Source organism: Glycine max, chromosome 9 (genome assembly GCF_000004515.6).
Source record: "Glycine max cultivar Williams 82 chromosome 9, Glycine_max_v4.0, whole genome shotgun sequence".
NCBI classification, from domain to species: Eukaryota; Viridiplantae; Streptophyta; class Magnoliopsida; order Fabales; family Fabaceae; genus Glycine; species Glycine max.
In genome coordinates, this window is record NC_038245.2 from 9,038,105 (window position 1) to 9,105,894 (window position 67,790).

Here is a 67,790-nt window from a genome sequence, read left to right on the forward strand (position 1 = left end):
ACCATTTGGTCCCGCACTTTTAAACTTTCTTTTGCTATCTCTAAGACTCAAAGCATGATAGCATACAGAGACTAACGTCGTCTTCTACGCCTTTTGTCATCCAGAGGCGGCGGGCCCGATGACATGCGGGAACCATTTGGTCCTGCACTTTTAAACTTTCTTTTGTTATCTCTAAGACTCAAAGCATGATAGCACGTAGAGACTAGTGTCGTCTTTTGCGCCTTTTGTCATCTAGAGGCGGCGGGCCCGATGACATGCGGTCATCCACACGCTCGATGAGTGATAAATGCGCAGAGACAAATTCTACGCCCTTTGTCATTCAGGAGCAACGAGTCGAGTGATAAATGCGTAGAGACAAATTATGGTCATTCTGCTCCCTTTGTCATTTAGATTTCGCAAGTTGAGTGATAAACGCGCAAAGACAAATTTTGCGCCCTTTGTCATTCAGGAACAGCAAGTCGAGAGGTGGGCGGAGACAAATTATGGTCATTCTGCACACCTTTGTCAACCAAGAGGAATGAATTTGACAGTATCAGGATGATCTAGGTCGTCGGTACTGATCACTTTCAAAAATTTTGCATGTTCCGCTGGCAGGGAGTTTCACCAGCCGAATAGTGTTTCGCTCGAACGAAATTAGTGTCCTATCTTTACTTCCCTTTTATCTCCAATAAAAGACAAGTAAAGAGGGGCAACTGTCATACCCTAATTTCGTCTGGGGACCATCCGTTGTTGGGATGCGACCCTCGTTTGACTACTTCGAGGTACTTGACACCCATCGTTAGGCAATTCGTGAAGTTCCATGACATGCAGAAAGTCAGAAGAATGCATAGTTACACAACCCGTGAAGTTCTGTGACATGCCGAAAGTCAAAAGGAAGTGTTAGTGCGCAATCCATAAAGTTCTGTAACATCCTGGAAGACCAAAAAGGGGATGATTACGTGATTCGTAAGGTTTCGTAACATTACAGAAAGAAAACAAGTATCGTTACGAAATTCGTAAAGTTTCGTAATGTTACGAAAAAAGAATCAGCAAAAAAAGGCAAGGGCGGTGAATTTAGTAAACAGGGGGTGCAAATAGCAACCAGGCCCACTTGGGCCTTCTGGGATGTTCTCCAGAAGGCTGGGCTAGCTGAGCTCACCTGGGAGAGCTGGGTGGCAAGCTCCTCCCTTATTTTCCTATAAATATGGGGAGGACAGAAGAACAAAAATGTTCAACCCTCCTGGTATCTGAGATTCATTTAAAATTAGTGAGAAAAATTGTTTCCATGAAGAAAATCCAAGCCAAGGTGCTTTCGTAACACTTCCGTGGGTGATTTCGCGAAGATTTTCAACCGTTCTTCATCGTTCGTCATTCGTTCTTCATCGTTCTTCAGTCTTCAACCAGTAAGTTCCCGAAATCAAACTTTTTAATTCATTCTATGTACCCTTAGTGGTCCTCATTTGTTTTCGTGTGCTTTTATTTTCATTTCATTTACTTTCCGTACCCCCTTTTGACGTGCTTTAGTCATTTATTTAAGTCATTTTCTCGCCTAATCAAAAATAAAATTTCCACAGATTGTTCGTATTATAACATCCTTTAATTTCTATTAAAATGAATTCCGACCATTCGATCATGCCGTAACCACGTTTAAAACCAAAAAAGAGGCAAAATAATAATATAATAATCAAAAATATCTTTTAGTAAAATAAATAAAAAAATCAATCGGACGTTTTTCTTTGGGATTTCCCTTTCTTAGTCGAATCAACTAATAACCAAAGTGAAACTAAGGCTAAAATCAATTCATAAACCAAACTTTTAGTCATCGCCTAAAAAAGCCATTTTCAAAGGTCCAACGCCTCGAAATGGTCTTTTCTGCTTTTATTGGTTAAATGTAGATTTCTAAAGGCCTAAAATCAACATGTAAATTTATTACCTCTTTCAAAAATAAAGAGATCATTAATGGTCCAATGCCTTAATGTCTTCTCTCTTTTCAAAAGAATCGAAAGATTGTTTAATGGTCCAACACCTTAAATGACCTTTCATTCAATAAAAACATATTTTGCCAAAAGGATAAAAACAACTTAACCAAACACTTTGTTCTCAAAGAACTACGTAAGTCTGATTTCCTTATCACAATTGAGAAATACGTAGGAGCAAGGGAAACACCATCGTCGACCACAAAAAGATAAAAAGGCATAAAAAGAGATAAGAACGTAAAAAGGGAAAATAATATAAATTGAAGTCACATTTGCACATTGGATTAAAGGTTGTCGTCTCTTGTGACGGACGTGTGGGGTGCTAATACCTTCCCCATGCGTAAATACAACTCCCGAACCTTTCACTTAAAGTTCGTAGATCACGTCTTTTCCGGTTTTTTCGACGTTTTCCTCAAATAAACGTTGGTGGCGACTCCGCGTATATTCCTTTCTTGGAAGATGCACCCGTGAGTCATGTGTCACCCTCCCACCAAAGGGTAGGTTGCAACAATGTGTAATCGATTACACCTTTATGGTAATCGATTACCAGTGACTGATTTCAAAAAATTCATTTCCAAAAGTCACATTTCTTCTAGTGACTTGTTTCTGAAGATTCTTTCAAAAGTCATATCTTTTTAAAGTGATTAGTTTTAAAGGAATTGCCAAGAGTTACATGTTTTGACTTGAGTCATCAAGAAACTATAAATATGTGACATTGGCATGAAACATTAACAACAATCTCATTCATATCAATCATCTCTTTCAACATCTTCTTTCATTTCTTTCAGAACTTTCTTATTTCATCTTCTCTTCATCTTTCTAAAAGTTTTTGTTCAAAACTTTTTCTTCCAAGAAAAGTTCTTTGTTCAAAAACTTGTGATATTCATCTTTTTCATTCCCTTCTCCCTTTGCCAAAAAGAATTCGCCAAGGACTAACTGTCTGAATTCTTTTTGTGTCTCTCTTATCCCTTTTCCAAAAGAACGAAGAACTAACCGCCTGAATTCTTTTGTGTCTCCCTTCTCCCTTGTCAAAGAATTCAAAACGACACAGTCTGAGAATTCTTTTGATTCTTCCCTTTCCCTAAAACAAAAGATTTCAAAGGACTAACCACCTGAGAATTCTTTTGTTTCCCCCTTCACAAAGTTTCGAAGGAGTAACTGCCTGAGAACTTTGTCTTAACACATTGGAGGGTACATCCTTTGTGGTACAAGTAGAGGGTACATCTACTTAGGTTGTTGACTGAGAACAAAAGAGAGTACATCTCTTGTGGATCAGTTCTAATGGAGGGTACATCCACTAGGTTGTTCAAAGAGAACAAGGGAGGGTACATCCCTTGTGGATCTTTGCTTGTAAAAGGATTTTTACAAGGTTGAAAAGAAATCTCAAGGACCGCAGGTCGCTTGGGGATTGGATGTAGGCACGAGTTGTTGCCGAACTAGTATAAAACTCTTGTGTGTTTGTCTCCTTCTTCCCTACTCTTTTAATTTCTGCTGTGCACTTTAATTCCTGCTTTTACTTTTGGTTAAGTTTCTTTTCTATTCTTTGTTTTCTTAACAACATAATAAAACCCTAAGAAGAGTAATTTTTAATTAGTAAAGGTCTAGTAATGGTTAATTCAATCCCCCCTTCTTAATTATTTCGAGGCCACTTGATCCAACAAAAATATTTTGGAAGAGGAGTATCATTTAATAAGGTTCTAGCAATTTCTTCCAAAGACCTATTTTTCCTTTCAACAACTCCATTTTTTTGAGGGGTTCTAGGTTCAGAAAAGTTATGTTCAATGCCATGTTTTTTACAAAATAAATCAAATTCTTTATTTTCAAACTCACCCCCATGATCACTCTTAATAGATATAATTTTGAGATTTTTCTTATTTTGAATAACTTTTGCAAGTTTCTTAAATGCTTGAAATGCATCATCCTTATGAGTGATAAATAGTGTCCAAGTATATCTAGAATAATCATCAACAATGACAAGTGCATAATAGCTTCCACCAAAACTCATAATTCTAGAGGGACTAAACAAATCCATATGCAACAATTGTAATGGTTGAGTAATTGAAACAATGTTTTTGGATTTGAAAGAAACTCTAGTTTGTTTTCCCTTTTGACATGCATCACATAGTCTATCTTTTTCAAATTTCAATTTATGCAAACCAACAACTAAATCTTTTGAAATTAATTTATTTAAGTGTTCCATGTTTATGTGAGCAATACGTTTATGCCATAGCCATGGATCATCATCTTATTGGGGGATTGGGGAGCTTCAATTCCTTCTATATTTGATGGATCAACAAGAGTAAAGGAACAACCTCAAGGTGACTCTAAGGCTACATTGGCTCCAAAGGTATTGAGCCTTGAATATGTTACTAGGAAGCTGAAATAGAAAAATTTTCAATGGAAACAAATGAAATGGTAAATCTTATTTAAAGATATCAAATGGCTCCAAACAATATATAATAAAAATCTTAAGTTTTTAATTGTGATAAAATGCTTGTAAAAAGAACTCTTTTTTCTCTTATAAATATGATGAAATAAGTATTAATGTATTATAATAACATAGGAAGAAAAATCAGGTTTCTCAGAGTTTATGGATCACTTGATATATATGATGACATGTAGATATTTTTTGATATCTTGATAAAGGTTCTTACATAAACCTAACTTTTCTTCTTGCTTGGTCTAGGCAAGAGAGATGTGACTATTGAGTTTGTCAACTGCTAGAGAAGAAGGAAGACATTTTTCGCCAAAAAATGATGGGAAAGAGGGTTAATTTTGCATGACGCTCTGCCAAATCATCAAATCCTTATTTAGCAGTTAATGAAATTGGATTCCCTTTTATTTTGCTTTAAGATTATCATATCCTGAGGTAAGGATTGTAGTAAGGTGTCACTCATGTCCTTATTTGTTATTTTCTTTGTTTCTGTTATAAATTTCTGACATGTACTTAGTTAAGCAAAGTAATAACTGTTCATTTAATTGAAGAAGAACTCAAAACAAAGGTTTGTCAATTCTTGCCAATTGGCATTAAAATATTACATTTTTGGATTAGCTTTAAAAAATATTTCTACTACACCTTTGGCAAGCATGTGTTTAAAAAATATTTCTACTTTCTTGTATGTATATGCCAATTGGCATGTCTTTTTTGTAGTAGTGTGAGACCAAACAATGGCAGGCATGTGTTTAGGAGTTCTGATTCAATTCATTCATTCCTTTTTTTTTTCTAAGCATAAAATTAAAGCATTTTTTTAAGTATAACTCAAAACCATTAATGTTCTTGCTATTGGACTTTTGCATTACTTGAATTCAAGCATTCTGTTAACCCATGCTCCTTCATTGTGACCATAAATGTTTTCCAAGAAGTTTCCACCTTGTATTAGCTAATCAAGGAATAGATTGAAATAGAATGTTATGTAGATATATTTTCCAGTTTTTGTTATTAACTTATTATCTTATGGTGAGATATTACAGTGCAACAAGTGGAGGCTTGAATCAACAAAGAATTGGAGTAATTCTCTAGACTCTTGAGATTATTATAGTCAAACAAGGAATAGTTCATCTTGAGGTGTCTGTTCAAAACTAGAATAGTTCATTTTCAACTTACTTTCACGTACCAAATATTAAAGCACAAGCATCTCACTATAAGCTAATAGACATTTTGGGCAAATAGTTATTGACATTTGGGATAAATATTAAAGTGCATACATGCTCAATTTCTTTTCGGTGTCCAAGCCTAGTAATTTTTGGCTTATTCCTGCTGCCCCTACAAACAACTACTCTACCATAGACAGTCTTAAGCATATGTTCACTACTCTTTTCATTGCATCTAAATTTAAGTTTTGGATTTAACTTTAGATAGCTTTTCTACTTGAACCTCTCTCCGTACACTAACATATTCTAATCATTTTTTAATATTTAGTGCTTCAACTATATTGTAATTTCAATTTGATTTCATATGAAGGGAGGTAATAATCAAGAAACAACTCAAGTGAAACCACGTGGAATGCTCCATATGTGCCTAGTTCTAGGACAAACCATTTCACTAGGCGACTCCTTCAAGGTTTTTATTTTCCAAGCCTCTTATTTCTTTTAGATTTTTTAAATTCATTGAGTTTATTTGTGTTCTCATCCCACTATTTTGTTAAAAATCTTCTCCTTATCCTCTAAAAAAACACTCATCTTCTTTAAGTTCATTGGCTTTTTTAAAGTTCATTTGTTTTGGTAAAAAAAATGCATAGAACCAAATAGGATTCTAGAATATGAAAATCATATTTTAGAATAGCTATTTCGAAGTAGGGATGAGTAATTTTCACATTCCATAATAGTTATTCCATAATGCAAATTTCAAATTCCAAAATAGTTATTTTGGAAAGGAGGTGTCTGGTTAAAGGGGTATTTTTCTTCGTTGGTATCTTTTTGGAGGTGAGAAAGAAAAAAAAAGAGGTGCAAAAAGTTAAATCCATAATCTAATAACACATCTCATTTACATATTAGGTCAGTTCCAAAGTTTCAAACTGAAAATTGAGAAAAAAATCAGATCCAAAAATATCAGTTTTTTGGATTGGTTTTCATTTTTTTTATCAGTTCGATTCTAAACACGCCTAGTTACCCCGTTCCCTTGATCATTTGATTGAAAAGTAATTAAGTAATATTAATTATGTTATTTATGTAATAGAAGTAAATAATTAAAATAATAATAATAAATACTAACAATATATAATAAAATAATAATAAAGTATTTTTATCCATTATTAATTTTTCTTTTTTTCTTACTTACCAAACAACTTTAATTCAAATATTTATCCTCTATTTCACTTTAACCGAAAAATCTTAATTTTCACTTTGTTACACTTAACTCCCTCCATTTCTAAATATAAGACTCTAGCTTTTTTTAATTTTGTTTGTGCATTTTGTAATATTCTTTTCAAATTGTCATTTATATTAATTATTTTCTACCCAAATTAAATTTGAACATGTAACACTTTTACTAGATTAATTCTTAGAATGGATGCACATCAATCTTTTAATCTTACAATGTACATGCATGTTACTACAGAACAAACCTTCAACATCAGGTTTGAAGGACTTTTAACATTGGTTTAGAATCGATGTTGAATCAACTGTCATTGAAAGTAGACAACTTTCGACAACGGTTTAAAAATCGATATTAAAAGCTACTTCAAGGATATAATATAGTAATTATAACTAATAATTGAATATAGTCTTTTAAAGATATGATTGCCATTTTAAAGATAATTTAAAGTTAATAATAATTTTATTATTGGGATTTAATTTGTACAATGTGAAACTATTTTTTTTTTTTGCACCCAAAAAATCTAAAATTTTAGGTGAAGATAAATTGAAAAGTATTGTTTTAATCTTAATTATTTTTTAGATTTAATGAACTTATTGAATACTACATGGAACATTTTGCAACGACCAAAAGGAAATCTTAGAATTACTAAAAATGTATCTTAGGTCAACAATATTACAAGATAGATTAAATAAATTAGTAACTTATATATTAACTGTGAAATACTAGAATTAATTGATGAATTATTTTTCACTTCAATTTTTTGTTTTATTTTAGGTCTCATTCTTTAGACACGGCCATGGTAAAACCCATCATGTTCAAATGTAGCATGAAAAAATAAGTCATATTCTCACATCACAACTTGCTTAAGCTCTTAATTTTCAATTGGTATTTGAGACCATAAAATTAATGTTATATAATAAAATGTGGATTTGTATATAAAAAAAATATAGGGTTTTCAAGGAATCTAAAAGTTTTATATAATGATGGAAAACAACATCAACAATATTATACATATACAAAGATCAAATTTATTATGATTAACTGGTGCAACTCCATTCTTAGCACTAGCAACTTCTTTCTAAGGAACTATAATAAAGACTACCAGTTCATATGTTTAAAATTGAATTTGAACTACTTCATTGAAATTCAAACCTGTTCTGAACTGACTCCCTAAAATCCAAACTAATTCGATTATGAAAACTGCATCATATTATTTGTTTGATTTGTTTCAATTTTTTACAGGGAACCAAACCATGCTCACCCTTAATTTAAATAGTGGAAATGTTTCCAATTTTTTTATGATAAGATTTATGAATCTGGGGAGCAAAATAGCTCTTCATGTTTGTGTGTAACCAAAACCAAGGTGTGAATCACTAATTCCTAAAGGACCATAAGGGTGGCAAAATGTTTCAACTTTCAAAAACCAAACTAGTTAGCAATCAATAATTATCACCAAACAAGGATTCTTATTGAACCAACTAGTTCCAAGAAAAAGCATTTTTTAGTGTGTATCCGACTACAAAAAACTATTTCAATTTAATGGTTACACTAAATGGTGTAATCCATGCATTTTACACTAATTTAATGACTAAAGTAAGACTTGAGGGGAAATTAAAATTGTTAACTTACTTGTACCATAAGATATTTTCTATCTTGAGGATTCTAAAACATACCATAGCTAGTCCTGACATCACTCTTGATTCCATGTACAAGATAGAAATGCCACGTTTCATGAAAAAACTTAAATACATAACACTAATCTAAACTATAAAGAGAAATATCACATTTCTCTTGAGGATTGTTCTATTTCATTTCATATCAATATTTTATTCCAACCTTTCATTTCACCCACCTTCAATTATTCAAACATAGCCTAAGAATCCTTGAGCCTTACAATTATGAAACTTAAATACATAACACTGATTTGAACTATAATGATACCTATAAATAGAAGCCACAAAAATTGATTGACAATCCCAATTTTAATCATCTTTTCTACTGCTTTTGCATCAATGTCTTTCTAGTACTTTTGCAAGAGTTGTTAATTATGGGTAAGTTTACGATTCAAAAAGTAGAAATGTGAGAGAGAGAGAGAGAGAGAGAGAGAGAGAGAGAGAGAGAGTTGAAAGCATAAACGCTTGGCCTTAGGAGTAGCGGAGTCCAAGATTTCCATATCTCACCTTATGGTCCAGATCATGCTTTGTGGAGACTGATAATTGTCAAATATGAGCTAATTTGATAGTCAATTTTGACTAGTAAATGGGTGTAATTTCTTTACTTTATTATTGTTTTTAAGGAAATAATTAAGAAATAACATCTTGGCTATTTTTGATAAGCAGAAGTCAAGAGAAGAAGAATTCAAGTGTTTTGAAGGGAAATTAAGGCAAAAAGTAGAAGAAAAAATAAGCATTGAAGAATTAGACAGCTCACTCAACATTGAAAAAATAACCCTTGTAATGTAACTGCTCTTCTTATCTATTAATGCAATTTCAATTTCTATTGTTTCTTTTCTGATTTTCATCTTTATTGTGTGGTTTGGCCATCCATGCATCTGTTTTTAAGGGTTATCTATTGGGAAATGGTAATGTCTAAAGGACTGGGAAAGGGCCTCTCAACATTGCATTACTAGGGATAAAGTGACTTTGTTGTGCCTCTGCATACATCTTTATACTTAATGTTGTATATTATTCAATCTTTACAAAGGGATTTGGGAGAGTGAATACATAAATTAGGCTCTTCATCATGAGGGATCAGGGTTCAACATATTAGTAGATGTGGGTGGAAATTGGGAAAACAATTAATAGACAAAAACTTTAATATTGCATCAAGGGTAGTTAGGCATGCTAGGCCCCAACATAATTGCATTCTGAAATCATCTTTGTTCTCTTCTTGTTTATTTTATTATTCTTACCTTTTAAAATACAAGTTCTTTCTTCTTCCTATTCTATTCTACACCCTCTTCTATTGCTTACAAATTGGGTATTTTCCAATGCAAGTACAAACAAAGTACCTGTGGACTCGATACTCGATCTTCTGTTTTAATCTTTACTACTTGTGATAAAATTGGTACACTTGCCAATTGCTTAACAAGTTTTTGGTGCCGTTGTCGGGGACTTTGTCCTTCATACTTGGTTGTCACATATCCCAATCTCAATGCAAGTTTTCTTTATTATGTTATTTTCTTATTATTTTATTTTATTTTATTTCTCTGTTTTTAATTCTTTTACCTTGATAATCTGCACGGTAGTGTTCTTTTTCTTATATGCGAGGTACAGTTGCAGGGGAAAAGCTTGTTCCCTTAAACCTAGAGATAGAAGCAACTTACAGACAGAACAACACTGCAAGAAAAAGGAGAGAGCAATAAGAGGTGCAAATCAATCAAGGAGAGAAATCAATCAAGGAGAGAGAAGATCCTCATTTGAATTATCCTTTCCTTCTTTTGTGACCAGTCCGCATCCTTTCCTTAAAGAACGCATCATGGCAGAGGATTATCCACAGATGATGACTCTAAAGGATTACTCTAGCTCCACCACACCTCAGTACTTCATTAGCATAGTCAGACCAGATGTGCAGGCAACCAATATTTCATATCCACATTCTTTCATCCAGCTGATCCAGGGGAATTTGTTTCATGTCCTGCCAAATAAAGATCCGTACGCACATCTAGCCACATACATCGAGATTTGCAACACGGTGGAGATAGCAGGAGTGCCAAAAGATGCCATCCGCCTCAATCTATTTTCTTTCTCTTTGGCTGGTGAAGCAAAAAGATGGCTTCACACATTCAAGGGGAATAGCTTGCGGACATGGGACGAGGTGGTGGAGAAGTTCCTGAAGAAGTACTTTCTGAAGTCTAAGACTGCTAAAGGAAAGGTGGAAATCTCATCCTTCCACCAACACCCTAACGAATCGCTGAGTGATGCCCTTGACTGCTTCCATAGGTTACTCTAGAAGACTCTTACACATGGGTTCAACGAGCTAGTTTAGCTCAACATCTTCATTCATGGCTTGCAACCCAAGTCCAAGCAGCACTCGACGCCTTCGCTGGTGGGAAGATCAAGTTGAAGACTTCAGAAGAAGCCATGGAGCTGATAGAGAATATGGCAGCCACTGATCACGCCATCTTTCTTTATCAAGCCTACACGCCTACCATGAAAAGCCTTCTTGAGCTTACTTCTCAAGATGCTATGTTGGCTCAAAACAAGCTCCTGACCAAGACCTTAGAGACTCTTACAGCCATATTGAGTAATCTTCCCTAACAACTACATGCAGTGCAACCCCCTCCAGCCATGCACAATAAGGGATGCAACATTTGTGGGGGTGCTCAAGAGTGAGGCTCATGGATGGTTCAAGACGACGCAGCCAACGAGGTCAACTACATGGGAAGTCAGAATCGTCAAGGATTCTATCAAGGAGGACAATCAAGATTCTATCAGAGAAGTAATTTTTCGCAGGGCCACAGTTGAAGATCTCATCCAGGGAATAGTTTCAACCAAAGAGGTTCATCTCATCAGCCTCCTAGCCAAGATCTCAGCTGACAGGAGAAGCCCACTAAGCTGGAGGAATTGCTGGTATAATTCATACAGAGTATCGCATCACACCAGAAGAGTACTGATGCAATAATCAGAAATCTGGAGGTACATATGGGCCAACTAGCTAAGCAAATGGCTGAAAGGCCCATCGAAACCTTTGGGGCCAACACTGAGAAGAACCCCTAGGAAGAATGCAAGGCAATCGTCACCCGAAGCCACAAGCAAAAGGACGCTGAAGCTGACAATGTATTGCAGGATGCGAGCAAATAAGAGGATACAAAGAGGGAAGAAAATGATGGGGGGAAGAAGATTGACAAGGTCTCTGGACTTAGGCAACATGATATCTGGCCAGATCACATAGATTGCCCAGTCCAACACCTCCCAGCTCGGATTTCCTACGTTGATCACGACACCATGTGATGTTCAGGGGGTCACCTCAGATACCCTGGCATTCGAGTCGCTCAGTCCCATGATCAATTTAGCATACATTAGGAAGAACTGTTGGAACCTAGAAAACCCTTTCATCATCTTCCCAGGATCAAGGAGGGTCCGAGCCAAAGCAGCACCAGATGCACCTCCAATTTCTGCACCATCAGGCCCACCACAATCAGTTCCACCTGCAACCACCAGCCAGCCTTCTTCATCTTCCTCCCTGCCGGTGCCGCTAGCACAGATGGTACATAGCGTCCACCTTGGCTAGTGATTCGTTATTGAGAGTCTTCATCCGCTCTTAGTCCAGCTTGGCCTCCATCCACCACTCATGACGCTAGAGGACTTCCTTCAATGAGTCGCCTAGCCAGGAGACTAGCCCTCACCTGACCCGGGGGGGGGGGGGGGGGGGGGTGAGACCTCTAGCGCTGAAGATGCCGTAGACACCACCAGGGCGATTATGTTGCAGACCTTATAGCAACACAAGGAGAGTGGGACCCATGGCCCACATAGGACTAAATAATTTTCTTTTCTTTTTCTTTCTTCCTTTAGTTTATTTTGCTTTATTTTATTTTCTTTTAAATTTCAATGTACTTTTCTTTTCAGTAATGATAATTTAATTTCAGAAATTTAATTCAGTTATTAAATAAAAAAAATAAAAATGCATGATAGACAAACAATCAATGAGTGGCTTGTTAGACAAGTGGCCTCAATATCTTAAGAAGGAGGGTTGAATTAAGATACCAAACTATCCCCAATTAAAATTTAACTCTCTTTTTAATTCATAATAAAACCCTAATTATGAATTATTTCAAGAACAATTCAAAATAAACTTCTTTAAAGCGAAATATAAATTGCAATAAAGTAAAAGAAGTTTAAGCGAAGAGATAATGCAAACTCAGTTTTTATACTGGTTCAGCCATGCCCTGTGCCTACGTCCAGTCCCCAAGCAACCCGCTTAAGATTTCCACTATCTTGTAAAATCCTTTTACAAAACTCTGAATCACACAGGGACAACTCTTCCCTTGTGTTCAGATAACCTTACAACTTAAGAAACCCTTGGTCCCTTAATCAATCTCTTTGAAGAAGAAGAAGAAGAAGAATTCTCTCTTGAAGAGAAAGATATTACAATTGAAGATCACTTAAGATTCCTTATTGAATTTGCAAGTGTTTTGGCCAAGGAATTCTTTTTGAGAGTTATAAGACAATTTGGTATTGAGAGGATAAGACAATTTGTTTAGGAAAACTCTCTAAGGAATTTCGTGTCCCAAGTCACCTATTTATAGGCCTTTGATGGTCATTCAAAAACTTCTTGAACAGTTGTGACTCTTGGGAGTTATTTTCGAAAATTCCTTACTGGTAATCAATTACATAACTGCTGTAATCGATTACAAAGTTAGTTTCTGAAGAGTTATGACTCTTCATATTTGAAATTTGAATTTTCATGTCTAGTAATTGATTACACACAAGTTGTAATCGATTACAGGCTTTAAAATTTAAATTCAAATTTCTAAAGGTTGTTATAAAACATTTACAACTTCTGGTAATCGATTACATGCTTAAAATTTAAATTCAAATTTCATAAAAGCATTTCATAAATTATTTTGGCAACTGGTAATCGATTACAGCCTCTGGCAATCGATTACCACAGAGTAAATATCATATTTATGAAATCTCAAAAAACTTTTGGAAAATATCCTTTGGCCAAACCTATGCATTATCAATAAAGAAACTCTTCCTTAGATTCTAGGAACTATGTTCATCAATTATCTTGAATTTCTGGATTCTTGACTTGGATCAAATGTGAAAAGTGCTTATCTTTGGCGTCATCAAAAGTTCATCAATTATTTTGCTTTATTTTATTTTCTTTTAAATTTCAATGTACTTTTCTTTTCAGTAATGATAATTTAATTTCAGCAATTTAATTCAGTTATTAAATAAAATAAAATAAAATTGCATGATAGATAGGCAATCAATGAGTGGCTGTGACTGTTTTGAATGAATTGATGCATGAGATACTGATGAGATAGTTGTGAAAGTTTTGATTCTTGTGAGCACAAGTTATTGGAAAATGATGAAGTATGAATTGAAACACAAGAGTGAAGAGGTTAGTAAGTCCAAACAGAAATCATGGTATGGTAAGCCAAGCACTTCATAAATGTCCGGTGAGATGTGTGACCTTATAATTGTGAGAGAATGATTGTTCTTAATTCCCTAATTTTGCATGATTCTTGGACTGTTTGAGTACATACATAGGGTGGAAATGATCAAGGCCTTGTTTGATGTTCTTAGCCACTTAGCCAAATAGCCAACCTGTTATTTGAATGAATCCCTTGCACTCTATTGAGCCTAATGCAATTAATTGCTTTTTGAAAACCTAAGCCTAATGAAAGTAATGACCACCTTATCTTAGGTTGTAAGAGAGCCCGGGTCAAGGCAAATTTACCCTTAATTTGGGGGAGAGGGAATGCTGGTATTGGTGAAAAAAATTTTGCTTCAAGAAACAACACACACTCAAAAATAAAATAAAATATGATGAGTTGCTACAACACCAAGTTCTATTGTTTAAAAAAAAAGCCCTAATGTTCAAAGAAATAGTTGATAATAACTTAGGTTCCAAATAAAGTTTGTGTGTTGTTAAGGAATAAAAGGCAACTGGGTCTTTTGAAATACAAGTCATGGGTTATCAGGTAGGTGCTTTCTTATAACTTTGTTTTTCCAAGAAAAAAACCATGAGTTCCTTGTTAGCCCAGCCAAGTTACAAGCCTTAAAAGCCCTTTGTAATCCAAAATATGTATGTATGTTTGCTTTAACTGAGAAGAAGTGCAAAGTTGGGAACATTGGTTCAATTGTTGATTTTGAAAATATATTAAGTCAAGACACTTGTGCGATGAGGGAAACACTAAGCCTTGTGAGGAATGAAGTGTTGCAATTATGCCTTGATGAAGTTTTATTTTCTAACCTTTTTCATCTTCATGTGCATTCAGTCATGTTTCATCACAAGACCAAGACAAGAGCAAAACTAGGATCAGATACTGAAAGAATTGAAAGGATTCACAATTATCTCATGTGTTGATACTTTCAGACTTATCTTTTGCTTGATGACGAGCAAATGTTTTAATTTGGGGGAGTTTGATAACTGTGAAATATAAGCTAATTTGATAGTCAATTTTGGCTAATAAATGAGTGTAATTTCTTTACTTTATTATTGTTTTTTAGAATATAATGAAGAAATTAACATCTTAGTTATTTTTTATTAGCAGAAGTCAAGAAAAGAAGAATTCAAGTGCTTTTAAGGGAAATTAAGGCAAAAAGTAGAAGAAAAAAAGCCTTGATGAATTGGACAGCTCGCTCAGTGCGTAAGGTCAGGCTCAACGCACACTCTCGCTTAGCGGGCAAAGTCAGGCTCAGCATGTAGTCTCGCTAAGTGTGCAACTCGGGCTTATCGCGCAGTCTCGCTCAGCGCACAAGCTAGGCTTAGCGTGAGAAGGCCCATAAGGAAAGCCCAAGGCATGCTTAGCGCGCTTAGCGTGAAGTCAACATGAAAAATAAGCTACCTCATGCCTATAAAAGGAGTATGAGGTAGAAGGAAAAGACACACCAAGTCTCAAAGCTCTCCAGTGAAGAAATCCAAAGTCTAAGCCTCTCACTTAGGGGAAACCCTCTTTCCTTAACCATTCCCCCTTTTCTTACTACTAGTCATCCATCCTCTTCTTCTATTAGCCTTTGAAGTGTAAAGTCTCTCATGGCTATGAGAGGCTAAACCCCTCTGTTGGAGCCTATCAGCCAAAGCCCTTGTAATGTAGTTGCTCTTCTTATCTATTAATGCAATTTCAATTTCTATTGTTTCTTTTCTGCTTTTTATCTTTATTGTGTGGTTTGGCCATGCATGCATCTGTTTGTAGGGGTTATTCATTAGGAAATGGTAATGTCTAAAGAACTGGGAAAGGGCATCTCAACATTGCATTACTAGGGATAAAGTGACTTTGTTGTGCCTCTGTATACATCTTTATACTTAATGTTGTTTATGATTTAATCTTTGCAAAGGGATTTGGGAGAGATAATACATAAATTAGGCTCTTCATCATGGGGGATTAAGGTTGAGCATATTAGTAGATGTGAGTGGAAATTGGGAAAGCAGTTAATAGAGAAAAACATTAATATTGCATCGAGGGTAGTTAGGCATACTAGGCCCCAACATAATTGCATTCTGAAATCATCTTTATTCTCTTCTTGTTTATTTTAATATTCTTACCTTTTTAAAATTCAAGTTCTTTCTTCTTCCTATTCTATTCTACACCCTTTCCTATTGCTTACAAATTGGGTATTTACCAACGCAAGTACAAACAAAGTCTCTGTGGACTCAACACTCGGTCTTCCATTTTAATCTTTATTACTTGTGATAAAATTGGTACACTTGTCAATCGATTGACAGAGACCTACATCTGCACTAAGACCTTTAGAACTAGGGCGCGAGAGTGCAACGACAAGGATCTTTTCCAGTCAAAGACGGTGTCGTTGAAGTCACCAGATCAGGGTTCAGAAACGGTGAGGGAAAGCATGATAGCAAGGGTGAAAGTGAATATTCAACTACATCAAGAATGAGAGCATGATGGCAAGAGTGAGAATGAATCTTCACGTACCCTAGTAGTGGAGGCCAAGGGTTTCAAATGCACACCAATAAAGGCCAAGGGCGACAGTATGGTTTGGGCGATGACGATAGGGGACAACACATCATTGGGCGATGAAGATTAGGGGTTAAGGTTTGGATTAGGCATGTGGAGACGATGAAGGAGCTTAGAGAGGAACAAGTCAAGCTTATAGAGTAAATAGAATAGAACGAGTGAGAGTAGGTTTTAGAAAAAGAACAACATCATTTTTCAAAAACTGTTATTAAAGTGTATTGAATAAAATCAGTTTTGTCAAAGCCAACATTACCAAGCATTGAACAACATCAATTTTATCAAAACCAATGTTAACGAGCATTAAATAACATCGATTTTGACAAAACTGATGTTAACAATGTTTATTTATTTACAAAAATGTCACCACACATTATTTCACATTGGTTTTTCTTATAACCGATGTTAAATTGGCGATGTTGAATGCATATTTTCTAGTAGAGTTATTTTAACCAGTGCTATGAAGGAACTTAAGAGATTCCATGGTAATCCTTCCTAGATTAAACTTTTACTTCCACTTCACTAGATTGAAGTAAAGGTAAGTTATTTAATTAATGCTTTAATCTTGTTGGTGACATTTTGTAACTTTGTATATGACCTTTAACTTCATTTCATATTAAATTTAGAGTCATATTCAATCCAAAGGCTATGAGTGTGGTTATAATGTCATGCACGGGATGTAGACCATAGTCATGGGGGGTTTAAAGTATGAATGAAACACGATATACTAGTTTGCTTTAACAAGTTTCAATTATTAACTTTTAATTATAAAATGTCATTAACTTGCTCTCATTAATATGCTAGTTTACATTATCCTTTTAATAATCCGTTGCACAAATTTTTGTACCGAGGGTTCAAATCCCTCTCTTTCCATTGATAATTTGATATATTTTGTTGAACTTCTTTGTTTTCCTTGTTTGTTTGATTTTTTTATTTACTAGTTAAAGATGTTAAAATAAAGAAAATCCTAAAAATATTTCAAAATCCAGCACAAGCAAGAAAAACAGAGAATCCACATTTTTCTTATTCTTCACACCCTGGATTACGTCCTGGATCGTTAGATAGGAATCTAAAGATAATGTGATTAACTTATGTTTAATATACATTGTAGTGGTTTAGTATGGAACACCATTGGAATTGTAGAAGATTACAACAATATGAAAGGAATGGTCAAAATATTTGTTTAAATGTAAAAATAATGCATTGATCAATGTTTGACAATGTTTCATATGATACATATCATTTGAAACATATTTATTGATGTTAATTAATTAATTTATAATTTGGTCTGGATTGACTAAGTCTATTTCCTATATTTGTTTTGGTCTAGTCTACTTGGATTTGTTTTGTTGTTAAATTACAGGTTGGGTTGGCTGTAAAACAAAATAAATATTACAAAAAAACTTAAACTATGACGGTTCCTAGGAAACTGTCATAGAAAGTCCATCTTCTACAACTATTTTGAGAAAAATTATCAATGATGTTGATATTTCTATGATTATTTTTTTGGAAACTGTCATAGAAATTTCATTTTCTATGACAATTTTATGAAAAATGATCATAAAACTACACGCAAAAAGACTTTTATTGTAAAAATGTAACATATTCTATGACGGTTTTAAAACCATCGTGGATAGTGGTCCACATTCTATGACGACAGATTCCATGATGGTTAAAAAAGAATCATAATTAAAGGCCTTATTTGTAGTAGTGTATGTTGCACAAATTTATGTAATCCTTAAATCCTTAAGCAAAAGAACCTAAGTTCATTCACCGTACTATCAATCCCTTGAATTAGCATAACCAAACAACTTGCATTAAGAAAAAGGGTTCATCGATGACTAGTTCTCTTTACCTATCCCTAGACATTAAGAAATTGGTTATCTTTTTTAGTTCACAATCCAAAAGGAATTCTCAATTATCAATGGAATTGAAGAATCATGTAAGTAGTTGATTAGACTATAACAAAGCATGAAAGAAGAACAATAACAATTTTTTATTGAATAAAAACTAAAGTAGCAATTACATGAAAGTAAGACCAATTACATTAAACCCAAACAAATGAAAAACTTTGTGACACCTTCTACCCCACACATATATGTAATAATAATAATAATAATAAAGGAATAAGAATGCAGAATTAATTAAAAGTTTTAAAACACATTTAAATAAAAGCATTTTAAAACGGTAAAAGGTTTGTATTCACTTTTCTAACATCATAATAGAACTTGTCCAAGTAAATAACAAAATCATCCCGGCTCATAACAAGGTTGTTCATTCTGAATGAAAAGAAGTCAAACTAATAGTGGAAAACATAAAACAACTATACTATTCATGGAATTATAATATATGAAATAAAACCCTATGCTCAGATGTCACATTTATCAGAGCATTTTCCTAGCAAAGGCTAAGCCTCTCCATCTCCAGCATGGAATTCATCATATGTTGGCTCACCTGAAACAAAATGGCATTTAGCCCAAACACAAACACACAATAGGAATGAGTTATCACATTCATATATAATAAAACACTAGAGCATGTGAAGCATATAATACTTAGAGCTAAATTTACATAAGCAACATCACTTAACAAAATCACACACATTATTCACACTTATTCAAGTTTACACACTCTAGAAAATAACACCAAAACCTCAATCATTAACTCAATGATAGTCAAATACAAGTGTTTGCAACATATACACTAGACTTAAGCCTACATGCAATGTGGTATCATTTTCAGTGAAAAACCTCGTCGGGCGCCTAGGAGTACATGACAAGACATGCCTCACAATGGGTAAATCAAGTCACTCTTAGTAAAATCATAGGGAGACCAGTCGGAGTCATTTTGTTTTGTGAGAATATTTCAACCATGTGGAATCAGCACAGGCTTAAAGAAACACTCAAATCGAGTGTATTTCCCTCCTAATTTAGGTCCAACCTAGAAAACATTTTAACACACAAACTCTATCTATAAACTATGCAATACACATAACTAGTCAATTGTTTTCAAAATCGTTTTAACTCATCACGCATGAACTTGTTGCCCTTAAAGGGTCTTACAGTTATGTAATTGTATAATTCATAGCTCACAATTCATTACATACTTCACTTATACTCATATATCATATTATACATTCATAGCAATGTTTACAAGACATAACCCATATACATATACATCGACTCGAATAATTTTCAAAATCATATCACAACAACACTATAATATCTTCAATGTTAATTAATTAATAACAATATAAACTTTATGTAGTATACACACACTAACCAAATCAAAGCAGTAAGTATAAAACACTGATATGCACCTCTAAGTCTCAATTAACTAACTACAAAATATACTTAACAAATAGATAAGCATATATTATAATAATAAAATATATCTAATTTCAAAGCTTTTAAATGTATTTACATGTAGCAAATATATATAACACACCACTATACAAATACATGTAATACTATATATATATATATATATATATATATATATATATATATATATATATATATATATGTATGTATGTATGTATGTATGTATGTATGTATGTATGTATGTATGCATGTATATCCTAAACGCATTTCGATGAAGCCATGGAAATCTAGCAATGAGAAACAACAGCTTGATTTCGTGTACTGTACCATCATCACGGAAATTAATCATAATTTTTTCAGAATTACTTCAGCAATAAAATACAATTAGGTAGAATTTATTATTGACAAAAAGAGAAAATGCTATGAACATCTAAAGAAAATTATACAATAAAGGAAAAGAAAGAGCTCACTCCCCTTATGGTAAACTCCTCCTTGCTTAATTCATCAATTATAAAATGCCCAATTTTTAGGGTTTCCACTCAACACAGGAACACATCAATTTCACAATAATTTCACATCAGGACACCAATTGGCCTTTCAAACACAATCAACCTGCGAGTAAAAACATAAGAACATAATTGAATTCCATAAAACAATTCAAAATAACACAAAAATTGATCCTTTAGGGATCCCTACACATGTTGATTTTAATACCTAAGCTTGAGTAACTCATGTCTTACCTCAATGTAGTCGCTCAAGCATTATCTGTTAGCATTGGTGGCGTTTCTGGTGCTCTCCAAAGCTCCTCCTTTGGTTGCTATGTTAGGGTTTTTGAGCGTTAGAGAAAAAGGAATAAAAAATATTTTGTAAAGCTGTTATGGGTTAAAAGTTCCTATATATAGTGAGAAATCTAATGACCTAATTTTTATTCTTATTCATTATTTTATATTAAACAAACAAAGGAAACGGGCTATTACAAACGCAGCCATTCACAACCATGGGGGAAGAAGCAATTGATGGAGAAATAATGGAAGATGAATCCTTAAGCATCAAAGCCATCATGCAACATCTCAAATCCCTTGTCCTTTTCATGCACAACATTTGGAACCCTAAGCTATAACATAAAATCTCTATTTAAAACTATGGGCTAATAAGGATTCAAGCCCAAAAGACAACAAAATGAAAAATTGGAGTTAATTCTTGTAGGAGTTTATGTAGAGGTGTGCAAATATTTGTACAAGCTTCATTGGTACATCTTCATTGCTTGCTCCAAGCTTCAATAAAATTCCTGCAAACAAGAAAACAACCCAAAGATCAATAGTAAAATGGTATAAACCAAAAATCGTAACTAAACCAAGCTTTTATTGAAAACTCAACTAAAATGAACATAAACAAAGCTCAAAAGCATGAACGATATCACATAATTGTCCCTAAACTACTACAAAATGTAGGAATACAAGGCAATTTATCAAGGTTCTAAGCCTTGGGGTTCTATCCTTGTATAACCTTAGCTGATATTCATGTTGTTTGAAAGTGATCTAGCATTTCATGAAAAAAATGATATCCTGAGTATAAGTATAACCTTTGATCAAAAGGAGTCAACCTTGTCAAGGAAAAGTACAGAGAGAGAGAAAAGAAAGAATGTAAAAAAAAAAAAAAACCAACTTTGAGTGTTAGAAGTTTGCAACATAATTTTGGCAAAGAAAGGACAACAATAGTCTCTCTCCTAGCTTAGAAGAAGACATACCAAAAGGAGAAATTACTTAAGCACAACCCTTTGTGAGATGAATGATTTAATGACAATAAACTTTGAAGAAGCAGGTTTTAATTAAGTCCAATAGACTTTTGCTATAAATGGTTTTGCCTTGAAGTGATTTCAAAGAAACAAGCCTTATCAAGAAGCATGGAGAAAAGGTGTGAAGCATTGGCATATGCCTTTTGATTGTCAAATCTAAATCATGACTAACTTCAAAAGCACGAAAACATAAACAAAAGGGAAATCATGAGTTATATGACAAGAAGCATGATTTTGGAGGTAGTTTAAGTCAAGGGGTAGACACCAAAAGCTACACATAACTTAATAATTATTGGGGGATGCAATGTTGAGACAACAAGTGAAGATAGATGTGTCTACATAATTAGGAAGCACACTTTGGGAGTTGTAAAGATCTACTCCATGTAGTAGTTTACTAATGCATTATATTGATAAAGCTCTCTTGATCCAACAAATCTATTCGAAAGAGAAAAGAAAGGGTTGAGTCCTACAAAACAAGGCAACCATGCATGAAGAAGAATAGTCTTTCACAATCTGCAACGATCAAGAACATATCAACACTATTTTGCAGAAGACTCACTTTTTCTTAAGAAGTAGCAAGCCTCAAGATTGTGCTAAAAAGGATAAGCCATGACTTCTAAGAAAAAAGCAAGCACCAATAGATATAACTCAATTCAAAGTTGTGTGCAAGTTGTTCCAGCCAAGAAAGTAGGAGGAACCAATTATGTGATGGAGACAACTCACAATGAATCTCTTTGTCCTCCAAGCCTCTTAAGATAAGGAGTAACGAATCTCATGGGCCTCCAAGACAAGGTCCAATAATCATCTTCAAAAAAATCTATATAAGGACATTGAAGTGCAACTAGAGTTCTTTGTCAGGAAGGGAAACAATATAGAGAAGACATAGGTCAAAAGTCACATTAGCTTCTAATACTAGACTTCCTTAGCATAGACTTGTATAACCAAATTGATAATTTCTTCTTACACCTTGTTTTTGTGAGCAATTATCCTAGATTTTTATAGGATTTTTGTTAAGAATTGTTGTTTTTATAAATAAATTGTACAAAAGAATTTTAGAAACTAAAAATATAGTTTTTAATGTTTTTGTGATAAATTTTGATGTTACAAGGAAGTAATTGAGCCCAGAGGAATGATGAGCTGCAAACTCAATCTCACTACAACGAGATGAGCTTTCGCCACGAAAAAAGAAAGGCTCAGATTTATAGGATTTTTTCTCACTTATTTAATGTTCAACTTTCTTATTTTTTTATTCAACGTGAGATTTCACATCACACTTGTACCCCAACCCCAATACTAATGGTATCTTTTTCTTCATGCTTTGAAATTTAGATTTTGTGACATCTAATGGTTTAGGTTGTATATTTGTATCACTTAGGTACCGGTTTGCATGTGATTTTTTTTTAATAAAAAAAACATAAACAGTTTGCGAGAACTTTGCACGATTAACGGAGCAGTATTAAAAAAAATATTTTCCCTTTAGAATTTAATTTATTACTGTATTTCTTAAAATAATTACAAAGCATTTCCGTGCATTTCGTGCCATGAATCTTCGTACTATATATAGCATTGTTCTTATTTTAATCCCCGCAAAGTATTCATTTTTAATTACTTAAATTAAATTACATAATTTTTAAAGACTAATCCCACTTACTATTTGGGTGTCAATAATCCATCTTTAAGTCAAAGTCTCGTTATATTCAGTTGGAAAGAGAGACACAAAATTGATAAATAAAAAAGGGTATAATGTCAAGTTTGGTTAAGATAGTAAAATCAATGCGACGAAGACATGCTGCTGTCTCCCATCTTAAGATACTTTAATTAAACCCTGGTACCCACCAGCAAAAGGGGATGAATTTTGCGTTCACACCTCTTCATGTAGCAGACATGTAATGTTAGGCACGTGAATTCAAGAGCAAATTTGCATAAGACAAGGAATTTCAAACAAACAAATATATAATGACATTTTTCTTAAGTCACAACCGCAATAACTAATGGCACCTTGTGTGATGTGAAGTCACAACTAACCGCAGGCAAAGTTTTGAACAATATTTTCTTATGTGTTTCAAGTATTCCTTCAAAGGGAATCACCTACTCATATCAACCCCCGAACACTCCTTCTCCCACATTGCCTTTTTCTCCATCTTTTATATTTTCATCTCTTTCTCATAACCAAAGATCAACTGAACCAAAGAAATTAACTTCATAAAATTGCACTTCTCTAGCCTCATTTGTTGGTTTTGGAATGATAAAAGCTTCAAGGTGTGCATGCCTTTCTACTTCCCTGTCTTTCTATTTGGGCATGTTTGTATGAGTTATATTCACCATATATCAAGTTTAGCCTTAAGCCACACACGCACATATATATTAACTAATTCCTGCATGCAACTAATATATGTTTAATGTTCATGTTTGATGTTTCTAGCTAGATGATGACATGAAGGAGTTTAAGTTGTCAGAACTTGAGAAAGTTTGCCGAATGATTCAAGTTGGGCAGCACTAATATTCAAAATCGCAATATATCTCTGAAATATAAATCTAGGAAGACAGGTACTTGATCCATTATTTATTTATGATTCACAATAATTAACTAATTTAAACACTTAAGCATCTCTGTGACTTTATTGTCTGTGATGTAAGTATTTTCGGACGACCCTTCTTCTGATCAAACACTGAAAACTGCAGCCTCAAATTCTCCTCATAGTGCCAGAGGGGAATATATATTTGTGTTCTTTATTTAGTTTCAATAACAGAGAAAACAAATTATTTTCTCTTGACACCAAACAACAAAGTTGCCAAAAGTTGAGATTATAAGAAAAACATTTATGGAATTATGAAACTAACGAACCAAAAAGTATGTTATTTAACCTTAAATTTGGCTTAATAAAACTTTTACTATATAATTACAATATTAGTCCTTTTTATAACAATCAATTTAAAGTAATTTTTTGTATGAATTATTTTTTCATAAAAATACTTACTTATCAGTCATTTTTATGAATTTAATAAATAATAGGCACAATATATCAATGTTTTAAGCTCTATGATAATTTAACTCTATCTTGTATTCTGAATATTTTTGAAAACCTTTTATTTTTCAAAATGTATAAACAGTAAAAATTAAAGTAATAAATATATTAATGAGGAGAAATACCAAAAGAATTAAAGTAAATAAAAGTATTTGAGAAAAATAATATCATGTTATTTATATAAAGAATAATTTTTTAAAACAATTTATAAATTTATAAAAAAAATAAACTAACGTTACAATCAAATTAAATTAATTATTTTTAATTTTAATAATTGATTCTTATAAAAACTGGAGGGAGTATAACGAAGAAATAAGCTCAAGTGGGTCCTCATGCCTCAATGGGAGACAAAAATAAATAAAGGTGTTACTAATTTTGTGTTTGTCCTTGTGAAAGACGTTGCACCAAAAGCCTGCTTTGAACTGTGTGTAGAATGCAATGGCTCTAAAATATAGGGGCTCTTACAATGTTCTGATGATGTAGTTCATTCTGATTCAGGTTTAATTTCACGTGTCCCCTTTTCTCACTAAGCTAACTGTTTGATAAGAAAAATTACTATATGAAAACATCTTGCATCATACGAGGCTTGCAAACTTTCGTGCGAGTAATCCCCACATGTCTGCTAACAAATTGAACAAATCAAATTCCACTGACACTCTGCCAGTCAGGTAAAAGTACATATATAAATGATATTCAGCATAGTTTAAAATTAGAGGGAATGCAATACGAATAATCCATTCATTCCTTATAAAGGTCACTTAAGCTTGAATTTTCAATATGGAGCACTAATAAATATTAATACTCATGTGTTCCTGAGGATATAATGTCTTTCTTTTTATATATGTTAATTATTTTCTTAATTTTTTAGACTCGCAGTTGTTGGAAAAGTCTACATTAAATTCATGTCAAGAGAACAGAAAGTGCACTATATATCCACATGTTGATATAAATTTATAAATGCATTTGACCTGTACAAACTCTGTCTGGATCGATGTACGTATATTTATATATCACGTTTACTGACAAATTTAGCACTTCAACCGAAAGTCTAACACTCTAAAATTACACGTATAGGTTTATCCGAGTATTCTTCTTGATGATGAATCTTTCTTGTAGAAAGCGAAAAGAAACTTACTATTTTTTTTTTCTGCTTTAAGAGCGTCAAGTAAAGAATTGATGGCTAAAACTCATGATACCCGCTACCTTCTTGTCTTCTAGTGCAAAATGTTGAGATCACTTAGCTTAATTTATTTATTTATTAATTATTATTACTATTATTATTGATATTTTCAGTAATGGTATTCTTGAGTTTGAGACTTAGAGGGTTTTGAATCTATGCCTTAGATTTGTATGTGTGTTGAATTCATTGCCTTTGTATTGGCCCAGAGAAATAAAAAATAATAATAATAAAAGACCTTGGCAATGTGAAGTGTCTTGCATTCCTGATCACATCCAACATAGATCAACGTACAAAAATATATGCAAAATTCTGCTTTATAAGTGCAACAAATTTCGTAATCATGCCTTAGCTTTTACTTTCATTATCTTTAATTCCACCTGTAATGATCTTTTTTACAATCCGTGGTCCCTAATCCGAAGAATTTGTTATTACCCGTGGAAGACAAGGTAAACAGTGTGACCTCTATGAGTTTGATTTTGGCATTCAAGGCAGAGGAATCCATATCTTTAAAGGTTGTTTCCATGCTTGCAAGTGACATTTTGTTCACTTCAGCCCAAATCAAAGTATTGTTTTCCCACATGGTTAGAGAAAAAAAAAAGTGGTTTAGTGCTTAAGTTGTTAAGTCAATTGGAATCGCATTATTGATGAATGAACCAATGAGGCTGCTAATACTTGCAATTTAAGCTACAATGAAAGACACAATGCCACCAAACATGAACTTGAAATCAAGTATTCTCTTTTTTAAGCTCTACCCACTTCAGAAAACTCGCCAGCCCAATATCTACCCTCTAGAATATAGTTTTATGTTGGCCTTACAAAAATAACACCCAACTAGTAATTTCACCTTAGAAGACACGACTCTCTCTCTCTCTTTATATATAATTTTTTTGTTTTTCTGGAATAGGATATAGTGCCCAATAGTAGTATTGTACTTACTAAATAATGACGAAGAAATTATTTTGGCACATTGAATTAAGGATGTTGACCCTACCTCATAGTAAAGGTACACGACAAATTCTTTTATGGAGTAGTCACACTATAGCATGTAGAAGGCTAAAATTAAGAACTTTTTTTTGGGACCCAAGAGCGGTTTATCCTTATATGACAAAATCGTCATCGGATAATGCATGCTATTGTCTATATGTACAATATTCAGCCCTATTGGACCCTTGGTACAACTGCTAAATGTTCTATCCTACAAGGGATATAACAAAATGAAAGGACAATAATGGAAAATAATACAAAGAAATTAAGAAACAAATTAAAAATTGCACATACCATATTTTTAGCAAAGAAACAGTATCTGTTTGATAAAATATCCATAATCAATTCTTCTATGTTTGTACATAAGATAAATTTGAACACATCTTAATTTTGTTTAGCAATTAATTCAAAATTTATTTTATTCAATTTTAAAACAATGGATCCATAATGTTTAAGTCATAATTAAGAATTTGTATCTCCGTTCTATAAATTGCATTACATCTCTCTCTCTCTCTGTTTTGTGAATAGACAAAAGAAGATACGGAATACAAACCAATCAAATGAGAAAATCCCCTTTTATCTTTTTTCTTCTTCTTGGCAACGCCTGCTTGATAAATAGACAACACATCCAAAAGTTCGGCTTATCAAAATGCTTCTCATTTCAATTCTAAGAACTTCTTAACCAAATAAAAAAATAACCTAAAAAATCAACACAAATATTCACTGGTAAGAAAGAGTTTATTTAAAATATTATGCACAAAAATAATTTAATAGATGACATATTCATATTCTGATATTTGATTAACTTTAAGTACATTATTGATTAAGTTTAAACTTAATTAAGCAATACGATAGGAAATGAAACATTGTTGCAGTTATAGCCTTATAGGTTAGTTCCTATAGAGGAAACTAGTCCTAGGCATTAAAGCAGCATATATTCCATCCAAAGTGGAAGAACTATATATGATTAGATTCTACCTAGCAAAAGACAAAGAATCAATGGAATTTTCTGTCACTTTTTTTCTATTAGAATCCAACCGTACCTTTCGAGTCATAGTGTCCTCAGCCTTTGGATTGTGGATCACTTTCTTTTGGTGTGGCCAAGTTAAGCACCAAGCTTTTGTGCCTTTTTCATTCATTCCATGTCAACCAAGTGATTTTTGGTAACTCTCACTCACATCACTTCAATGCAATGTGCAATTTAATTGAGAAGAAGAAAGAATAAAGAATCATTAATGTTCTTTATTACACACAAATTATATCAAGAGGGTCTAACTTGGTTGGTTTAGCTTGGCAGAGAGTATGAGTTGTCGTAAACCTTCTCATATTGTCTTCGATTCCTAAGGTGTTAAAAACACACACACACAAATTGTGTTGAGTCACTGAGGTTCAAAGAATGTGTCACTGTTCATTATCAATGGCCACACTATACTACCACTGATTGTGTTTTAATTCTCATCTTCCATATACAAAGGTGTTGCATAAACCCTCTGTCTTTTCTAGGTGGCATGATCCTGCTTCAACCACTACTTAGTATATTATTGCCACCCACAGAAACACCACCATTCCACTGTCACAAAGAACTAATTGTCTTTTTGTTTCTCTTTTGTTGTTTTTCTTGTGTCATTCTTTGATCTATTCTCTCTCTTTTTGAGACTCCACTTTCAGCCATGAAACAAGAGTCACCAGCCTCACCACTGCCATCGTCGCTTCCACAACCATCACCAACAATGACAACAACGAAAAATGTGATCAAGCTTCAGAACAGTTTAACTCCATCACGGTTAAGGCTTCCTTCCAAGTACAGAGAGCCGCCAAAGACTCCACCAGAGGTTGTTGTCAACAATGTGGTGGTGTCAACACCATCAAGGAGAGCCAAGTCTGTGACTCCAGAGTTGAAGCACAATTCAAGGATCAAAAGGGGTCTTGTGCTGAACAAGGCCAAACCCAATGAAGAGGTTGTGGGAACAACTCAAAGGGGTAGGGAAGCTGAAGAGACTAAGGTTGTCGCTCGTTTCGTGAGACCTCATGTTGTGGAACAATTTGCTAGGCCAAGGAATGGGGCTGGGGATTTTGCTTTCAAGAGGGACAAGGAGGACTCTGATGAGAAGAGTAAGAAAGAATTGATGGAGAAGCTCGAGGCGAGTGAGAGTTTGATCAAGAATCTGCAGTCTGAAGTGCAGGCTTTGAAGGCTGAATTGGAGAAAGTTAAGGGCTTGAAAGTGGAGCTGGAGTCTCACAACAGGAAACTCACTGAGGATCTTGCTGCTGCTGAAGTAAAGGTGGTGTCTTTGGGTGGCAATGAGAAGGTTAGAATTGAAGTGTTAATTGATTTCTTGTTTATTATAATATGCTTAAGGAAAAAGAAAATTTGGACTTTTGGAATGTGAGGTGCATCTTTTTAATTGTTTCTTCCATTTTACTGTCCATAATTTCTACTTCCTCATGTCCAAAATTCATGATGTTTAAGGTTAAAATTAAGTAGCATTTGATATGGGTATAACATTTATATATTTTGTCTAAAGACCTTTATTTAATAGAAGAGGTAAATGTGGTTTGTTGTATGTTGAAATGTCTTTTAGATAGGTTGCAAGTGTAGAAATTTTCTTAAAGATCAAATGTAATTATTTTAAATAAAGGCACATGCGGAAAAAAAAATAATTAATGAGACTTAAAATTTGTAAAATATCAGTAGTTTTGGAGCGGAGGTAGTAGTATGGTTAGTCCATTTATTAGAATCATCAAATGCATTTTGATTGGATTTTTTTAGTGTTATTTTGTATAAAGATACCACATATCTTTTTGTTGATAAGGGTTATCTATCAACTGTGGCTTTCTTATAAATGAGTCTGATTTTTTATTGTGCATGAAGGAGCCAAATGGAGAACATCAGAGCCCCAAGTTTAAACACATTCAGAAACTCATTGCTGACAAATTAGAAAGGTCCATTGTGAAAAAGGAAGCCATTGCAAATGGAGGGTTTGTTGAAGCATCAATTCCACCACCAACTGCAATTCCTGCCATTCCTGATGCCCCAACTGCAAGGAAAGGAAGAAAACCCACTCCCAACTCGTGCCTGCCGCCACCTCCACCACCTATGCCACCATCAATCCCTTCAAGGCCTATAGCAAAAGCGAGTAACACTCAAAGGGTCCCTGCATTTGTGAAACTATTTCACACATTAAAGAATCAAGAAGGGATGAAAAGCACAACAGGGACAGTTAAACAGCAGAAACCGGTATCTGTCAATGTACACAGCAGCATTGTTGGAGAAATTCAAAACCGTTCCGCTCATCTTTTAGCAGTAAGCATTTTTTTTATCGGCTACCAGTAAGCATTGTGTCTTCAAATTCAATTGGTGGTTACACATTTTCTGTTCTTTTCAACTTAATATGCACCATTAATGACTGATTATGTTTTCCAGATAAGGGCAGACATTGAAACAAAAGGAGCTTTCATTAATGACCTGATAAAAAAGGTGGTAGAAGCAGCCTACACGGATATTGAAGATGTCTTAAATTTTGTCAATTGGCTTGATGGTGAACTCTCGTCATTGGTGAGTGTGAAGCAAAATTAATTAATCTAGTGGTCCAATTATTCTCCACCTATTAGGCAGCTGGTTTGTGTTAATTCATTGTCTTTTAAGTTAATGACACATCACATGTATAGTTTCTCTTTTGCAATGACGTACATAGTTTTATTCCATTATAAATTTATAGTAGTTTTAAATTGGTGAGAAAAGAGTGTACATCCTGTTTCTGAAATCTGAAAATTGTACCGTTGAAGACTGAAAATTTAGTATTAGTTAATTCAGAGTAAAAACAATAAACTCTTGCTGATTTTGCCTTGAATGTCATACCCCACTTCTGAGTTGTATTACTTCTACCATACTTCCCTTCTGATTTTGTGGGTACATTTGGTTTAAGCCTGGTAGATAGGAAAGGTGGTTAAGCGAAAAGCTTGAACTAATTGATTTTGTAGCTTGACCACGCACATGCATAAAAAAGTTAGGTAAATGAGACATAACTAAATTGTGATTACCGAAAGGCAATGAGAGTTTTAAGATGATGTTATGATCAAGTGGTAAACTGAAATTATGCTAATACCAGGTTGCTGTTGGTTTCATATTAGCTATGAATTCTGTTTTCTACAGGCTGATGAGCGTGCAGTCTTGAAACATTTTAATTGGCCCGAGAGGAAAGCTGATGCTATGCGTGAAGCCGCAGTTGAATATCGCGAACTTAAATTGTTAGAACAAGAGATTTCGTCCTTCAAGGATGACCCAGAAATTCCATGTGGAGCTTCCTTGAGAAAGATGGCCAGCCTATTAGACAAGTAAAGAAATAGATCAATATCATGTATTCAATTATTAATGTTAAATATTCCAGGTTCATAGTTTAGAGGATACTAACTCTGCCCTATCCTCTGGTTGTGATAGGTCTGAGAGCAGCATACAGAGACTAATCAAGTTGCAAAATTCTGCAATGCGTTCATATCAAGAGTACAAAATTCCAACTGCTTGGATGCTTGATTCAGGAATCATGACCAAGGTATCTTTATTATGCCTTCTTTGTGGATGTGATAACAATAATGATACTTAGTAGACCTTGCCTTTCTAATAAGAATTAGAATTTATGTTTCAATGACATTTACAGTTGTTGAAGTTAGTCTGCTTATTTAGATATAATACTTAATGACATGAACTGAGTTGTGTGAGTGTGAGCATGAGCCGTAATGATGAGTGATGGATATACTTGAGTTTAGTATGTGTTAATCCAAATCTCTGGTAATGGTTTACTCACATATGCACATGTTGGAAAAGTTGCCTTAATTACGGGCATCCGTTAGTCTGCCTTAGTTGTGGCCTCTTTGGAGGTTGCCTGAAGTGCAACCTTGAGGGTGGTGGTTGAGTGGTTTAGTTCCAGATCAACTAAAGATATGGTCAAATTAAAGTATATAAGTGGGGGAAACCCTCGCCTTACAAGTCAGCTTCGTAGAATTAAGTTAGGTCCATAATGCACTTTCTAAGAAAACATTGTATCTTTGAGAATTGAAAGCGCAATTTTCAATTTTCAGTTGTAAAACTTCATTGTATGAGCATTAAATATGCCATGTTTGCAGATAAAGCAGGCTTCTATGATTCTGGTCAAGATGTATATGAAAAGAGTGACAATGGAGCTTGGATCTGCTCGGAACTCAGACAGGTCTAGTCAAGAATCCCTTCTGCTTCAGGGCATGCATTTTGCATATAGAGCTCATCAGGTATTTCTTGTATAACTGTCTGCAAAACCCTGCGTATTTTATTGTCATCAATATTAATTTCTCAACATTGTGTCAGTTATTTGCAACTTGGTTAGTGGCAGCCAACAATTGGTAATATTCTTACAATTTTCATAATTGATTAGGCTGATTTTCTAATTTTGGTATGCTTTTTGTAGTTTGCTGGTGGTCTGGATGCAGAAACTTTGTGTGCTTTTGAAGAGATAAGGCAACATGTACCAGGACACTTGGCAGGTTCTCGAGAACTTTTGGCTGGCATAGCATCATCATGAGAGGCCTTTAATATGTTATACTTTCTTTTCCTTATGTCCAATGTTCAACAATATTAACCATTCGGAAGAAATAAGAAGGAACATGAAGAGATTCTGAAAATAGTACATTACATATATAGTGGTTGAGCAAGTCAAGTGGTTAGTCTGCTATTGTTCAATGGTTACAAACTAGCAGCTTCCCTCATCTTGCTCTGTGGATAAAATCTTCACAGTCGTTGAGCTTAAATAGTTTTTTCCCCCAAGCTAGACCCGTCTACTTTCTAATTATGTAACAAGAACAAGAAGCTTTGCATGTATAGGTGCATATAATTAACTTCTACTTAGAATTGAGTTGCTGTAATAAACTACAAATTTTACAGTCATGCTATTGAAAAGTAAAGTTCCAAATATCCAAAGACTTCATTACCAATGAAATTTTCATAAATTCATCTCTGATATTAGATTCGATTAGCTGTTCTGTTTTTTTATTTTTTATTATTGAGTAGCAACACTCTTAACTTACAAAACTAGTTGAATTCAACTTGAAGATAAAATATGATGTTAATTTATACACAAGTATATGCTTAAGGTTGAATAGGTTGTTTCTGTTGATGTTATGGGCATTAAGAAACTCCGAAGGACATTTGCTCCATATGTATTACTTTATAGTGGAAACACGTTTTTAAGTTTTAAAACTTGGAAGAATCAATTTTCTTGATTACTAATAAATTATTTAAGGGTCTTAAGGCTTAAAAATTTGAATTTGCATTAAGCTAATCAATTATGGCTTAATTACACTTTTTGCGCGCAACTTACTAATTTACTGTGAATTTTGCAACCAACTTTTTTATGGCACATTTTTTTCCCTATTTTTTAAAAAGTTGAAAATTTTATATTCTGTTATATCTCCTTTAAATCCCAATTGGCGCAAACATTTTTTGGCAATTTTCCCATAATAAAATAGTTTTTAGCTTTCAGCTAATGTTTTAACTGGTTTTGTCTAATATAATCATTGTCAATGCATCGACTCATGGTATTATACAAGATAAAATAGTTCATACCCTGACAATGTGAAAAAGTTTTACGTTCTCGTCCACTCACAAGTTGACATGGATGATAAGTTTGTTAAATTTTACCATAGTTATTTTGGAAGTCATATTTTGTTAATTTCTTTTTAAGAACAATTCCCAGAATTGACAGATAAAATTAAGGAGGTGTTGATTCCTCTTTCTCCTTTCGAAGATCGCCTGGTTTGGAAGCACACTTTTTCAGGAGAAATGTGTATGAAAGATGTTTTACATTTCTCCAGCCCGCTCTTCCTCAGTTCAGCTGGTGCAAAGTGGTGTGGAAATCTTCTATAACAAAGTTCCAACAGATGACAATTTGATAGCTAGAGGATGCACTGTTGACTTGCAGCCATTTTAAATGTCCTTTTGTATATGTGGATAAGTAGAAGCAATTCCAGGTTCATTCATGGTTCTATGTCCATAGTCAACATCAAGAACAAGGTTATTGCAGATGTAGTTCTTGCTAGCACTTACTCTATGGTGATATGTATAATTCGATCATCGAATTTTCCATTCTTAAGAATTTTAAAGTTCCTATCCATCCGAATAAAGCTCCTACTGTTAAACCAGTCACTTGGTCTCCTCTTTGTGGATGGATTAAATGTAATTCTGATGGTGCCGCTAGAGGAGCACCAGGTAATGTGGCTTGTGGAGGTATCTTGGGGGATTATCGGGGCAGTATTTCATGGCATATTGGTAGCACTACAGCTCTCTTTGCAGAGCTCTTGGCAGCAATGAAGTCAATCGAAATAGCTGCTAGTTGTGGCTGGTGCAACTTATGACTGGAATGTGATTTCAAGTTTGGTTGTTGCTGCTTTTAAAAACTTGCATATTGTCCCTTGGCAGTGGAAAATTCGTTGGCTAAACTACATTATTCTCTTGACCAGAAAGATGAATTTTGTGATATGTCTCATGCATATCGTGAAGGAAATGCCTGCACTGACAAATTAGCGGATTATGGGATTCTGATCTCGGGCTTTATGTGGTGGGATCTTATTCCTAATTTTCTTAATTAGGACAGTCTTTTTCATGATAGGAGTGGTCTTCCTAGTTACAGATTTCAACAAGCTGTATGAGGGGTTTATAACCTGTTTTTTCTTTAACTCTTTTTACGATTTTAATAATATTGGGTTTGCTGGCAGAGGATTGGTAGTTTTTTCTTTGTGACAAGTGCCAACCTAGTGAGGATTATGAAAGCTTCCATGATGTCTAGCACACTTTTTGATTAAAAAAAGTCATTTATAATGACTTTTTATTGCTTGACAGGCAAAACTTTTGTCACTCGTAGCACATAAAAATTAAATTCATTATATATAAAAGCAATGAAATCATATTTTTTTTTTCCTTTTTACTTTGATTTTATGATATAAAATAATAAAATATCAAATAATAAAATAATAAAGCATCACTTAGTATATAATGTTTAAACACCAACACACAAACGCATCACTTAGTATATGATGTTGAGGAATGATAAGTAACACCAAAGCATATCACTTAGTATATAACGTTTGAACACTAACACCAAAGCATCACGTAGTATATATATTGGAGGGAAATCCCTGCTTTACTGTGATCGATCAGCAACACTTATACAGTTTTGGCCAAAGAAAAGGAAGAAAACAAAGTTTAATTTGAATATATTTGTCATATAACATGCATCCTCCTTCTTCCGCATTTGAACTTGGTGTATTGTAGATATCAACTTTCTGTTGTATAAATTCCATTCCATGATTTTTCCGTGTCATTTCTAACTTTTTTTTCTTTCCACTTGCTTTCTATATTCAGGTTCTAGAGACAAAGAAAGATCCAGTCTGCACTTGTTTCAATCCAACACCACACATTGTATTTCTTTAATTTGTGTGTTCCAATCCAAAACCAATGTCAGACAACAACGTACGCTCCTCAAATAAAGTATGATGTTTTTGTTAGCTTCAGAGGTGAGGACACATCTGCGATGGGTTTCTTAGCCATTTGGTTGAGACTTTTGAAGGAAAGAAAGTATACGCCTTTGTAGATTATAAACTTGAGAAGGGACATGAAATCTAACCACCACTCGTTCAGGCAATTAATGAATCATTAATTTCTTTGATCATATTCTGACAAGATCGACTATGCTTCTTCGCATGAATGTCTAGATGAACTTGCGACAATACTTGAATACAAAGAGAAATATGAACGGATTGTAATTCCTGTTTTCTACCAAGTAAAACCCACACATGTATGGCATCAATCATGGGAGAGTTACAAAAATGTATTTGCTGAGCATGAAAGAAAATGTGATACCAAAGTGCAAAGTTGGACACATGCCATGAGTGAATCTACTGGGTTTTTCAGAAATTGAATCGTCGAAATTTCAATAAGAGTATGCTTGGATGTGAAAATTTAAAATTTTGAGAAATTTTAAATTTTAAGAATTTCAAATACTTCAATTGAAATTCTTTTATTTTCAAAATTTTGTGTTTAGATATAAAAAAATTAAAATTATGAGGATGAAAATAATGAATGAAAAAAAAAGAGAAGATATAATTTATGTGTTAGTTATACGTGTTCCTCTTTACTCACACCCGATCAATATTTTAAGAGCTAAAACGATGTTTCTTCAAGAAGACCGTAAGAAGATAATTTCAATTTCTCACCTTTTAGAAGAAAATTGAAATTCCAGATTTTTAGTTGTTCAAAATTCTGTTTTAAAATTCCAAAATTTTAAATTCTTCATAAAAACATCCAAACAATGAATTCTAAATTACAGAAATTCAAATTCTCTGATAAATTACTTTCCTTAGTTAAAATTCTCTATCCAAACGCACTCTAAGCTCTTTTTACCCCATAAATCTTCAATATTTTCTAGCTGCTGTATAATTATATGCTCATTACCCATGGTTACTTAATTAAATTGCAGAAAGATGTATCCTTTATTTCAAAAAACCGTTTTCATCAGAAAAATATGCTTATTATTTATTAACTCGTTACTTCAACATATAAAAATAGCTTAAATATATTTTTTATCCATAATAAAAAATTGATTTTTGCATTTGTTCTCTGCTTAATTTTTATTTTGTGTTAAGTTCCTAATAAAACAATAATTTTATTTTTGGTCCTTGACACTTTTGTAGTCCTTGATAAATTAGTAAATTTTTTGTTTGTTCCTTGATAAATAAAAATCATTTGTAATTCGTCGAGATTAAAATAAAATTCGTTAATTTATGAGGAAGCAAATATAAAATTTACTAATTTATCAGAGATTAAAAAAATATCAAGGATCAAAATAAAATTATTGTTTTATTAGGAACTCAACATAAAACAAAAATTTATTAGAAAACTAACACAAATATTAAGTATTTATTAGAAACTAAAAATATATTTAAACCTATATATTTAGCGAAAACCTCTATGCTAGAATTCGCATGGGACCAACCGTGCTTTGTTGGTCCATTGAATTCAATGCAGTTAAATTACAATCATGTTATACATTTAAACATATTTTGATTTTTAAATGTTAATTTTTTAAAAAAAGATTTCTAGATACATCCAACAAAGATCCTTAATTTCTTATTTAGTATTCACATATTAAGGAAACAACACTAAGAAGGAAGTTGGTATCAAGAGCTATCTTCTTGAAGTGCTTATTTAGTATTGACCTTTCAGCAGTTAAAATTGAGTCCTATTTTGGAGGTGTTTTAGATTTTTGGGATTAAGTAGAAGAAGATTACAATGTTACTTCATTGTTAGACAATCTCACCATGGCCTAGATATAGGCTAACAAGGAGAAAAAACAAGAAGCTAAGGCAAAGTCATGTGTGACACCCTTTACCCCAACATATATATAAATAAATAAAACACATATAAAAACACTGATAAACAAATTCACGTTGATAAAAGGTTCACATTCACTTTAATATTACCAAATAAAACTTATTAAAAGCATATCCGGCTCAGAACAAGGCCGTCAAAGTTTACAAAAGAGATTTTGTTAAATCAGTTAGGTAAAATAAAATAAAATAAGATCATGCAATTAAAGAAAAAAAAAAACTCATCTCCAATGTCGCATCCTATCAGAGCATTGTGTCTCAGCGTCGTCTGGCACGAGATTCTTTAAAATCATTCACCTAGTCATCTGCTCCCACGAACACAAGGTTCGAGATCATCACTGGATCCAAACACAAATAACAAGGAGTGAGTTATCACATTTCTAAAAAAAAGTACAAATAAACAAAGACATGATCAAAATAAATTATAGAAGTATTTATAACATAATTCAACTTAATACGATCTGTGTCACTTCACCACTTTATCATTTAATATTTTTTTTCAATCACCAATCACATTACACATGAATCACACACTCGGGTCAAGACATAATAACACTCACCAACTTCATAATAAACAATTAGTAGGCATTATGCAACAATTATACTAAGACTCAAGCCTATATGCAATGTGGTATCATGTGAGTGAAAAATCACAAAATGACTAATCAGGGTCACTCTGTTTTGTGAGAATGCTCCAATCATATGGGATCAACATAGACTTAAAGGTGCACTCAAACAGAGTGTCTTTACCTCACTACTAGAAAAACCTCATTTTACGACGCACATTCCACATCGATCCTTCGAAACCGATGTGGAATAATATGCGGTGGCAAATTTGTAATTATGTTCTGCGTAAATGATGACGATGGAAAGTAGCCCATCTTCGTATGTTAGTTACAATGATGGGTCCAGTTATGACCGTCGTTGAAAGGAGAAATCACAATGTTTTAAAATTACCACCGTCGTGGTATGCGAAGTCGATTAAAAGACCAAAATTCGTGTGCCTCAAGTGACTCACAGACAGACCTTAGCCTCTATCTCCTGCCCTTAGTCATTGACTCAGCTGACATCCTTCCGTCAGTCCTCCAACCGCCCTCGTAGGTTTCTGAGCAAAAGCATTGTGCCGCCATGTAACGTACAACGTCATTCTCGAAGGTTTATTTTCATTACTGTTTATTTATCGCCTCTAACTTTGATGCTTTATTGGGTTGAATGGGAAAGGAACCGTTGTTCAATGTACACCCAATTGGTATTTTGAACTATTTCATGGTATTTTTTTTTTAGGAAAAATGTAAGTTATATTCAACCCAAAATGATACAATAATAAACGGGACATACCCCGCAATTAAAGAAAATCAAAAGTCTCCCTAATACAAGAAGACCTATATCAAGATGCTAAAATAAATGCAACAGGTGCGCTTGTCTATACATAAGAAACTTAATCTTGCTAATAACCTCTATTACAGAAAATTGATAATCTTCAAAAATCAGTTTGTTCCTAGACAGCTAGATGCAGTAGACTGTAATTGCTATAGCCAGACAACGTAATTTTCCTTGAACACCTGATGTGGATTTGTCCGTAATTAAAGAGTCAGTAATGCGCTGTAAAGAAGTGAAACGCCTGCAGAAAGGAGCCAAATCACGAATGTGAGCCCAAACTTGGAGAGATTTCCTACAAGAAAAGAACAAATGAGCATTTGATTCAGCCTCATTTGAGCATAAAGGGCAGAGGGAACCCTTATTCAAAAAAGTAACTTTGTCAAGAGTAAGCGGCCGGTTCCTTTTAGCAAGCCACAGAATGAAAGACATCTTAGGGGGGATTGCTGGGTTCCATATAACAGAACACCAACTAACAGTAGGCTTGACACCTCTAATGTATTCATAGACTTTGCCAACAAGCAATTGTTCATTGGTGCTCCAAGATTGAATCCTCTTTTTGGCCTCTTCCGTACTTAGCTCTTTGGAGATAATAAAGTCCCTTATTTGAATGATTTTCTTTATCAAAACTGAATCTGATGAAGAAGTATTGTAATTCCACACATCGCTCCCTCTGAAATAGTAATGGTGAACCCACCGAACCCATAGAGAATCTTTCTTACAATGAAAGTCCCACAGGATACGGGAAAGAAGCGCAATGTTCCAGTCCTTGAGATTAAAAAGGCCTAAACCCCCTTCTTTTTTCGGAGAACAAACTACTGACCAAGCAACCAAGGGCTTGTTTTTTCCAATATCCGCTTTGCCCCACAGAAAATTACGGCACGAAGCGTTGATCCGGTCCAGAACAGATTGCAGCAAAGGAAAAATCCCCATCTAGAAATTCACAATTCCTTGAATAACTGCTCTGATCAACTCTAACTTACCTGCATAAGATAAAGACTTCTTGCTCCATCCCTGAATCAGGCCAGTAATCTTGGAAAACAAGGGAGCATAATGACATACATTTAATCTAGATGATAAAAGGGGAACACCCAAGTATCTAAAAGGGAAGTCACCCAAGCTAAATCCTGTAAGCTGTTGAATATGAGAAAGCTCATGAGGCCTAATACCGGCTGAGTATATGGCAGATTTATCAGAGCTGATGGAAAGCCCTGAAACCCTACAGAAGTGCTGAAGCTTGGCAAACATAATTGACACAGAAGGGATATCTCCTCTAGATAGAAGCATAATATCATCTGCAAAAGCCAAATGAGATAGCTGAATACTTGCACAGTTGGGATGAAATTTAAAATTGGCATCATCCTTGAGGTTGCTCATATCTCTGGAAAAGTACTCCAAACAGAGCACAAACAGATAAGGGGAGAGAGGATCCCCTTGTCTAAGACCCCGCTACCCTTTGAAGTGACCATAAATGGATCCATTGACTGCCACACTAAAGGAAGTGGAAGAAACACATTCTATGATCCAAGTACAGAACTGGGCTGGGAAGCCAATGGACTTAAGCATCCAATCCAAGAATTCCCAGGAAATGGAATCATAAGCTTTATGCAAGTCAATTTTCAGGAGGCATCTCGGAGAGGATCTTTTTCGGGCATATTTGCGCAAAATCTCTTGAACTAGGAAGATGTTGTCCATCATCTTTCTGTTCTTAATGAAAGCAGTTTGAGTTTCCCCAATAATAGTCTCAAGCACTAGGGCTATGCGGTTGGCCAGAATTTTAGATACAATCTTGTATAACAAATTACAGCAAGATATGGGTCTAAAATGGTTAACCTGGGAGGCCTGATCATGCTTAGGAATAAGCGCAATAATAGCATGGTTAAGCTGCTTTAGAATTTTTCCAGTTGTAAAGAATTCATTAACCGCTGCAAAGATATCATCACCAATGATATTCCAAGACTTCTTGAAAAATAAAACATTGAAACCATCTGGCCTAGGAGCTTTATTATTATCCATCACAGAAATAACGTTCCAAACCTCTTGCTTAGAAGTAGGACATGTAGCTCTTGCGAAACGTGCATTTGGTTTTGTGGTGGTGATCTAGGTTTACGTTGTTTACTGCTCCCTCGACAGGTTCTTCTCTACCTAACTATTATAGTTTCTATTCCATTCTTCAGGTGCTTTGTTGGCTTTGTTCACCCAATTAGGTTAATTTCAGCTTTATGTCAAATGAATAACATGATAAAAAAATTGGTCTGGAAATGAGAAAGTATAGATGCATTGATTTGTGGTCTGCAAATCTGTAGTGTCTTATTAGTATTAAATTTATTTCTTTTGAAAAAAAATATAGAAAAATGTCTTACTTGTTTTCTCCTTTTAATTCCCAAAGATGAAGAAATTCTCATGTTTTTATCAGTAGATTAAGGAGAATTCAAAAGCCAACCAACGATAAGTTTATGGGGATTATTCTGGTAACCATTTATTTTCAAGGGTATTAGTACCCAAAGTGAGTTGCCATTTGCCAATCATGTATTGCTTGTTGATCATATTTGACAACTCACCTAGGTACATCCCTTACTGGTACTACATCAACTTCATTAACACAATGTTTTGTTTCCAATTTTGCCAACTACCTAAAATTGAGGAAAAAATACTTTATTATAGCTTTCGTATGATCCCTTTCCCTTTTATTATTAAAATGATGAAGCATATATGGAGTTTTATCATTGAATTGATAATTGAAGTATTTGTTTGTAAGAAAAACAAATTAATGATTAATTTTAAAATGCATGACTTTAATCCTACTTACTATTACACTCTACCACCTAGGCATGGCCCAGTGCTAATGTGAGACTAAATTGAGCTAAGGAAGAGGGACATATTAGCTCATTCTCTTATATACTACAAAATTCTGTTGAGACAAGAAAATCCCATTTTATGAAGGAAAAAAGAGAAAATAAGTGGTATTTTATTAGGAACAAAAATTGGAATAAGTAAAGTATTGTTGATACTAAATTAGAGCTATATCGGAGGTATAAACCTCTTTTACAAGGCTACAAACCAAGAAAAAGAAAAGGGAAAAAATGAGACGCCCTTTCCTTAGGAAGAAACCAGCTTCTTCACTCATCCTAGTGAATATTGATATCAATTTCCTCACACCCCCTATTCTGTTACCACAACCATCATATAATCCTTTTCTCTGTCCTCCCTTCACTCCTCCACACTTGTGCAGAATTAATAATGACAGTGACTCATGACTCGATTCATTGAACTCATTAAGTACTTAAAAGGGAAAGAAAATCCACTAACATATCAACATGCAAGGGAGAGAACAAGGAAAATAGAGAAAAATAAGCATTATAACAAGGTCACCTATATATAATGGCATTCATGGTTGATGATATTAAATTCATGTTTCAATATTGATAGCACACAAATGGATCTAAACCATAAAACCTTACATAACACTAACATTTATTTTAGGACCACAAGGCAAGAAATACTTACATATTAAAATTGATTACATACCCTAATTATATCTCACCTACCTTTTCAATCATGTCCCTCTCTAGCTATAATAACTTCTTCTAAGTTATCAACATCACTAGTGTCCATAGGGAACATGATCTCATCCTCAGTTGTGAAATTATAATTAATCCTAGTGGCTCTTAGAAGCTGGTATACTTTAAACATGGCAGGCCTATCCTTTGGCATAGTTGTAACACAGTTACATGCAACCTTCATAAATTGGAAAAGGTCCTGGTCTACACCCTACCCAACTAGTGATTCATCAATGGCTTCATGGAGTTTTGCATTGCTAGATTGCTGTTGAATCCATTCTACCAAATTTCCTTTAAAAGTTTTTGGAGCTTTAGACACATGGGTAGATCTTTCACCTGTCACCAACTCGAAAAGCACGGTCCCGAAGCTATAAATATCCCCTTTAGGAGTAGCCACCAAAGTTTTTGTATATTCAGGAACAACATAACCTAAATCCCTAAACTCCCCATTCACAAAAGTACTCAAATGTGTATCAATTGGATTCATCAATCTAGCAAGACCAAAATAAAAAAATTTGGGCTCAAAATCAGCATCCAACAAGATGCACTTAGAGCTTATGTTTTGGTGGATAATGCGAGGATTGCTACTATGATTCAGCCATGCTAATCCCTTGGCTTCTCCAATTGCAATTTTGAGCCTTAGAGGCCAATCCATGGTGCATGCACCAGCAGCAGGGTGTAGTTGACCATGGAGGGTACCATTTGGCATATTTTTATAAACCAAAAACCTCTCCTTTTTAGCCACGCAAAAACCTAAAAGTGAAACCAAGTTACAATGTTTGACAGACCCTAGTATATTCATCTCAGATGGAAATTCTTTCTCTGAATGTTGAGATTCCTGCAATCTCTTAACCATGACTGATGTGCCATCATGAAGGACAGCTTTGTAAGCAGTTCCTGATCTTCCAGTCCCAATAATATTGCTTTTGCCGAAGTTATCAGTAGCCTTCATAATGTGTATCCAGGCACCGAAGATTTCTCAAATATTATCATCCATATCGACAATTGAAAAAAGCCTTCGATGAAAGTCAATAAAATGAAAGTGCACCCAGTCCATTAGTTGGCAAAGAAGTTTATGATCGAGTAAAGGATATCGTAACTATGTTTGGGAAGACACAAAAAAAAAACCCATCATCTGATTCAAACATATGGAAGAAAAGGTCAATATTCTTTGATCTTCCATACTGGTCGGATCTTGATGTTAGACATTGTATAGACGTCATGCATGTGGAGAAAAATGTTTGTGATTCTTTAATTGGCACCCTCCTTAACATCAAAGGCAAGACAAAAGATGATTTAAAGTGTGGTGAAGACTTGGTTGACATGGGTATACGAGACCAATTGCATCCTATCTCAAAAGGTCAATAAATGTATATGCCCCCAGCATGTTACACAATGTCAACAAAAAAAAGAGAAGTTTTTGTCAATTCTTATGTAGTGTAAAAGTCCCACAAGGATACTCTTCAAATATCAAGAGTCTTGTCTCCCTCAATGATCTCAAATTGGTTGTCTTGAAATCTCATGATTGTCATGTGTTAATGCAATAACTATTGCGTGTGGCAATTTGCGGTACCTTGCCTAACAAGGTCAGGGTTGTGATAACTCATTTGTGCTTCCTTTTTAATGATATCTGTCGAAAAGTCACTGACCCACAAAAGTTGGATGAATTGGAGAATGAGGCTACCGTTGTCCTTTGTCAAATGGAGATGTATTTTCCTCCATCATTTTTTGACATAATGGTACACTTAGTTATTTATCCCGTGAGGGAAATTCGGTTGTGTGGTCCTGTGTTTTTGCAATGGATGTATCTAGTTGAGCGGTACATGAAGGTGTTAAAGGGTTATACCAAGAACCAACACCGACCAAAAGCTTCAATTGTCAAAAAGATACGTTGTTGAAGAATGTATTGAGTTTTGCTCGCATTACATTGCAACAATTAACTCTGTGGGTCTTCTTGAAAGTTGACATGACCGGTCACGATGAGGTAAGGGTACATGTGGATACAATGAGTTGACATGAGGTGTCATAAGCATATTTGTATATATTGAACAACACAGCAGAGGTGTTACCGTACATAGAGGCTCACAAAAAAAATGTGACAGATACTCACCCAAAAATGAACATGATGAGGGTATTGCAAGAGCACAATAGAACTTTCATCAAGTGGTTTAGACAAACAATATTTGATAATAACAGTGCTTCCAGAATACTAAGATTGTTAGCTATTGGCCCAAATCTGAATGTCCCTACTTGGAAGGGATATGACATCAACAATTATTCGTTCTACACGAAGTCATGGGATGATAAAAATTTCGTGCAAAATAGTGGGGTAACTGTTGATGTTGATTCTGATCACTTTTGCAGTGCATCAAACAACAACCCGATTCGAGTATCCATGTCTTACTTTGGCGTCATTGAAGAAATATGAGAGGTTGATTATAGTGAATTTAGAGTGTATGTTTTTAAGTGTAAGTGGGTTAATGGGAAGATTGGTGTGCATGAAGATCCATTGGGATTTACTTTAGTAGACCTTAACAAGGTGGCTTATGTGGACAAACCTTTCATTATGGCAGAACAAGCTAGACAAATTTTTACGTCGAAGATCCATATGATTCAAGATTGTCAGTGGTTCTACAAGGAAGACCAAGTGGTATCAGTAACCATATTGATGATTCAACCCTTGACATTTGTGTGATGCCTGCTTTTTCTCAACGAATGCCTTCTATGAATGAAGATCATGACGTTGATGATATACATGCAAATCGTATAGATCATGATGAAGGTTTATGGGAGAACATTCCTACATAATGAACTTGTTTCAAAGTAATGTATTGTTTTTTGTGGCAATTTACAATTTGTTTTGTATTGAGTATATGTTGAATTCTTGTGTACTTTACTAATTATTACTTTTATTTGCATAGGGTCATGGCCACACCTCCAAGGTCTCCTCTGCATTCCGATGGTCAGTCAGAGGCCACTTCCAAAAGGAGTAGACAATCAACATAGCTAAGAAGCTTGACTTTAAGAACCCTCGATCAACCAAGACCAACGGTTAATGTTGATCATGGTACTGGGAGAGGGTCAGGCCCTCACAAGGAAAAGTTCCACAGTTATCTGGGGATAGTGGCTCGTGAAAAGATTCCTATTGTACACAACAATTGGAAAGATGTACCTGAATCTATAAAAGACCTAGTATGGGATGACATTTTGGTAAGTCCACGCCTGCATTTTGTGTTTAATTTTTTAGTTATATTTTTAAACCAAATGTTTACATCAACTAAATGTAACACAACATTATCTTATACAGGCTAAATTTGATATCCCAGAAGCATCAAATGCGAAGAACAAGGTCATGTCAATGGTGGCGACAAGATGGAGGCAATTTAAGTCCACCCTCTCTAGCAAATTTGTGTTTGCTAACACTGACGGGCAACAAACACAGGATCATTCATCAAAATATGGTCTAGATCCCGAAACTTTGAAAGAATCTGCTACAACCCGCCAGACACCTAATTGGGAGGTTAGATGTGTATGCGTGTAACTTCAAATATCACTTGTCCAATTTAATGTTTCAATTAAATTCAACTGATGGAAATTATATATGAGCCATCAGAGGGTATCAAGAAACAAGCACAGGCAATTCAAAAACACAATGACTGCCCCTACGTACTATCTTGTGGGGGTTATGATTTGCTTGAGAAGAAGCTATTAGACAACAAAAAAAGGAGACTACAAGAGGAGGCAATGCTGACAGAAAATACAACAATTATTGATGACCCCCCATCTTCAATTCAAAGACATGTTAAGTGGAAGGTGACCCGCATGAAGCATTATGGCCATATGACATCTCATTCAGCACAAGAAATATCTGATAAAATAGTGAGTTAATGGTTATTATTCAATTTAAATGTTTTCTTAATTTAATAATAGCAATGACTTCATTTGATGTATGTCTGTCACCACCTCCTTCGTGTAGGACTCCTTAGAAGAGCAGACTACATAGGGTAGCTTTGTTCCCCCATGGTCATGATGACATCCTTAACACTGCCATTGGGCGACTTGACCATGGGGGTCGTGTGCGTGCAGCAAGGTCTGGTGTGACGATTAGTTAATACTATGGAAGGGCATCACGTGCCTCCAGCAACTCCTCCACATCCATCAGCCAACAACAGTTGGTTGAGATAATTGGAACCCTTAAGGAACAGTGGAGGAATGAGATTATCGGAAACCTTATGGAAGAAATGAGGAGTCAGCTTGAAGAAGAAAACAGAAGGAGCCTGAAGAAAATGAAACAGGAGTTGAAAGAGGCAATAAAAATAGAGTTCTCATAAAGGGGATCGCAGTACTCGCCCCTAATTGAGGCAAAGATACAACAATTGGGTGCACGTGTTAGCACAAAGGGAAGTAATGTTGAAATTGGTGTGATTTCTTCAAGGGAAGAAGATGTTGCTGATGTCATACCGACTATGGGATTGTTTGTGCAATGTGATCGTGGTACACAGTTGGTGGCATTGGCAAAAAATACTTGAATGGGGGTCTACCATACACAGTGTGACTTATGCAGATGATGCAATAAGTGTAAGTGTTGAAAAAGTTATCGATGGTGATGCTGAAGTTCCGTACCGCACGTCAAAAATACAATATTTAGGGCAGGCCATTGACACATTCATTGCATGGCCAACACAGCTTGTCAAAGTTGTATCACATGAGGTAATGTTTATTTTGTCGTACATGAATTAACACAATCATAGATTAGACGTAAATAAGTTATCAACATCAGTTAAATTGTTGTTTTCATTAATCATATAGGATGCATAACTTACTCCAAACAAACTAGCTGCCCGTGAAACAAAGTCATTTGATGTGGAGGCAGATGATCCCTTATATGGGCTAATCAGGAGCCTTTGTGATATTTATGAGAAGCCTGTACAATTTATGTTTGATGGCACTAAATTTGGGATTGCAGATGTAGCTACATCGATCTTCCTAACATATTCTAATGTTAGTGAAATAATATCAGGTGACAAATGTTTAAACATATTTATACTACAATTATGGATGATGTAAGTAAATTCCTTATTTCTTCACTATTAATTAATATTCATTATGATATACATGATTATGTTTTTTAATTTCAAATGTCATTAATAGGCTTATGGATGAGTGGAGTTCAAGTTTGGGTCATCGTTTCGTGTATGCATTCCTTGAGCCACAGTCCTTACACAATGCAAAGGATAAACATGGTGAATGCCAACAATACATTGAACCATGGTTTACGGAATCCCAACGAGAGGTGTACCTCGGAGCTTACTTGCATCAGTAAGTTGTCCTTTGTCAGATGACTATAAACAATGTTTGTGTTGTACCTATGTAATTCATTTGAAATTCAGAGCCCATTAGCAGCTGGTTGTTTTGTGTCCTATGCAAGATGTCGTTTGGTTCTGTTTGTTGCGTAAGAAGCCAGATATTCATATCAAAGCTGCAATTAACAAGTTAAGTGTTAACATATAACTTATAATGTGGACTTATTAAATGTTCAAATATAAATATGTTGTCCTTCTATATATGTTGATGTTTTTTTGTAAGCAGTGCAATGAAAAAATTAAAGACTACTTTGCATGGTGATACTAAGCAAGCTGGACCTAAGTGGATTGAAGTTAAGGTTAGTCATATCATCCATGGGTTATTTTGTACTGGTGATGTTTTGTAAATTCCTATTATATATAATATTGAATAATTTTTCATATTAAATGTAGAGTCACGTTCAAACCGGAGGTTATGAGTGTGGATATTACGTCATGCATTGGATGTGGAACATAGTAAGCGGGGAGTTGAAGACTAATTGGACCATGGTATATATATAGTTAAATCCGTTATTTGTGTAGTATAAGTTGTACTTCATTTTTAATCTGCGTCACTAACTGGTATATATTATAACTTGTAGTGGTTTAGTGATGGCACGCCATTAGACAAGGAGACAATGACAGCAATTCGCAAGAAATGGGAAACATATTTTTAAAACATAAAGACATGCGGTGTACAAAGACTTAATCATGACTTAGGAAGAACGAATTACATTTTATTTGACAGAATCGGTCAAATATTGTAAACAAATTTGTACTATTATTGACGATTATGTGACAATAAATATATTACATTGTTGTGAGGTGTTTTCCTTCACTATGAATGTTTCAAGTTTTTGTTCACATTGATATCCATGTATTATTAATTTAATTACTTTGTGATTGTAATTTCCCTAACGGACTAAAATACATTAATTTGACCCTATTGTTAAACTTGTTACCGACCTATGTGTACCAGCAATGGTGTTTGATGTGTATGTCAATCTTGGTATTCTTGTAAGTATTATCGTTTGTAGAGCAACCTATGGATTTCTTCAAGTTCATATTGGCTACCTTTGAAGATGTACACCAACCAAAGGTGACAAATTTATCCACAAGCAAGTCATTGTATTTGTTAAATTAGTTACTACTGCAGGTTATTTGCTTCTCCTTCTAAGTGTTGTTTTCTGATTTTGGTAAAAATAGGTGGCAGGTTTGTCAATAACAGAGGTTGAAGATTCTTCCCAACCTTGTGCCCTCCTTCTACTAGCCACTCACTTTATCCAATGACTATATATGGGGAGGCTTCTAATCACAGGTATTGTTTAATATTGGCAGTTGTATTCTTTCAGTATTTTCATTTTTGTATTTTAAGTTGGATTACTATTGTGCATTGTCAAAGTTGATGATGGTTGGCCTTATGTCTTTGCTATTGGCACAAAGTGCAACGTGGATCTATGAAATTTGTGTCAAATCGTCCCAATCTAGTAGACATTGATTATATTTGTTATGAGCAAGATCTCGACATCAATGAGAATATGATGCATCAAACATTCCCTCAACAAATTAATAGTGGAGCATTCAACCAATGCGGAGACATAATAGTCTAATGCAAAGTGATTTTTTCCTTCACAAAAAAATTATTTTAAATAAATAAATTACCTGCATACCCTAACTAGAGAACCATTTCTTTGATATGAGGGTCTTGAGCAGCTGCATCGGTTCTTATTTCTTTAAGCAGCTGCACCAATTCTTATTTGTTGTTGGGATCACTCATGTCTGTATATTTGTTTGGTTATTGGTTTAGCAATGACCAAAGTCAGTCATCATAATTTCCACCTTATTATATAGGACTATGTACATCATTTGTGGTTGCCACATTTATAAAATGACGTTAGTAGAATAACAATTGGAAATTCAGCCAAAAAAAGAATAACAATTGGATTCATTATGGCCTCATGACTCTTTATTTAGCTTGACCTTTGCTTCTCCATTGTGTGAACAGTGATTAACATGATATAGAAGTCCCACAGTGCCAGAGAATTGGTGGCTTCGCCAATTAGGCAAACTTAACAAAGGCATACACAAGAAGTCTTTTGTGCAATTGTGTATCTGTCTAAAAATTTGAAATTTTTTTTTTGAATTAAGTCAAATAAAAATTGAAACTTAATACCCTAGCCATGCCTTTTTTTTTTAGTTGAAGCCATGTCTAAATGTGTTTATTTTCAGTATTTTTTTTTTGGAATCCAACACTGCAAGTGTTTGACAATTGACACCTATTGTATGGATGTTGGCGTCCAACATGGGGACATGGCTACGAATAGAGGTGTCTGTGCTTCTTAGATCACAATCCTCTCATAATTAATATGTCAACTTGAGTGACTAATTTTTATTTAAATACAAGGTACATTTATTGTTTTTCTGGATGTTATATTTCCTATCGTACATGTGTGTGTGTGTGTGTGTATATGTGTGTGTGTGTGTGTGAGATGTATAATGTATAAAAATGATTAAAAAAAATCTATGTGAAATGCAGTAATAAACTTTTGTGATTAAATTTTGCAATTTGCGCTCATTGTCAGTAACAACTTCTATTGATAATAATGAAATAGTTACAGTTGATTTTAATAAAATGAATTATTGTTTCATGCTTCAATAGAGATTATTTATAGGTCAATCCCACTTTTTATGAGATTTGATATCCAGTACTCAAATTCTTCTACTTTGTAACATGTTGTATATTTGTTTCCAAAAATCTACTGTCACTTAGGCAGCAATCACCTTGGACCTTAGAAAGTTGGATCTTCAATATTAGCTTTTGCTGGTAAATATCTCTACAACATGTCCCATTAATCTTGTTTTTTTATTTTTCTGTATTTGCTAACCTGCTTGCTGAAAAATGCAATCTAGCCTATAGAGGATGGGGTGCACATTCCTTTTGATCAAATCCCCTTACACAAACAAATCCTGAAATAAAGCATCACACTGTTAGCAGCCATTACAAGATTGAACACTGATACTTGTAAATGAAGATGTGAACTAATCATTGATAACATGAAGAATGATGCTATAATTCTTATATATGATGATACACAGATGCATTTGGGTTAATCTTTTGATTGGAGAAGGTAATCACACACATCTGGAATTGTTTGTAGGTCTAGGTGTTGGCAATGGCTAAATATGACATTATCAATGTTATGTCAAATGCTTATGATTGCTATTTGTCATTTTTTTAATTGTTGACTTTAATACAGTTATGGAAATTTTGCTAAACCTAGAGTTACCCTAGTCTGGTCTTTTTTATATTGGTTCCTTGTGAATTGTGTTCTGATACTAAATTGTTGTTCAACTGAAAGAGATAACTAGTGAATTATTTTGTTTAGCATACCCATTGCAAATCTACTGCTTGTTTTTTCTTCTTGTGTAAAGATATAATTGTTGAACATATATGATACTGTTTTGCAATTCTTGATAAGTTTGGTTTGGTAAATTTAGATTTTAGTTTACCAAATTTATTAAGGCAACTAGTGAAAGGTTTTATTCTTTCCTTTGATATGAAAATGTCTAGCAATGCAAAAGAAGAAATAAAACAAACATTTTAGGGTGGTCTTCTTACCTCTCCAAAATCAATACTGAATTTCTTGGGTTCAAAGGCCTGGTGGTAGACATGAGTATTTTTGGTGAGTACAATTATACCTTATGTGATAAACTCGTCTAGAATAGAAATGCATGAGCATGTAGAGTTTTTCTACCTTTAAAAATAGATGATACGGAGGTCCCAAAGTATACTAGCCTCCTTGGAAAATTCCATATACATTCCATAGGAATATCAATAGGTTGAACGCTAGATGCCTGATCCGCAAATAGCTTCATGATGATAAAAAGGTTTAATTCAATTTGGCAGTGTTTATTGAAATTCAAAATGAAGGTAGAGTTGCTAAGTTTATTGAATGTTATCTAAGCTTTGATTACACATACCTCATTAACTTGAAAGTAAGTTCCATTCAGTGGAAAGCTTCCCCTAGTTGTTGTCCTAAAAGGTATCTGTATATAGGGTAATCTTTGTGTAGGTTCTTAAAGAAAAATGAAACTCAACATAATATAGGGTCTTTCATCTTTTTGTATCAAAAAATAAATCTTTACCATAAGTGTTCCTCTAACTATTTGTGAATTGGCTTCCCTTATGTTGTTGCATGAAAAGCATGTGTTGTCATTGCACATGTCTTAGGATACACACCTTCTTTCTGGTGGTTCAACAAAATTTGGAGTCTCAGCTAGTGTTCAATGTCAAATATATACATATGAGTGATTGATTGTGATGTTATTTGACTTTAACCTATCATACAAATAATAACTATCTTGCATGTGCTTCACTTTTATTTTCCAATCTGGTTGTTGTGCATTGATATTAGTAAAAGGATAGTTTTTGGAGACAATTGCTGACATATGTCCAACATTTGATATTATTTCAAGTGTATTTTGCTAACCTGGTGTCCATTGACGTTGAATTTTGTAAGCCTGATGTAATCATGATTTTGATTCTGATTATTTGTATTTATGAAATATACTTATCTTTAACGCTTAATCATATTATGAATTATGTTCTATAATGAATAGGTGTAGTTCAATGCTCTACCAATGAAGGAACGAATTCAAAGACAGTTATTAGCAAATAACCGTCGTTGAATGGTACCATTTCTACGATGTTGTATACTTAATAACCGTCTTAGAATGGTGTCATTCAAAGGCGATTATTACGATAACACCGTCGTAAAATGATACCATTCAACGATGTTGTTTATGATAAACCCAACTTTGAATGTTGACCATTCTAGGATGGTTTTATGACAAACACCATTGTTGAATGTTACTATTTTAGGACAGTGTTTATCACAAAACCGTCTTAGAATGGTCAACATTCAAAGTCAGGTTTGCAATAATCACAGGTCTGTAATAATCACCGTCGTTGAATGGTACCATTCTACAACAGTGTTGTAGTAATAACCGTCTTTGAATGGTTACTTTCAAAGACGGTGTTGTAATAAAAAAAATGTCTTTGTATTGTTGACGCTTCCAAGATGGTGGTTTTTCGACCGTCGTGGAAAGGTTATTCTTTCAACGACGACGGCTTCAAATACGGTGCCTAATCGACATAGAATGTCGCTAATAATCGATGTAGAAGGCATTTTCTGCACTAGTGCCTCCAAGGCCTAGACTCTGAAGAATATGTTAGGGTCTCACCTTCCTGATTCAAGTTCATCCCCTAAAACAATTTTTGCACGCATACACTACTCATGAATTATTCAATACTCACGACCTCACACTCGTGTTTCAAACATATTTAACACATTGCACTACAATTTAACACTTTAGGTTTCTAATTATGAATCCTACACTTTCCCTTTAACATTGCGCATAAACACTTTTCTCAATGTAAACACCAGTCGGGTTATTGTATAATTCACAGCTTACAACACAAGTATTGTCACATCAAGTATTAACCACACACTTATTCACAACCAAATTTCATGTCCATATTTTTAACATATCACAACGTTACAATCCATCATCACATGTTTACATCTATCTCAAAAATTAACACATGTTTAACTTTGCACTTATGCTCGATCTCAACAACAATGTTATAATCTCATTATAATAATTTATCACGTTAATCCAATACTTCTTGTCCAAAATACAAAAAAAAAATTATACAAAAATGTTTCTCACAACATGGGGAGTAAAACCCCTCAAACAATTTCACATAATCATATAGGAAGAATTTCAATACAATAAACATCCCAAAATAAACCTAAATTTGGTCCTTTAAGGATCCCTACACATGTTCATTCTAACCCCAATTGTGATAAACTCATCTCTTACCTCTAAGTGGGCTCACGTGTCTAGTCCAACAACGATAGCGGCATCTCTAGCGGTTGTCTAAGATTCCTCAAGATTTTCCTCTATTTGTTTTGCTAGGATTTCCAAGCACTACAGAGAAGGAGAAGAGATTGTATCCTCCATTTCAGTGTTAACGTGCGAGACTAATTTCTCTCTGCACCAAATTTGATTCATGAATCCCAATGGTGAGAATGTGAGAGAATGAGCTTCAAAGGTGGTGTCCAAATTTCACAAAGATCTAACGGTTAACGAGTCCAGGATCGTAGTTTTACTGGGATAGGTTGAGGTGTATGTGGGAAAAGAGAAAACTCGGTGCGAGGGACATTTCTTCCACCACAGACATTATCTCTAAAATTCCAACGTTGGGTGTGTGTGGAAATAAGTTTTGAACCTTGTGTTCAAATTTCACAATGATCCAACGGTTAACGACTCCAGGATCGTCATTTTACTAAGACAGGTTTGAATGTATGCGGGAAAAAAAGAGGGTTTTGGGAAAGGAAGTAAGGAAAACGGATTTGAGAGGAAGAGAGAGCGTAGAGATGTGTCGTAAATGTAAAATGTAACCTATTACGTCTCTATTTATAGCTAGGGTACTCTACGCCTATTATTTACTCTATTTTTTTTTACTTTATCATTTTATATAAAGAAAATCTATTTTACTCTCTCTCAAATGAATAAATAATTTTTTTTCTAAAAACATATATTTAATTTATTTACCTGAAAACTATTATTTTAATTAATAAAACTATTTCTCTTATTTATTTAATTAAAAAAGCTCATTATTTTCCTAAAATTCTATTTATTTTAAATAAAATCATTTTTAATTTATTTTATGAAAAATAGAATGTTACATCATGCCTATTTGTTGTGTTTCACAAACATTCTTCTTTACTAAAATCATGACCCACAAAACAACAAAATTGATTTGGAACTATTTGAAGGAAAAGTTTGCAGGGGATGAGTTGACTCAAGGCATGCAAGTGTTGAACTTAATGAGGGAATCTGAGTTGGAAAAAATGAAAGAGTCAGACGTAATTAAAGCTTATTCAGATATATTGTTTGGCATTGTTGATAAGGTACTACTGGGTGCATAATTTCCTAATTTTAAAATTGTAGAAAAAAATTAGTAACCATACCTAAAAGATATGAATTTTCTATTGCCTCCTTGGAAAACACAAAGGGTTTGTGTCAGATCACTTTGGCAAAAGTCATACATGCCTTGTAGGCTCAAGAGCAAAGACTTGTGAGGCAAGAAGGAATAGTAGAGGATTCTTTCCAAGTCAAATTGTAAATCAACAATCGTGACAAAAACAAGGAAAAGGAGCAAGCTGGAGATGACAGCCAAAATAATAAAACACAATGTTTTCCACCATGTCCTTATTTCCAAAAGTAATCTCCTACCAAAAAGATGTTGGTGGAGGCCTATCTAACACAATTAAGTTGCTACAAATGTGGTCAATTAGAACATATGGAGAAGGTATGTAACTCTCATCAACAACTAGGGGCCAAGGTTGTTGAGGATCAACAATAAGAGGAAGATGAACAACTATTTGCAATGATATGTTTTACGATTGACAACTCCAAAAAGGCTTGGCTTTTTAATAACGGTTGTACAAACCATATGACATATGACCATGAGATTTTCACAAAGAGCTAAACAAAACTTCTATTTCCAAAGTCAAAAATGAAAATGGAGAACACATTATAGAGGGAAAATGAGCAATTGCAATTAAAACCATTTAAGTGTTGCTCAAGTTTAAAATTGATTTTTGATGTTTTATATGTTCTTGAAATTGATTAAAATTTTTTAAGTGTTGCTCAAATGTTGGAGAAATGCCACAAGGTATGATTAAAGATACAAATAACATGGATGTTATAAAGTTCAGATGAAATATGTGATACCCTCTATCCCAACGTACATATAATGAAAGGAAACACGGAATAATGGGAGTAATTTAAAAAGATTTATTTTGCAACTCAAAATAAAACCTCTCAATGGAGTAAAAGATTCTCATTCACAATTTAACCAAGTTAAAACTTAACGGTAAGAATATAAAAACAAGTTCTGACTCCAAACAAAGATCGTACCGGTATTACAACAGAAATTCCAATGAGAAACATAGAAGTAAATCATGTTCAACTACATATCACAAAATAGCATATGATAAAAAAAACATAAAACCCTAAGCCTCGATGTCACATCCTATCAGAGCATACTGTCCTAACATCCTCTAGCATAAGATTCTCCACAGTCATCCACCTAACTATATGTTCCCACGAACACAAGGTTCGAGATCATCACAGGATCCAAACACAAATAGAACACAAGGAGTGAGTTATCACATTCCTAACAAATAGAGAGAAACAAGATGTGACACCCTCTACCCCTCACATATATACTAATAAGGAATAAAAAATTCAAATATTAATTAAAAGTATTTTTAAAACATTTTTTTTAAACAAGTCTTTCAAAGGGGAAAAAGGCCCACATTCATTTTCTTCTACATTATATTCAAACTTGTCCAAATAAAGAATAAAGTATTCTCGACTCAAACAAGGTTGTCTAAGCTTCATACAATTAATATAGAACCTATATCCTAATGTCACATCCTATCAGAGCGTTGTGTTCCCGTGTCCTCTAGCATGAGGTTCTTCATAGTCATCCACCTATTCATCTGCTCCCCTGAACACAAGTTCAAGATCATCAAAGGATCCAAACACAACAACACACAGGGAATGAGTTATCACATTCTTAGCTAATAGAGAAACAAGACAATTAAATATACATATTATATAAATGAGATACCACTTGCTTAAACATAGCTCACGTAACTTCACCACTTCGTCATTCAAAATTCATTTTTCAATCATCAATCACATTACACAAGAATCCCACACTCCGATCAAGATATAATAACACATGAATTTCATAATAAACAATTAGCAAGCATATGCAACAGTTATGCTAAGACTCAATCCTATATGAAATGTGGTACCATGTCAGTGAAAAACCATCTCGGGGCGCTTAGGAGTACATAACAAGACACACCACACAATGGGTTTGTCAGGTCACTCTCACTAAGTAAGATCATAGGGAGACCAGTCAGGGTCACGATGTTTTGCGAGAATGTTCCAACCATATGGGATCAGCATAGGCTTAAAGGAGCACTCAAACCCGGTGACCCCCAAGGCCTACACTCCGAAGAGTCCGTCAGGGCCTCTCCCTCCTGATTCAAGTCCAACCCCTAAAATAATTTTGCATGCAGACACTGCTCATGAATTATACAATACCCATGACCTTACACTCGTGTTTTAAACACGTTGAACACAATTGCACTACGATTTAACACTAGTTCTTAAATAGGAAACCTACATTTTCTCTTTAACACTGTGCATCAACGCTTTTCTCAAGATAATACTGGTCGGGTTATTGTACAATTCATAGCTTACAACACAAGTAATTTCACATCAAGTGTTAACTACACACTTATCCACAACTAAAACTCATTCATAATTTCACATCTCATAGTGTCACAATCCATCATCACATGTTTACACGTATCTCACAAATTAACACGTGTTCAACTTTACACTTATACTCGATCTCAATAACAATATTATAATCTCAAAGCAACATGTTATTCCACAATTCATCACATATTCCATTTATAAACACTGCTCATGAATTACACAATACCATGACCTCACACTCATGTTTCATACACGTTTAACACATTGCGCTACAATTTAATACTGGTTCCTAACTCGAAACCTACACTTTCTCTTTAACACTGCGCATAAACACTGGTCGGGTTATTATATAATTCATAGCTCACAATATAATTAATGTAACATCAAGTGTTAAACACATCCACTTATTCACAATCGAATATCATGCCCACACTTTAACATCTCAAAACATCACATCAACCATCTCATAACATTCCTAATGATATTCATAAGGTACAACATACACATGTTCATCAAATTTAACCATAATATTCTCAAACTCCAACACTTAATAATTTTTGGAATCATACTATAACACTCTACAATATTATTTACATAAATTATTAATATAAATAACTGCTTCTATATATATAAACTAGCATACATCATATTGAATCACAAATTTCAAAGTAAGCTTTCAATGCACAAATTCTAAATAATTATATGAACACTTTGGTCAATTTCAATTATGATATTAATTTTTAAATTATATATAAAAACCTAAAAAAGCAAGAAAAAGAGAAAATACAAAATCAATATCTCACTCTAAATTTCTTCTTACTTTATTTCATCAATTCATGTTAATTAGAAAAATGCTCGATTTATAGAGTTCACGCTCAACACAATAGCATATCAATTTCACAACAATTGGTTTGTCAAACATATATAATTCACAATTATAACTATAAGGATAGAATAAAAAAATGACAGAAACACCCAAAATCCCATTTCAATTGATACTCTAAGGATTCCTACATATGTTTTCACTAATCCCCAATTGTCAATAACTCATCCCTTACCTCTAAGCGGACTCTCGTGTCTTCCGACAGCGATAGAGGCATCTCTAGTGGTTCCCTAAGATTCCTCCAGTTTTTCCTCCGACTGCTCCGATAGAGTTCCCAAACGTCAGAGAGACAGAGAAGGGATTGAAGCCTCCATTTGTACTATGTTCATGCGATTCCTTTTTCCAACTCCACGAACATTATGTCATCAATCCCAACGGTGAAAGTCTGCGCAATTGAGTTTCAAACAATATATCCAAATTTCACGACAATCCAACGGTTAACAAAACTAAGATCTTAGTTTTACCAAGAGAGCTCTGGGTTTCAATGGGAAAGAAAAAGGCTACAATGCAAAGGATATTTCTCTCAGCTCAGACATGATATCAAAATTGCCAACGGCGAGAATGCTCGGAATTGGGTTGCGAACATGGTTTTTAAATTTCACGACGATCCAACAGTGAATGAGTCCGAGATCGTCATTTTTCTGAGATAGGTTTGATAGCCTACGGGAAAAAGAGAGGATTTTGGAAGAAGAGAGAAAAAAAATGAAATTGAGAGGCAGAGGAGGCTGATGAGTCAGTCTGAAAATTGACCTTGCATTTTGCTATTTATAGCTAGGGGTATTCACGACCTATTATTTACTCTATTTATTTATTTTTAAACTCTATTTTATTCTCCATCAAATGAATAATAAAATACCCTTTTTATTTTCTCTCAAACCATTATTTTATTATAGCTATTTTTCTTTATTTATTTAATTATAAAACATCATTATTCTCTAAAATTTTATTTACGAAAAAAATGGGATGTTACACAAGACAACATATAAATATACATATTATATAGATAAAATACAACTTACTTAAACACAACTTATGTCATTCTACCACTTATCGTGTAACATCATATCTCAAAACAACACATCTCACATGTAACATCTTGTTTCCTTTGTTTTTTTTTTAAAATAAATAAATAAATAAGAATAAGAATTAGGTCATTAGAAGTCTCACTATATAAAGGAACTTCTAATCCTAGAGCAGTTTTACAAAACATTTTCTGTTCCTTTTCTCTGACTCTCAAGAACCCTAACAGAGCAATCAGAGGAGGAGCTCTAGAGAGCACTAGAAATGCCACCATTGCTAATGGAGAACGCTTGAGCGACTACATCGAGGTAAGGAATGAGTTACTCACGCTTGGGGATTAGAATAAACATGTGTAGGAATCTCTAGAGAATCAATTTTTGGGTTATTTTAGGTTGTTTTATGAAATTCAATTCTGTTCTTATGTTTTTAATCGCAGATTGATTGTGTTTGACAGACCAATTGGTGTCCCGATGCAAAATTGTTGTAAAATTGATAGGTTCTTGTGTTGAGTGTGAACCCTGAAAATTGGGACTTTTCCTAATTAGCGTGAATTGATAAAGTTTCTTTTGTTTGTATAAACCTTAGTAGAATTTATTTTTCCTCTTTCCAAATCCTTTTTGTCGTGAATACCCAATTTTCTGCACTTTATAAAGTGAACGCGTGAAAATTATGTGGCAGTACTTTCTTTGCACTTGATATCTTGGCCTTTCAATCATATTGATTTTTTCCTTCTTTCTAAAATTTCCAGCATGATATACATGTGCATATATGATACTTTTATTTCACAAGCTTTTGGTTTCCTTCTGCACACGTGATTTATCATGGAATATGTTTATTATATTATATTAATATATATGTTTATATATACTTAATATGTTTGCTATTATATATATATATATATATATATATATATATATATATATATATATATAATATGTTTATTATTTATTGTTATTATTTAACAATGTTTATCCAATGATATATTGGTTATATGTTGTTATAATTTATATATATATATATATATATATATATATATATATATATATATATATATATATATTTAATATTACATGTATTTATATAGTGACGTGTTATATATATTTGCTACATGTAAATATATTTAAAAGCTTTGAAATTAGATATATTTTATTATTATAATACATGCTTATCTATTTGTTAAGTATATTTTGTAGTTAGTTAATTTATGGGATGTTAAATTATGGACATTGACATGAGATATGATTGTGAATAAGTGACCGGTTAATACTTGATGTGATATTACTTGTGTTGTGAGTTATGAATTACATAATAACCTGACTCGTGCTTATCTTGGGAAAAGTGTTTATGCGCGAGGTGTTAAAAGGAAAGTGTAGGATTCCTACTCAAGCTCCAACTACTAAGCTAGCTCTAACGATTGAAAATAAACTCACAACAAGATTCTTAAGAATTCTACCCATCTATTCTACCTCAGATTTAACTCCTAAGATTCTTACGACGTATCAAACTAACGGTAACGGCTCTAAAATGTGAAAGCGAACTCCATGGCTACCAACTTTAGATCATGCATATGATAAATTCGTTCATGAGTCTTGAGCTGTCGAGAAAACATAGGCCGCTACTTGGCCTCTTGAAGAAGCATTCATCTAAATTGAAAGCCTACTCTGGGTACTTCATTACCCCAGCAAGGACCTTCTCTTCTAAGATAACACTCAATGGTTTACAGTGACCGACTTCTCTATGTTACTTCCTACAGGGATCTCACCGAAAGCTTAAACTTACTAGAGTCATCTCTAACAAGGGTTAAGGTTAATTCAAGGAATCCTAGAACAACATCTTGGTTCGACTACTAGTTAGGGGCATCTCATATTAATCTTAGGTTTCCTTTCATCTCAAAACAATTTCTGCACAAGAAGGATTTATAGTTATCTCTCACCTAGACATAGCATACTCTAAGGGTCATCCTCAGCTAACTAAAATGCATAACAAAACGCTTAACACAAAAAGTGATTCCCAAGGGTCTATAACAACCTTAAGATCTTCACATACTCTAACCTAACTCGAAACACACTAAAGCATCAATCACCAAATCACTATAAGAGCTAACTCGGGGTAGGGAGATCTTGTCCATGCATCCCATGAACACACAGGGGCATCAATCATGTCAAGACATGATCATGTAACCATAGAGACCACAACGAGTCCTAGGTAGTCCTTGGAGCATCCTCAGACATTTCTTGGATCAAAAGGTAAAGAAAAGTAAGATCTATCTCACTAATCATACGACTATCATCACTAACCCTTTAGGTTACCTACCTTACGCAAGAACACTCACTCTTGAATCCTTCCATGCTTAGCAATTAACGCCCTACTAACTGCCTTACACTTTTCTTAAGGTTTCACACTAAACCTCTTAACTATTCCTCACAACTTTGCCAACTACTCTATACTCTTAAATAAATCTATCCTAGACATCTCCCAGGAACTATGGTTACAGGTTTTTGTAGGTAGATTCTCAATCTCACACTTAGGGGGTAAACTAAACACATCCTCAAGGAACACAAGTACGACACTCACTAAGCTTACTTCCGTCTACGGTTAACTAGGATCATGCATACTCAAGTGTTTCCTCTCGAAACACCTTAATGTGATTAACAAGGGCGAAAGTCTCTCTATTCGTAACGAAAGTAACATGCCAGGTTATCAAGCAGTTTAACAAGGCATGATTGGAGGATAATCAGCCCATAACAAGATTAACAGTCAATTGACTACGAGGCAATAGTTTTAAATCAAGAAGGATCACTCATTCATAATCAACAACAATTATTCCAAATGAATTCTAGAAATGAAAACATGACCACAGTGTACACACATATGGAGACGTCAACAATCACTTGATTATGACAGAAACATCAGCAATCAAACTGTTTGACATAGGCTCATAACACAAAGAATGAATTATACTCGGGCTTGCAAGTGTAACCAAATTACTTGACTTAAGCACGCAAGACAAAGAATAGGTTGCACCGGAACAAGAAGGTATGGCCAAAATAGTATTCCTTATGAAATATATCTTGATGCAGGTCATCAAACTATAAGGCATTAGCATCACTACGAACAAGGAATCGCAAACAACCATACTATCTATGCAATTAAGGTAGAACACCATACTACAAGCATACATAGAATTATAAGGTTCCTATAACAAGTATATAACATACATATAAGAAGTAAGAATTAAACAGTCACTAAGGATGTATTAAGGAATCACAAGTTTTGACAATCACGTTTATGATCACACATAAAGAAAAAAAGCGATTAGCCGGCACATGTTAACACATGATTAAACACACTCATTCACAATACACATGCATGTTCAAGGTTCTTGACGACATTAATACACACATCAAGTTTTCAAGACCACTTGTATCACCTAACGGCTTGCCATGACATCCTACCACACTTCACAAATTATAGAGATGGCCAGTCTCATAACTCCTGACTTAATAGTGGAATTATGGTATAGCAAACATTAAGGATGCAAGGCACATCACAAGCATTATTAAGTCTCATTTAATCATGTAGAACAAAATACAAATAATAATTCAAGCATGCTCAACAAAAGTACTCATAAGTAACCACACAAAGTACACACCAGAATATGCTAAGCACATAACACACTGGCCGAAAGGTTCAACCTGCTCTAATACCACTAAATGCGACACCCTCTACCCCGACATACATATAAATAAGAAAAACATATAAAAATATGGAATTAACTAAAATGATTTTATTCAATTAGCATAAAGGATCTCATGTGAGTAAAAGGGTCACATTCGCTTTACTATTACCAAATAAAACTTAACATATCCGACTCAGAACAAAGTCATCAAAGTTTACAAATCTTGTTAAACAGTGGAATAAAATAAAGTAATGTAATATCATGCAATTTAAATAAAAACTCATGCCCCAATGTCACATCATATCAGAGCATTGTGTCTCAGCGTCCTCTAGCACGATGTTCTTTAAAGTCATCCACCTAGTCATCTGGTCCCACAAACACAAGGTTCGAGATCATCACATGATTCAAACACAAACATCACACAATGAGTGAGTTATCACATTTCTAAATAAAATACAGATAAACAAAGTCGTAATCAAAATAAATTATAGAAGTATTTATAGCATAGCTCAACCTACTATAATCCACGTTACTTCACCACTTTATCATTTAAAATTCATTATAGAAATCATCAATCACATTATACATGAATCACACACTCTAGTCAAGACATAACAACACTCACAAATTTCATAATAAGCAATTCATAGGCGTTATGCAACAATTATACTAAGCCTCAAGCTTGTATGCAATGTGGTACCATATTAGTGAAAAACCACATTGAGGCGTTTAGGAGTACATAACAAGACACACCAAACAATGGATATGTTAGGTCACTCTCACTAAGTAAAACCATAAGGTGACCAGTCAGGATCACTCTGTTTTGCGAGAATGCTTCAACCATATGGGATCAACATAAGCTTAAATGACCACTCAAACCTCTTTACCCCCAAGTCCTAGACTCCGAAGAATCTGTTAGAGTCTCACCTTCCTGTTCAGGTTAAACCCCTAAAACAACTTTTGCACACAAATACTGTCATGAATTATATAAGACCCACAACTTCACACTCGTGTTTCAAACATGTTTAACACATTGTGATACAATTTAACACTTTAGGTTCCTAGCTAGGAATTCTACACTTTCCCTTTAATACTTGGCGCATAGACACTTTTTTCAAGGTAAACACCAACCGGGTTATTGTATAATTCACACAACTCATAACACAAGTATTGTTACATCAAGTGTTAACCACACACTTATTCACAACCAAATTTCATGTCTACAATTTAACATCTTACAATGTCATGATCCACCATCACATGTTTACATGTTTTTCAAAAATTAACACATATTCAACTTTACACTTATGCTTAATCTCAACAACAATGTTATAATCTCATTACAACAATTTATCATGTCTCATAAATCATATGTAAGTCACACAATAATAATATTTGCTTGACACAAAGCATATATATATATATATATATATATTAAATCAAACTATATTATTTTCAATTAAAAAGAGTTTCTACAACAATTAAATTAAAATTATAAAAAAAATTACTACTCGGCATTAACTTTACAATTTTTTTAATTTATTGTTTTATTACTTTTATTATTACAATATATATAACATATTGATCATCATCGTGGGAAGATACATAACAAAAATAATAATTTGTATAAAATAAGCAATTAAAGAAAATATTATTTAAAGTACAATTCACGTTAATTAGAAAAAAACTAAATTTTTAGGATTCACACTCAACACAAGAATACATCAATTTCACAACAATTTCTCATCGGGACATCAATTTGTCCGTCAAACATATATAATTCACAGTTATCAATATAGAATCAAAATTTGCAGAAACACACCAAAACTCATTCCAATTGATCCTCTAAAGATCCCTAGACATGTTCTCACTATTCCCCAATTGTAAATAACTCATCTCTTACCTCTAAGTGGGCTCACGTGTGTAGCCTGACAGTGATAGTGGTGTCTCTAGCGGTTCCCTAAGATTCTTCAAGATTTTCCTTTATTTTCTTTGTTAGGGTTTCCAAGTGTTAAAGAGAAGGAGAAGGGATTGGAGCCTCCAGTTCACTATCTGCGTGCGATGAGAATTTCTCCCTCGACAGGCACTACTTTATAAATCCCAACGGGGGAGATGTGAGGAAATGCATTTCAAACCTGGTGTCCAAATTTCATGACAATCCAACGATTAACAAGTCCAAGATCATAGTTTTACTAGGATAGGTTTGGGTGTATGCAGGAAAAACAAAGAGCTATGTGTGAGGGACATTCCTCTCACCAAAGACATTATTTGGAAAATCCCAACGGTGGATATGTGACAAACTAATTTTTGAACATGATTTTCAAGTTTCACAATGATCCAACGGTTAAAAGGTCCATAATCATTGTTTTACTGAGACAAATTTGGGTGTATGCGGGAAAAAGAGGGGGTTTTGGGATAGGAAGAAGGAAAAATGAAATTGAGACGAAGAGGAAGCGTGGAAAAGTATCGTCAATGTGTAACATGTCTCTGTTTATAATTAGGATACTTAGGGCCTATTATTTACTCTATCTTTCTTCATTTTATCATTTTATAAAAAAAACTTTATTTTACTCTCTATTAAATGAATAAATAAAACATTTTTTTAAAGACATATATTTGTTTTATTTACCTTAAAACTATTATTTTAATTAATAAAATTATTTATCTTTATTTATTTAATCATAAAAACTTCATTATTTTTTTAAAATTTTATTTATTTTTAAATAAATTCCTTTCTAATTTATTTTATAAAAAATGGGGTGTTACAAAATTCCTTTTCATAAACTTGGTTGGTCGTGTTTTGAGTCGAGACAATTTGATTTTCTTATTTGGACTAGTTCTATTACGATACTAGAGAAGTAAATGTGAACCTTTTATCCTTGGAAATGCTTTTACATACTATGTGTTTGATGAACTTTTGATTAGTTCCACAATTACCTTTCGTTTATTACATATATGTGTGCGGGATAAAAGGTGTCACATCACATATTTTCGCATCATTCACCTACTTAAGGATCAAAACACAATATCACTAAGTCAATCTATAGTGATCAATATACAAGCGTTATGCAACAAATATACTAATACTCAATCCTATATGCAATGTGGTATCATGTTAGTGAAAAACCTCGTCGGATGCCTAGGAGTACATGACAAGACAAACCACACACTAGTAAGTTAGGTCATTCTCACTGGGTGAAATCATATGGAAACTAATTAAGGTCATTTTGTTTTACGTGAGTGCTCCAATCATATAGGATCAACATAGGCTTAGAGGAGCACTCAAATTGAGTGTATTTACCTCCAAGGTCTAAACTCTAAAGAGTCTGTTAGGATCTCTCTCTCCTGATTCATGTACAACCTAAAAAAAATTTTAACATGTAGACTTTATCTATGAACTATAAAAAAAACATGACTCCTCAATTATTCTCAAAATAATTTTTAACACGTCGCGCCTCAAAGTGATTAAACTAAACAGATTCCCATAATGGATCCCATCACAATACTCGATGCACATAAACTCATCATACTTAAAGGACCCACAGTCGTGTGATTGTACACACAATCTCAATCACAATCACAAAATATACTCGATGCGCATAAACTCGCCACTTACACACAATCTCAATCACAATCTCATGATCCCAACATAACATGTTACCACGTCTCGTGAATCATATACACAACACACAATAGTGATATTCACATTATGGTCATAATTTATCATCATGTTCACGCGGGCATTTAAAATCATGTATGGGTCACTGGAGCCCATATATCATAGTAATTTTTAACTTGTCATGCCTCAAAGTGATTAAACTCGTCGGATTCCCACAATGAAGTCCATCATAAAACTCGTCGCACATTAACTCATCGTCCTTAAAGGGTCTTATAGTTGTGTGATTGTACATGTGACACCCTCTACCCCGACATATATATAAATAAATAAAATATATTGGTAAACAAAATCACATGGGTAAAGGTTCACATTCACTTCAATTACCTAATAAACTCATTAAAAACATATTCGGCTCAAAATAAAGCCGTCAAAATTTACAAAAATATTTTGTTAAATCAGTGAGGTGAAATAAAATAGACTAACATCATAAAATTAACATAAAAACTTATATCCCAATGTCACATCTTATTAGAGCGTTGTGTCCGACGTCCTTCAGCACAATATTCCTTAAACAGTTCACCTAGTCATCTGCTCCCTCGAACACAAAGTTCAAGATCATCACAGGATCCAAACACAAACAGCAAACTGGGAGTGAGTTATCACATTCCTAACTAATAGAGAAACAAGACAACTAGATATACATATCATATAAACCAAATAAAACTTACTTACATGTAATTCCACCACTTTGTCATTCAAAGTTCACTTTTCATCCATCAATCACACTTTTCAATCATCAATCACATTACACAAGAATCACACGCTCTGATCAAGACATAATAACACCTCAATTTCATAATAAACAATTAGCAAGCGCATGAGACAATCATGCTAAGACTCAAGCCTACATGCAATGTGGTACCATGTCAGTGAAAAACCACCCTGGGGGCTTAGGAGTACATAACAAGACACACCACACAATGGGTTTGCCAGGTCACTCTCACTAAGTAAGATCATAGGAGACCAGTCAGGGTCACGATGTTTTGCGAGAATGCTCCAACCATATGGGATCAACATAGGCTTAAAGGAGCACTCAAACCCGGTGACCCCCAAGGCCTACACTCCGAAGAGTCCGTCAGGGCCTCTCCCTCCTGATTCAGGTCCAACCCCTAAAATCATTTTAGCACATAGACACTGCTAGTGAATTATACAATACCACGACCTCACACTCGTGTCTTAAACACGTACAACATATTGCGCTACAATTTAACACTGGTTCCTAAATAGGAACCTACACTTTCTCTTTAACACTGGTTCCTAAATAGGAAACCTACACTTTCTCTTTAACACTGCGCATTTACACTTTTCTCAAGATAACACTGGTCGGGTTATTGTACAATTCACAGCTTACAACACAAATAATGTCACATCAAGAGTTAATCACACACTTATTCACAACCAAAACTCATTCACAATTTCACATCTCATAATGTCACAATCCACCATCACATGTTTTCACGTATCTCACAATTCAACACATGTTCTACTTTACACTTTTACTCAATCTCAATAACAATATTATAATCTCAAGGCAACATATTATTCCACAATTCATCACATATTTCATTTATAAGCACTGCTCATGAATTATACAATACCATGACCTCACACTCATGTTTCAAACATGTTTAACACAATTGCGCTACAATTTAACACTGGTTCCTAACTAGGAACCTACACTTTCTCTTTAACACTACGCATAAACATTGGTCGGGTTATTGTATAATTCATAGCTCACGATAT

The 67,790-nt window shown here is 34.1% G+C and overlaps 2 protein-coding genes across 6 annotated transcripts; one reads left to right on the forward strand and one right to left on the reverse strand.

Moving 5' to 3' along the window:
• The first annotated feature begins 23,611 nt into the window (after positions 1 to 23,611).
• LOC100809254 (protein CHUP1, chloroplastic) lies at positions 23,612 to 32,709 on the forward strand. 5 transcript variants are annotated; one of them, XM_041004913.1, is made up of 9 exons: positions 23,612 to 23,791; positions 23,955 to 24,079; positions 28,378 to 29,031; positions 29,595 to 30,026; positions 30,147 to 30,278; positions 30,876 to 31,057; positions 31,161 to 31,272; positions 31,844 to 31,984; positions 32,161 to 32,709. In XM_041004913.1, the coding sequence occupies exons 3-9, from the start codon at positions 28,393 to 28,395 to the stop codon at positions 32,272 to 32,274; spliced, it is 1,752 nt and encodes a 583-aa protein (XP_040860847.1). In that variant the 5' UTR covers positions 23,612 to 23,791; positions 23,955 to 24,079; positions 28,378 to 28,392; the 3' UTR covers positions 32,275 to 32,709. The 5 variants fall into 5 exon arrangements, with proteins under 5 accessions (XP_040860847.1, XP_006587085.1, XP_040860848.1 ...); XM_006587022.4 differs by having other exon boundaries at positions 28,391 to 29,031; XM_041004914.1 differs by lacking the exons at positions 23,612 to 23,791; positions 23,955 to 24,079 and adding an exon at positions 27,822 to 27,885 and having other exon boundaries at positions 28,391 to 29,031.
• A 9,571-nt stretch (positions 32,710 to 42,280) lies between these two features.
• On the reverse strand, positions 42,281 to 43,021 carry LOC100816197 (probably inactive leucine-rich repeat receptor-like protein kinase At5g48380). The gene has a single exon (XM_041005262.1). The coding sequence runs from the start codon at positions 43,019 to 43,021 to the stop codon at positions 42,281 to 42,283; it is 741 nt and encodes a 246-aa protein (XP_040861196.1).
• Positions 43,022 to 67,790: the final 24,769 nt, after the last annotated feature.

What these genes read in the sequence shown, in the direction of transcription:
- LOC100809254 (XM_041004913.1), top strand. Translation starts at nt 28,393, where the DNA reads ATGAAACAAGAGTCACCAGCCTCACCACTGCCATCGTCGCTTCCACAA. An exon ending in ATGGCCAGCCTATTAGACAA is followed by an intron (nt 31,058 to 31,160) that starts GTAAAGAAATAG and finishes TGGTTGTGATAG; the next exon opens with GTCTGAGAGCAGCATACAGA. An exon ending in ATTCAGGAATCATGACCAAG is followed by an intron (nt 31,273 to 31,843) that starts GTATCTTTATTA and finishes CCATGTTTGCAG; the next exon opens with ATAAAGCAGGCTTCTATGAT.
- LOC100816197 (XM_041005262.1), bottom strand. Translation starts at nt 43,021, where the DNA reads ATGAAGGCTACTGATAACTTCGGCAAAAGCAATATTATTGGGACTGGA.